The sequence below is a fragment of the Scyliorhinus canicula genome, chromosome 16, assembly GCF_902713615.1.
Source record: "Scyliorhinus canicula chromosome 16, sScyCan1.1, whole genome shotgun sequence".
NCBI classification, from domain to species: domain Eukaryota; kingdom Metazoa; phylum Chordata; class Chondrichthyes; order Carcharhiniformes; family Scyliorhinidae; genus Scyliorhinus; species Scyliorhinus canicula.
In genome coordinates, this window is record NC_052161.1 from 60,980,612 (window position 1) to 61,052,700 (window position 72,089).

The 72,089-nt window shown below is 47.5% G+C and overlaps 1 protein-coding gene across 2 annotated transcripts; it reads right to left on the reverse strand.

Moving 5' to 3' along the window:
• Nucleotides 1–10,606: 10,606 nt before the first annotated feature.
• Nucleotides 10,607–17,047, reverse strand: LOC119950576 (interferon-induced protein with tetratricopeptide repeats 5-like). 2 transcript variants are annotated; one of them, XM_038773117.1, is made up of 2 exons: nt 16,923–17,047; nt 10,607–12,374 (listed from the first exon to the last, which is right to left on the reverse strand). In XM_038773117.1, the coding sequence occupies exons 1-2, from the start codon at nt 17,006–17,008 to the stop codon at nt 10,892–10,894; spliced, it is 1,569 nt and encodes a 522-aa protein (XP_038629045.1). In that variant the 5' UTR covers nt 17,009–17,047; the 3' UTR covers nt 10,607–10,891. The 2 variants fall into 2 exon arrangements, with proteins under 2 accessions (XP_038629045.1, XP_038629046.1); XM_038773118.1 differs by lacking the exon at nt 16,923–17,047 and adding an exon at nt 14,105–14,239.
• Nucleotides 17,048–72,089: the final 55,042 nt, after the last annotated feature.

Consider the following 72,089-nt stretch of genomic DNA (forward strand, 5'->3'; position numbering starts at 1 on the left):
ATGTGCAGGTTAGGTGGATTGGCCAAGCCAAATTGCCCTTAGTGTCCAAAATTGCCCTTAGAGTTGGTTGAGTGGGGTTACTGGGTAATGGGGATAGGGTGGTGTAGGCTTGGGTAGAGTGCTCTTTCCAAGAGCTGGTGCAGACTTGATGGGCCGAATGGCCTCCTTCTGCACTGCAAATTCTATGATAATAATACTAATGACCAGAATGGTGAAGTCTCACCTTCCACGTTCTGGGAGGCACAGAAGGCTGTGATTAGGGGATAGCTTCTAACCTACAAGGCACTTAGAGACATGGAAGAGAGGGAGGCCAGGCAACAGAACAGAAAGTACTCCCAGGCCCTGACCGTAGAGCTTCAGGTGGAAAGGAAAAAGCTAAAAATGGACTTTAACCTGCTATCCACCACGAAAGCAGTGCGCCAACTCCACCAGACATGGGGGACCTTCTATGAATACGGATGGGATGATACAAAATCCGAAGGGAATGTGGAGATGAAACAGTTCCTCAATGGACTGGACATGCCAGTCATGGGCGAGGACAGGTGGGAGGAACTGGAAGTACCAATAGGATTGGGAGAGACCATAGAGAGTATCAGCTTCATGCAGGCGGAGAAGGCACCGGGACCCAACGGGTACCAGCAGACTTCAATAAAAAATTTGCATCAGTCCTGGCCCCACACCCACGGGGCATGTTCGCAGACTTGTTAGCGAGGGGCACCCTGCCTCCGATATTAACACAAGGCACAATATCGCTAATACCGAAAAAAGACCCGACAGAACATAGATCGTACAGACCCATTTCACTGCTCAACGTAGACGCGAAGATACTCTCAAAAGCCCTGGCCAAGATACTGGAGAACTGCAACCAAAGGTGGACCAGATGGGCTTTGTCAAGGGTAGACAGCTAACTGCGAACACAGGCAGCTGCTAAATGTAATAATGATCCCATTCGGGTAGAGAACACCAGAGGTGATCGTCTCCCTGGATACAGAAAAGGCCTTCGACAGAGTCATGTGGAAGTACCTCTTTGAGGAACTGGAGCAGTTTGGGCTGGGGACAGGATTCACTACGTGGGTGAAACTCTTGTATAACACCCCCAAGGCGAGCGTTTGGACAACACCACCTTCCAGCTGCACAGAAGCACAAGGCAGGGATGCCCACTGTCTCCTGTTTGCCCTGGCAATCGAACTCTTGGCGATCACTCTGCGAGACGCGAAAAACTGGAAGGGCATCCAAAGAAGGGGCAGAGAGCAGAGTTTCACTCTATGCGAATGACCTGCTCCTTTACATCTCAGATGCACATAATGCCTGAAAGCAATAATGCAACTCCTGGAAGAGTTTGCAGCCTTCTCGGGCTACAAACTCAACCTGGGCAATAGTGAGACATTCCTGGTTAAACCGAGTGGGGGAGGGGCTGAGCTGGAGGGAATACCATTCAAACTGGCCCAAAGCAAATTCCACTACCTGGGGATCCAGATAGCCCACGACTGGACACAGATCCACAAGTGGAATCTGACACATCTGACGGAGGAAGTATAAAAGGACCTAGAGAGTTGGGATGCACTCCCACTTTCCCTGGCGGGACGGGTGCAGACGATAAAGATTAACAGACTGCCAAGGTCTCTCTTCCTGTTTAGATTAAATGAAAAATGAAAATCACTTATTGTCACGAATAGGCTTCAATGAAGTTACTGTGAAAAGCCCCTAGTCGCCACATTACGGCGCCTGTCCGGGGAGGCTGGTACGGGAATCGAACCGTGCTGCTGGCCTGCTTTAAAAGCCAGCGATTTAGCTGAGTGACCAATCTTCATTCTCAGGGCCTTTTTCCACAAGGTAGATAAAGTAATAATGGTGTTTGCGTGGGGGGGAAGAACAAGGTTTCCTAAGTTGTCACTGCAAAGGAGGAAAAATATGGGTGAATCTACCACACTACCACTGGGCAGTCACAGCTGAGAGGGAGAGGGGATGGATACGAGAACCCAACACGGAATGGGTGAGGCTGGAGGAGTCCTCCTGCGAGGGAACGACAATCCGAGCCCTCGGCACGATAGTGGCCCCCATCCTCCCACAATAAAGTACGCACCCTGCCCAGTGGTCGTAGCCACACTGAAGACATGGAACCAAATGAGGCAGCATTTCGTTCTAACCAAGATGCTCCCATGGCCCCATATGCGGCAACCATAAATTTCCACCAGCCATGCTCGACGTCACCTTTACAAAATGGAGACAGGACAGGGGGACACTAGCAGTCAGGGACCTTTACACAGGGGACAGACTCGCGACCTTGGGCGAACTGATGGATGACCTGGAACTACCGACAGGACAGGAACTCGGGCACCTTCAAGTTAAACACTTTCTCTGCAACAAGACGGCACGTTACCCCAGGCCCTGAGAGATACACAATTAGAGGAGCTAATAAACACGGACAATAAGGAGGGGGGGAACTATAGGAGCATAAACGGACAGTTACTAGATAGGGCAAGACTACCACTGGATGAAGCCAGACGAAAGTGAGAAGATGAACTGGGGACGGAAGTGGGTTGGGGACTCTGGAGTGAAGCACGAGTAGGGCCAAATCCACCTCCTCCTGCCCGAGGCTAAGCCTCATGCAGTTCAAAGTGGTGCACCGAGCCCACCTGAACGAGCAGGTTCTTCCCAGAGGTGGAAGATAAATGTGAATGGTGCCAGGGAGTCCGGTCAACCACACCCACATGTCCTGGGCCTGTTCCAGACTTGTCAGGTTCTGGACAGCCTTCTTCGAGGTGATGTCTAAGGTTGTAGGGGTGAGGGTGGAGCCGTGCCCGAGAGTGGCGGTCTTCGAGGTATCGGACCAGTCAGAACTACATATGGGGAAGAGGGTGGACGCCTTGGCTTTTGCTTCATTAATCGCACGCTGGAGAATCCTGCTCGGTTGGCGATCAGCAGCAGCACCCACAGCTACAGACTGGCTGGCAGTCCTGTCTGAATTTCTTCGTTTGGAGAAGATCAAATACACCATCCAAGGGTCGGATGAGGGCTTCCACAAAGCGTGGGAGCCATTCATCAGCCTGTTCCAAGACCTGTTCGAGGCCAATAGCGACTCGGGAGGGAGGCGGTGGGAGGTGGAAGGAGGGAGGAAAACAAATGAGGACACATACAGTGGAAAGAAGCAGAGGGGGAAAGAAGAGGAGGGAACCCATGGGAATCACTGAACAAAGCGAGGGGAGAAAAGGAAAGAAGGGGGGGCAAGGAGTGCCCCCCCCCCCCCTCCTTACTTCCCAGGGTATAAGCCAGCACCAAGAGTGAAAATTAAACTACCAACAGGGGGAAGAGAGGGGAGGAGGCAGATGGGGGGACCTGTAAAAATCTCTGTAAATAAGAACTTGCTATGTAAATACCAGGTTCACAATGGATTGAACTGTTACTCTGTAAAAACTGGAAAATACCAATAAAAATATTTCAAATATATATATATAATATATGTAGTTGATGCCCAAAAAAGACAAAGATCCGACTGAGTGTGTGTCCTACTGACCCATCTCCCTAGTCAATGTAGATGCAAAACTATGGAGAGCTGCATGCCAGAGATAGTCGCAGGAGACCAGATGGGCTTTTCAAGAGCAGGCAGCTAACAGCGAACATCAGGCATCTGCTGAACATGATAATGACGCCATCCAGGGAGAGAACATCAGAGGTGATCATTTCCATGGATGCGGAAAATGCCTTTGACAGAGTCAGGCGGAAGTACCTCATAGAGGTTCTGGAGTGGGTTGGGCTTGGACTAGGGTTCGCCGCCTGGATGAAACTCCTGTACAACGTTCCCATGGCAAGCATATGAACAAACACCACTAGCTCTAAATATTTCATGCTGCACAGAGGCACAAGGCCGAGATGCCCACTGTCCCTGCTGCTGTTCACCCTGGCAATCGAGCCACTGCCGATCGCCCTCAGAACAGCGAAAGGCCGGAGAGGTATCTAAAGGGGGGACAGTGAGCATCCATTCCATGTGAATGACCTGCTTGTCTATATCTAGGACACTCCAAGCCAGAATGGAAGGGATATTTGGAACCTTTACGGGATACAAACCCAACCTGAGCAAGAGTGAAGTCTTCCCGGTGAACCAGCTGGAGGGACGTCTGTTCAAACAAGCCCAAATTCCGCTACCTGGGGATCCAAAAAGGCCATGACTGAAAACGGATACTCAAATGGAACCCGATGAGTCTGGTGGAGGAAGTTAAAAAGGACCTGCAGAGGGCAGCACAGTGGTTAGGACTGCTGCCTACGGCGCTGAGGACCCAGGTTCGAATCCCAGCCCTGGGTCACTGTCCATGTGTAGTTTGCACATTCTCCCTGTGGCTGCGTGGGTTTCTCCCCCAGAACCCAAAGATGTGCAGATGGATTGGCCATGCTAAATAGCCCCTTAATTTGAAAAATGTAATTGGGTACTCTAAATTTTAAAAATAAGACCTGCAGAGGAAGGACCCACTCCCAGTTTTGCTGGCAGGCACGATGCAGACGATCAAAATGAATGTACTTCCGAGGTCCCTCCCGATCTACATCCCTCGGCCTTCATCAACACAGTAGACACATTAATCATGCAGTTTGTGTGGGGAGGGGTTGGAAAGAACCCGTGGACCCAAAAAAGTGTTCTACAAAGGAAAAGAAGTATGGGAGGCCTTCCCCTCCCAACCTACAGTTTTACGATAGGGCGGCCACAGCAGAAAGAGTGAGGGGATGGGGGTAGGAACTGGGAGTGGAATGAGTGAGGATGGAGGAGAGTTCCTGCATAGGGACTTCCCTTCAAGCCCTAGTCACGACTGCGCTCCCAACCCCCCCCCTGACCAAACACTCAAGAACCAGTGGTAGCAGCCACGCTCCAAACGTGCTATCAAATGAGTGAGAGAACACTTTAGCCTAACTGAAATGTCCAACATGGCCCCCGTCTGTAACAACCACAGGTTCACAGCCGCAACAATGGTAACAATGGCTGCCACTTTCAAATGGTTGAGACAGGACGAGTGGACACTGACGGTTACACAGTCAGCAGATTAGTGATGTTGGAAGAACCTACGGAGAGGTACCAAGTACCTAAAGGGAATGAAATGAGGTATATACAGGACAAGAACTTCCTCCATAGGGAAACGACGATCTACCCCTAGACACCAGGACACTTGTTAGCTGAGGGACTGTTGTAGGCGGGCAACTTAGGGAAGGGGAACTGCGGGGACCGGTATGGAAGAGATACACTTACCCCTGGAAGAGACAAGAGAAAAAGGGGAGGAAGAACTGGCCACAGAAATGGGGGGGGTCTCTGGATCGAAGTCCTGCACAGGGTGAACTCCACCTCCACAAGCTCAGGGCTAAGCCTAATGCAGCTAAAGGTGGTGTTCAGAGCACACCCAACCAGAACGCAAATGAGCAGGTTCTTCCAGGAGGTGGAGGACAAATTCATAAGGTGCCAGGGAGGCTCGGCCAACCACACCCACATGTTCTGCTCAAGCCCCAGACTTGTCCGGTTCTGGACGACCTTCTTTGAGGCAATATCCAAGATTATGTGGAGCCAAACCCCAAAGTGGAGGTCTCCAGGGTTTCAGGGCAGCCAGAAATCTTTATGGGGACGGGGTCTATACCATCAGGTTCCCCGTGGCCTCGGCTGAATATGATATCCCCCGATGAGGAAGTGGGGCTACACCCTGGGACAAGGGTATTCCAACCTGGGCGACCCTTTGGGGAGCAGTGAGTATGTTGAGTAAATTTATTAAATCCTTTTGTTCCTTATCTGTCATTGCTTCCTCGTGGTCACTCGTCCCTTGTTACACCTCCCTAAACCTTTCCCCATCTCTATCTCTCTTTCTTCATTTAAGCTCCACTTTACTACTTGCCACTGACCAAGTTTAACCTCTGTGCCCTAATATCACTTTACATGTCTTGGTAACTAATTTTGCTTCATAACACTCCTGCAAAGTGGCTTGGGCACTATGAATATGTTTTATACATGTAAACTGTGTTTTGTTGGTTAGGTTCCAAAGGGCAAGAATTGTTGACATATATCTGTGTCTATAATCATAAAATATAATTAATATTCATCTAATTTAATATCTACTTATTTTACCTGCCTCTATTGTGTCTTCCCTTAGCCCGCAGTCTCCCTTTGTAGGTTGTGTACAAGTTACTCTGTGGTGCCAAGACGAAATGTGTTCACCCAATGGTGACAGAACGTAAACATTACCGACTTATTAATTATTTGATAGTATAGTTTGTAGTCAGTTAAGGTAAAGGGTAAAAATGGCAGGAGATCCCAGACCCGTGTTATGCTCCTCGTGCTCAATGTGGGAGTTCAGGGACGCGGCCGATGTCCCTGACTCCTTCATGTGCGCGAAGTGTGTCCAGCTGCAGCGCCTGTTAGACCGTATGATGGCTCTGGAGCTGCGGGTGGACTCACTTTGGAGCATCCGCAATGCTGAGGAGGTCATGGATAGCACGTTCAGTGAGTTGGTCACACCGCAAATTAGGATTGGTGAGGGAGACAGGGAATGGGTGACCAAAAGGCAGAGAAAGAGCAGGAAGGCAGTGCAGGTGTCCCCTGCGGTCATCTCCCTCCAAAACAGGTATACCGTTTTGGATACTGTTGGGGGAGATGACTTACCAGGGGAAGGTAGTAGTAGCCAGGCTCATGGCACCGTGGCTGGCTCTGCTGCACAGAAGGGCGGGAAAAAGACTGGCAGGGTTATAGTCATAGGGGATTCAATTGTAAGGGGAATAGACAGGCGTTTCCGTGGTCGAAAACGAGACTCCCGAATGGTATGTTGCCTCCCGGGTGCTCGGGTCAGGGATGTCTCCGATCGGCTGCAGGACATACTAAAGGGGGAGGGTGAACAGCCAGTTGTCGTGGTGCATATAGGCACCAACGATATAGGTAAAAAAAAAAGGATGAGGTCCTACAATCAGAATTTAGGGAGATAGGAGATAAGTTTAAAAAGTAGGACCTCAAAGGTACTAACATCAGGATTGCTACCAGTGCCACGGGACAGTCAGAGTAGAAATTCAAGAATAGTCAGAATGAATACGTGGCTTGAGAGATGGTGCAGGAGGGAGGGGTTCAGATATTTGGGACATTGGGACCGGTTCTGGGGGCGGTGGGACCATTACAAACCGGATGGTCTACACCTGGGCAGGACTGGAACCAATGTCCTAGGGGGTGCTTTTGCTAACACTGTTGGGGAGGTTTTAAACAAATGTGGCAGGGGGATGGGAACCAGATTAGGAAGTTAGAGGTCAGTAAAGAGGCAGCAACTAAAGCCAGTAAGGTACGAGATAATAAACTCTGTGTGACTAAGGGAAAGAGTAGACAGGGAAGAGATGATGAACGCAAAGGGGCAGGTGGTCTGACGTGCATTTATTTTAATGCGAGAAGTGTAGCAGGTAAGGCAGATGAGCTTAGGGCTTGGATCAGTACCTGGGAATATGATGTTATTGGTATTACTGAGACTTGGTTGAGGGAAGGGCAAGACTGGCAACTGAATATCCCAGGGTATAGATGCTTCAGGAGGGATAGAGAGGGAGGTAGAAGAGGTGGAGGAGTTGCATTACTCGTCAGAGATGATATCACAGCTGTGATTAAGGAGGGCACGATGGAGGAAACGAGCACTGAGGCAATATGGGTCGAGCTAAGAAATAGGAAGGGTGCAGTAACATTGTTGGGACTTTACTACAGGCCTCCAAAAAGTGAGCATGAAGTAGAGGTACAAATATGTAGACATACTGTATTATAGAAAAATGTAGGAGCAATAGGGTGGTTGTGATGGGAGATTTTAACTTCCCCAACATTGAATGGGATTTGTGTAGTGTTGGAGGCGTAGATGGAGCAGAGTTTGTAAGGAGCATCCAGGAGATTTTTTTAGAGCAGTATGTAAATAGTCCAACTCGGGAAGGGGCCATACTGGACCTGGTATTGGGGAATGATCCCGGCCAGGTGGTTGATATTTCAGTCGGTGATTACTTTGGGAATAGCGATCACAATTCCGTAAGTTTTAGAATACTCATGGACAAGGACAAGAGTGGTCCGAAAGGAAGAGTGCTAAATTGGGGAAAGGCAGAGTATAACAAAATTTGGCAGGAGCTAGGGAATGTGGATTGGGAGCAGGTGTTTAAGGGTGAATCCACATTTGAAATGTGGGAGTCTTTTAAGGAGAGGTTGATTAGAGTGCAGGACAGACATGTTCCTGTGAAAATGAGAGATAGAAATGGCAAGATTAGGGAACCATGGATGACGGGTGAAATTGTGAGACTAGCTAAGATGAAAAAGGAAGCATATTTAAGATTGAGGCGACTCAAAACTGATGAAGCTTTGGAGAAATATCGGGAAAGTAGGACGAATCTCAAACGCGCAATAAAGAGGGCTAAAAGTGGTCATGAAATATAGAACATAGAACATAGAACAGTACAGCACAGAACAGGCCCTTCGGCCCTCGATGTTGTGCCGAGCAATGATCACCCTACTTAAACCCACGTAACCCGTATACCCGTAACCCAACAATCCCCCCATTAACCTTACACTACGGGCAATTTAGCATGGCCAATCCACCTAAATATCTTTGGCTAACAGGGTTAAGGAAAATCCCAAAGCCCTTTATTCGTATGTAAGGAGCAAGAGGGTAACTAGAGAAAGGATTGGCCCACTCAAAGACGAAAGAGGGAATTTATGTGTGGACTCAGAGGAAATGGGTGAGATTCTTAATGAGTACTTTGCATCGGTATTCACAAAGGAGATGGACAAGATGGATGTTAAGACTAGGGATGGATGTTTAAATACTCTAAGTCAAGTTGTCATACGGAAAGGGGAAATTTTGGGTATTCTAATAGACATTAAGGTGGACAAGTCCCCAGGACCGGATGGGATCTATCCCAGGTTACTGAGGGAAGCAAGGGTCAAAATAGCTGGGGCCTTAACAGATATCTTTGCAGCATCCTTGAGCACGGGTGATGTCTGGAGAATTGTTAATGTTGTCCCTTTATTTAAGAAGGGTAGCAAGGAAAATCCAGGGAATTATAGGTCTGTGAGCTTGACGTCAGTGGTAGGCAAACTGTTGGAGAAGATACTGAGGGATAGGATCTATTCACATCTGGAAGAAAATAGACTTATCAGTGAAAGGCAGCATGGTTTTGTGCAGGGAAGATCATGTCTTACAAACCTAATAGAATTCTTTGAGCAAGTGACAACGTTAATTGATGAGGGAAGGGCTGTAGATGTCATATACATGGACTTTAGTAAGGCGTTTGATAAGGTTTCCCATGGCAGGTTGATGGAAAAAGTGAAGTCGTATGGGGTTCAGGGTGTACTAGCTATATGGATAAAGAACTGGCTGTGCAACAGGAGATAGAGTAGTGGTGGAAGGGAGTGTCTCAAAATGGAGAAGGGTGACTAGTGGTGTTCCACAGGTATCCGTGCTCGGACCACTGTTGTTTGTGATCTACATAAATGACGTGGAGGAAGGTATAGGTGGTCTGATTAGCAAGTTTGCAGATGATACTAAGATTGGTGGAGTTGCAGATAGCGAGGAGGACTGTCAGAGAATACAACAAAATATAGATAGACTGGAGAGTTGGGCAGAGAAATGGCAGATGGAGTTCAATCCAGGCAAATGCGAGGTGATGCATTTTGGAAGATCAAATTCAAGAGCGGACTACATGGTCAGTGGAAGGGTCCTGGGGAAAATTGATGTACAGAGAGATCTGGGAGTTCAGGTCCATTGTACCCTGAAGGTGGCAATGCAGGTTGATAGAGTGGTCTAGAAGGCATACAGCATGCTTGCCTTCATCGGACGGGGTATTTAGTACAAGAATAGGCAGGTCATGTTACAGTTGTATAGGACTTTGGTAAGGCCACATTTGGAATACTGCGTGCAGTTCTGGTCGCCACATTACCAGAAGGATGTGGATGCTTTGGAGAGGGTGCAGAGGAAGTTCACCAGGATGTTACCTGGTATGGAGGGTGCTAGCTATGAAGAAAGGTTGAGTAGATTAGGATTGTTTTCGTTGGAAAGACGGAGGTTGAGGGGGGACCTGATTGAGGTATACAAAATTATGAGAGGTATGGACAGGGTGGATAGCAACAAGCTTTTTCCAACAGTGGGGGTGTCAGTTACAAAGGGTCACGATTTCAAGGCGAGAGGGGGAAAGTTTAAGGGAGATGTGCGTGGAAAGTTTTTTGCGCAGAGGGTGGTGGGTGCCTGGAACGCTTTACCAGCGGAGGTGGTAGAGGCGGGCACGATAGCATCATTTAAGAGGCATCTAGACAGGTATATGAATGGGCGGGAACAGAGGGAAGTAGACCTTGGAAAATAGGAGACAGGTTTAGATAAAGGATCTGGATCGGCGCAGGCTGGGAGGGCCGAAGGGCCTGTTCCTGTGCTGTAATTTTATTTGTTCTTTGTTCTTTGACTGTCAGGAATGATCCAGCAGATTTTATCCCCACCATGTTCTGTACTAACCAAACTGTCAGCATTCACACTGATCAACCACGCAAATCAAATCTTAGCCATGCTTTCATTTTATTGACATACAACTTCTGATTATATAAATTAAATCTCTGTTTAGAAAATCAATATCTGCTGCCATTGTGCTTTATTCTCTTTAGCCCATTTTAACCTATTCTTATATCCTTTAGTCTTCCCTCCCTCTCCACCTTTCCACACCAGCAACAACTCTTGGGAGAACAGAATAAATATTATTTGTTTAGTTCATCAGTGGGGTCAATATTCCTGAATGAAACACAGAGATTTAGAATAATTACAATGAGATAATTTCAAAATTATCTCCATAACATGCTCCATAAAAAAAAACTCAGCAGAATGTAAGTTAAGTAGGCACCAGAGACTGTCTAGGATTAGAGAGTGTTAATTCATCTTTCAGTTCAGTGTTCGTTGGGAAAGTCATTGTTGACCGAGATGGAAAGGCGTAATTCACAAAGAGCACTTAGATATTCTTCATTGTCAGGGTCCAACTCCAAGGCTTTTTCAAAGCTTTCAACAGCCTCGCGCTTCTTCCCATCCAGTTGGTGCATTAAGCCAAGAACACCATGGGCCTTGCTGTTTTTTGGATTCCTGCGAATTTGTCTTTCTGATATTGACTTCAAGTTCTCACAGCACCTTTTTCCTTCTGTTGAGTTAGAATCGACTTTCATTCCTTCCAGAAAATGGGTGATGGCGTTTGATTCCGAATTTTTCTGATGCAGTTCAAATAATCCAGCATCCAAACATATTGCCTGCTTATTTTCAGGACGTATATCTTCCAATCTCAGGAGATTATTGTAAATCTCCTCGACATTTTGATATTCTTCATTTAATGAACAGATTCTGGCAAAATGCAGCTGTGCCCTAATAAATGTTAATGGGCGAGGTTCAAAAGCCTTTTTAAAATGATACTTACACAGTTCAATCAGTTCAGCTCTCTGTTGAAAAGCAGGTTCATCAGGTCTTTTGCTACATGAATTTTTATTCAAGAATAATAATTTATTTCTGTAACACACGCCTATTTGATGGTGCAGGAAGGTAGAGTGTGGGGTCATTTCCAATCCTTTCTTCAACAGCTCCACAGCTTTTTCCACATCTCCTTTTAATCTGTAAAATTTTGCTGCATAGCGCAGCACATGTGGGAGATCAGGGGACTTCTGCAACGCTTTTTCAACTAATTCTATCGCTTCCTCACTTTGTTTGGAGTGTTGTAATTTTAGAGCTAACAGCACCATGGCTTCACCATGATTTGGATCAAACTCCAGCACACGTCTAAACTGCTTCATTGACTCAGTGGGTCCACGACTCTCTGTGGTTCCAGAAATATGTTCCAGACGAGAAAGAACAATCGCATATCCAACATTCCATTCAATATTATCTGGAACTTTCTCCACAGCCTTTTTGAAACATTCCTTTGCTTCTTCATAATATTGAGAACAAGACTTTAACAGTGACCAACCCTTCTCCCCGTATACTTCAGGTATCATTGCTGTGTACCGAGAGGCTTCGGGAAATTGTTTACAGATCCTCTCCAGTTTGTCGAGGTAGGACTGAGCCTCTGTCAGTTGTCCCATGTGATAATATATCCAGGCATAGTTTCCATAGGTGATGACGATTCTTTTATCAAATTCATCTTCATGATTTTCCCTCAGGAACTTTTCAGCTTCCTTTAAGTTTTGAATCGCCTCCTCACAGTTTCCTTGCAGACAGTTTACAAAAGCGAGTTGGTTGTAAAACCTGGGTTGAAATTTCACATTTGTCTGAACTGAATCTTCTAATCTTTGCTTCATGTCATCCAAGTCAATGTTTCCTTTCTGTGGCCCCCATGTGAAGTGACATTGAAGCTGTTCAAGCTTCACTTTCAACAAATCCTTCTCTTGGTCACTGGAAGAGAAAAAAGCCCATCAAAATTCAGCTCAGACTAACTGAATTATTTTCCAGCCCCTCCATCTAGTTTTATCATATAGCGCTGGTCCTGACTCAGTACTCAATGGCCCTGAAACCTCTGGTAACACATTGATTATGTCAGCAAAATAAAGGGATTTACTTCATAACCTTTGTCTGTGCTTACACTTTTCTCATTTCTGTTAGTTGATATACTATCTGGAGGACATTTAAGTTCCTCACAAAATGAACAGTGAATCTCAACCACCTCCATGCTCAATGGGATGAAGAGGAGCTCTGGTTGAAGTACTCAATCGCCTATTGGTTTTGCCCAGTACATCACCTTCTCATTCTGCTCTGTAGGCCCCTCCTCACCGAGACTGCCTGTAGTCCCAGCATTGGCTCCACTCAAACCTGACACTGCTGAGTCTACAGAGCTGCTGGCCTGTCAATGGACTGGCTGCTCTCTCAGGTGGGACCTCCTTCCGAGTGAAGTGTGAAGTCGCAAGATAATTAATGCTGCTACCAGTGTTAAATTGATTCAGTGTTAGCTCCTCTTGAACCTTTAGCTGGGGTGTGGGGTTAGGATATGACGACTGTACCCTGTAAAATCCAGGCCGATGAAATGAAAAAATGAAATGAAAATCGCTTATTGTCACAAGTAGGCTTCAAATGAAGTTACTGTGAAAAGCCCCTAGTCGCCACATTCTGGCGCCTGTTCGGGGAGGCTGGTACGGGAATTGAACCGTGCTGCTGGGCTGCCTGGTCTGTTTTAAAAGCCAGCTATTTGGCCCTGTGCAAAACCAGCCCCGGATGTTGAATTCTCATCCGGCTGAAAATCTCCCTTCATTACATTGCTCAGGTGTTAAATCAAGCCAGCATCGGGCTTTTGTAGTGGTTCAGTTGGGTGTTAAAGATTCTGCAGCACTATTAGAGGCAGAACAAAAAGTTGTACTTCCCACATTCTTACCACAAGCAACACCACCAGAAACAGATGGCTGGTTGCACGTCGAATTGCTATTTTTGGAAACACGTCCCTGACATCTGATTGTATTCCCTGGATTACACGCTCCTGACATATGACCATATCCCTTGGATTAGAGCGCCCCTGACATGTGAATGTATCACCTGGCTGGGATTTTACACTCTTTCGCCGAATGTGCTCGGGGACAGGAGCAGAAATCTCCCGAGGTCACGTCACACTGACATAAAATCATGAATAAACTGCCACAGTGCCAGGGGACGGTGTGCAATGCCTGGGCAATCACGGGAGGAAATGTAGGGCAGGGGTCAGTGCCCAGGCAGTCGCAGGATACAATGCCGTGTGGGGGTTGCGTGATGGGAGCGTGGGTAGGGGTGCGGTGGGATGTTCCAAGTAAATTTCTGGCAGCCTTTACAAATGGCGCCCCAATCTTCAAAAAAAGAAGTTGCAAGAACGGCATGCGGCACAATGGCTAGCACTGTTGCCTATGGCGCTGAGGACCCGAGTTCGATCCCGTCTCTGGGTCACTATCCATGTGGTGTTTGCACATTCTCCCCGTGTCTGCGTGGGTTTCACCCCCACAACCCAAAGATGTGCAAGGTTAGGTGGATTGGCCACGCTAAATTGCCCCTTAATTGAGAAAAAAAATAATTGGGTACTCCAAATTTATATAAAAAAAGAAGTTGATGGCAGGGTGGCTTAATCAGAGTCGGCCACCCAGTGTGATGTAGAGAGACCCACCCCTTACCTTTTTTGTAACCTCCAATGTACTGCATTCATTGTATTCCATATATTTTTGATACGTATCATTTTCTATCTTGACATGATTTTAAAATTTATTATCACATAATCGTTACAGTGCAGAAGGAGCCCATGCCGTCTATCGTCTCTTCAAATGAGCAAACAAGTATTAAACAAACAACTATACAGTAACTAAAACAAATAGCAAATAGACAATAACTAAACTGGTCAAGGCAGGGATAGGAAGTTGGCACAAATGAACTTAAAACCTGTTTTACAAAACTGTTGGGTACAGGATGCATTCTGCCCTTAATGCAATTAACAAAATGTGAAATTGCCAACAGAAATTACTGGCACATTATTTATTTATCCAGCTGTGGTCATTAGATAAGGAAATCACTTGGCTGTCAGTAGGATGTTTAGAACTGTTACCCTGGAAACAAGTGAAACATGTGAGGTAACAGGCAGACCACGGCAGCAATGAGAGATAATGGGCCAAAGTTGCTGACTTGAGCTTGGAACAAAACAGCAGCATTTCAGAGTTGTCGGTCAATGATTTGTCAGCCAAAGGGGTATGATATTTTGTGGAGCAGTCAAAGTCTGCCCGACTAGAGCCCTCAGACTGACCATATAAAGTGGGAGTTAAGAGGTGGCCGACTTGAATCTCCTTCCTGTGTCTGAGGAGGCTTTGGGGTAACAAACTGGTGAACACCACACTTCTTCTGAGACACACCAGATGGAGGACGGGACGTCCCAGGGATCGGGCACTCAACCTGGAGGCCAGGGCTCTGATAATCCCCAAGATGACATGCCTCTGGACCCAGTTGTTCCTCAGTTGCTGGAGCTCCAAGGGCAGAGTCAGGAGTAGCAGGAAGGAATGTGCACATCACTCTTCAGATTGCAAGGCTGACTGGAGGAGTCCCATCACATTTTGTTGAAGGAGATTGTGCCAGCATTCTGAGGTAACCAAATCAACACTGTAATGTTGCAGACGCAGTGGAGACCTTGGTGTAGAAAATGCACTACATGCCACGGGATGTTCATTCAATGGCTTGTGGCATGCACTCCATGGTTCAGGGAATCAACTCCGTGGTGCGGACACTTGTGAGCATCCACGTGTTCCAGCTCCAGAGGATGTCAGAGATTCTCGAGCTCACAATAGTTGCCCCTCTATCCCACGAAGGAAGCCAGGGTCCCTCTCGCACCCATCATCGTTGTGGAAGTCCTGACACTATGATTCTCTGGGAATTGCACAGAAAGTTTGAACTTGTGATGGACAATTCCCTGACTCCACTGCAAACCCCTGAAAAAGCCTCCAAATCGGAGTTTGTGTCAGAGACTTTGAGAGTTTTGATTTACTCATTTGAATAGTCACCCAGGAAATGTTAGCAGAACACGTCTGTGGGTGGATTTCCTGTGCTCCCCACTGCCTGGTTCTCCACCAGTAGCGGTAGGCGGCCAGCCGTTCGCCAGCGGCAGGATCTTCTGTCAATAGAATTTCCCATCGAATCAACCCACGCCCCCCATCAAACCTCCCTCCCCCCGCTGCCGCCGCCTGGAAACCTGGGGCGGAGGTTCGTCGTCAATGATACCAGAAGATCCCAAAATCTGGAAAATTCCGCCCGTATTTAGCTCCTGGGAAACAAATCAGATGACATGTCCCTCAACCCCCCCCCCCCCCCCCGCGCCCCCGCACCGGCACAACCTCATTTGAACCCACAACCTAACTACCCCCTCGACCTCCTCAACCCCTCAGCTCCCCACTCTAGCCAGCCCCTGACCGCTCACCTCTGACCTCAGGCACCCCTTTAACAAGATCTGACTAGCCACCTGATCTGATGCCTCCCTGATCCATTTACCCCTGGCTCACCTATCCACTTACCCACCCACAAACGTATTCAGCTGCCATCCTGACTACATACCTCAGCCACTTAACGGCTTACATATGTACATACTCACCCATTCACTCCATATTCATTCATTTATACACTGGGAAATGCTTGGGAAAGTTTAAACGCTATCAGAATACAGCAACTAGTGATATAAAGTGAGGGTGCGGTTTTTGTGTAGATTCTTTTTGCTGCTCCCTGTGAGGGGTCTTGCGCAGAGGGAATTCTGCAGGACCCTCTATCAGCAGTCAGAGCTTTTATAACCTTTACAGGTAGGTGAGTAGTTTTCTGCCTGATCAGAAATTTTGGACCCATGTCCCCCTGTACTAGACTCAGCAATCAGAGAAAGCCCAGACTCAGAGGTAAGTGTTTTACCCAGAGTCCAGAGTTTTTCCAGGGCTAGGCTGGCAGACCCCGATGAGTGGCATGAGAGAGGTCGGGAGCCTAGGCCAGGGGAAAGGTAAAGTGGGAAGTATGACCATGGGCGAGGGGAGAACTCTGATGGGCTCAGGCAACCCGGAACAGAGGCTCCCTCCACCACCCTCCATTTCCAGGTAAAGCTGTGGGGATATCCGAATACTGTGGACTTCCCCCTGCTGCAGGCTGCAAGTAAAACACTGGGGGGGGCTGGATGAGGTCAGTTAAGGACCTTACTACGCCCAATGCCAGACAGCACAGGCAAACCTCCCACCAACCCCTGTAAAGTTTTAAACAGGTCAGGGGCAGGTGGGTGGGTGGCAGGATGGCCACCCGCAGGATTTTATGAACTTGCCACCTTTACCCATTTAAAGGGAGCTAAAAATCCAGCCCTAAGGTCTTAAATCCTGTTCTCCTCCTTAATCCATTCTGTCTTCAATGCCTACTTACCCTCATCATATCAGACGGTATCATTGTAATAATTTCATCCTTAATCGACGAGGCTATTCCTCCTCCTACCTTTCATCATATCTTTCCTGAAGGCCCGGTATCCTGGTATATTCAGTTCCCAATCCAGACCACCTTACAGCCATGCTGGGTATCATGTCAGACCCTCCAAGGTGGATTTTCAATTGCAATTCATTCAATGTGTTCCTCATATTTGGTGCGTTTATAGAATGAACGAGACACACACTGTAACCTGAGCTTCTGCTCTATGTTTTACAAACATATTTCCTATTGCTTTCTGCACCTGAGACCTACTCCCTCATTACTCATTCAAAATTCTGGTGACATCCTATTTCTCATTTCCACTATTACCCTAGTCTCAAGCTGGTTACGGTGGAGTCCTGAGAGTACAATACCTTCTTTTCCCAGCACGGATGCCAGTTTACCATGGAATTGCATCCCTCTTCCCACATCACCCCATCAGCCACATGTTCACCTCCCAATATCTACACCAATTTACACATGGCCTGGTTAATAAGCTGGAGAATTAGTGTGTCAGCAATCTTTGATCGCATATTTCCTTGCTCCTAACTATTCACTTGCTTTAAACATCTGAATGTTGTTTCACAGATTACTGAACAAACAGTCCAACTCAAACAAAGGCCAATTGTTATCATTCAAACCTGGCTCCAGTTCAATATAAAATTGCTGGCTCTTTTCCCAGATTGAACAATCTTTCCTTTTCTTTTCTTTCTCCCCAGGTTTTCTACTTTAATCCACGAGTTCACTTCACATAAAACACAGGTTGGTATCGGGTGGAAATTCTACAGCATACCGAGGCGCTTTTCATAACTGACCCAATTTTACAACCATATACAATGCTGGTGTCAACAACGACAATGGAGACCGATGCCTTTGTCCTCTTAGACGGACCTCTTGTTGAAGACCAAGTTGTGCAATGTTTGCTAAACTGTGCTGGCACAGCTGACTGTGTGCTGCATCTCATGCTGGATGGTAACCGTTTGAGAAAGGTAGCTGCCCAGATCTTGGAAGTGTTCAAAAATTTCTAAGGTCTCCCATCAACGCTGATAGCTGGAGTAGGAAGTACTTGTTCCAGGGAGGGATACTGGTGGCTAATCGTGATCTTGCTGATGTTGCATGGAAGGCCCATCTTTTTCTATGCAGAGTTGAAGACATGGGCCAGGATTGCCCCTTACCTGGCGGGGCGGGGGGTCCCGGCGTGTCGGAGTGGCATGAACCACTCCGGCGTCAGGCCGCCCCAAAGGTGCAGAAGTCTCTGCACCTTTAGGGGCCAAGCCCTCACATTGAGGGGCGAGGCCCGCGCCGGAGTAGTTTCAACTCCGCCGGCTGGCGTGAACGGCCTTTGGTGCCACGGCAGCCGGGGATGAAAGGACCATGGGGGTGCCCCCACGGTGGCCTGGCCCACAATCGGGGCCCACCGATTGGCGGGCGGGCCTATGCCGTGGGGGCACTCTTTTTCTTCCGCCTTCGCCATGGTCTTCACCATGTGGAGGCGGAAGAGATCCCCTCCCCTGCGCATGCGATGGTATGATGTCAGCAGCCGCTGATGCTCCGGAGCATGCGCGGACCTACGCCGGCCGGCGAAGTCATTTCGGCCCCGGCTGGCATGGCGCCAAAGGCCATTCACGCCAGCCGGTGGAGTGGGAACCACTCCGGCGCGGGCCTAGCCCCTCAATGTGAGGGCTTGGCCCCTAAAGGTGCGGAAACGCCACTCCAACACGCCGGGACCCCCGTCCCACCGGGTAGCGGAGAATCCCAGCCATGGTCTGAATGCTGCTTGCAATATGGGCCACAACTATGCACTTGTTTCAATTTTGTATTGTGGATATGCTGGTAGGTCAGCTTACTCAGGCTGAAAAAATCTTCCTGTCAGGTAGAAGCTCAATAATGAACCCTTGGAATTTCATCATAAATGTGTTCCATGACCAGGCAGAAGTAGATAGTGATGGAGGTTGCTGCAATCACATAGCATTGCTGACATTCCAGATGTGAAAGGTCTCTGCCTCTAATCATTACAAAGGACAGATGTTGTCTTACCATCATGCAAGATTGGCAGGAGTTTTACAAATTTTGCTGGACATCCAAGTTTCTGGAAAACTTAACAAAGGGCTTCACGGTTAATTTGTCAAATGCCTTTGGCAGATCAAGAAAGGTCATGTAGATTTTGTTGTGTTCTTATAACGATATGTCAAGATTATTTGTTGTATAAGACACAAGGCACCGATCACTCATAAAGGACTGAGTAAACACATTCTGGGATCATTTATTAAAACTAGGCACATCAAACAGTCTTAAATTGTTCCATAGCTTGCAGCACTATAAGCTGTCTTTCGTAAAAGTGAAACTAAAACTGGAACATACTATACATACATTATTGCCTTTTTAGTAATGTATATAGTCACATCTTAAAGGCAACGCTCAACAGAGCTCTTTGCATTTTTCCAGAAACCGTTCATGAATTTGTCAAGTGACAAAGGTCATATTGATAGTTCCCCAGTTGGTCAGGGACCATATTGGATGTCTGGAAGAAGACCTCTGGTGATGGGTATGATGCAGTTCAGGGAGACTCATGGACTCATGTGAGAATCTTCCCCAGAGAATCAGAGGGGACTAGTATCTACAAATGCTTAATTATACGATAAAAAGAGGATTTTAGTATAGGAATAGGGATGTCTTGCTGCAGTTATACAAGGCCTTGGTGAGGCCACACCTTGAGTATTGTGTGCATTTTTGGTCTCCTAGTTTGAGGAAGGACATTCTTGGTATTGAGGGTGTTCAGCGAAGGTTCACCAGACTAATTCCCGGGATGGCAGGACTGACAGATGAAGAAAGACCGGATCGGCTGGGCTTGTACTCACTGGAGTTTAGAAGAATGAGAAGGGATCGCATAGAAACATAAAAAATCCTGATGGGACTGGACAGGTGAGGTGTGGGAAGAATGATCCCGATGTTGGCGATGTCCAGAACTAGGGGGTCACAGCCTAAGAATAAGGCATAAGCCATTCGGGACTGAGATGAGGAAGAACCTCCTCTCACAGAGAGTTGTTAACTTGTAGAATTCTCTACCACAGAAAGCTATTGGGGCCAGTTTGTTGGATATATTCAAGAGGAAGCTGGATGTGTCCCTTGTGGCTAAAGGAATCAAGGGGTATGGAGAGAAAGCGGGAGTGGGATACTGAATTTGGATGATCAGCCATGATCATAGTGAACCGTGGTGCAGGTTTAAAAGGCCAAATGGCCGACTCCTGCAGCTATTTTCTGTCTTTCTAAATTTTAGACAGAAAGTGATCTGGCGATTTTCTATCCTGGAATTATTATAACATGGAAGGGGGTCTGTGACCAAAAAGAACTTCATGTGATGGTATTTTTATGAAAGGAAATATATGGGCCAGGCATGCACCTGGTGAGCAGTACTCCCTGGGGAACTCGGGACTGAATGCAGCTTTCAGGGCGGAGAGGATCTTGCCAGGCTAGTGCCAGAATAATGCCTGGACGTGCCGGAGTAGTGCCAGGTCTAGTGCCAGATAGTACTTGATGCTAGCTTGATGCCAGCTTGATACCAGGGGATGCATCTTGGTGAAAACTGTTTTCTAGTTTTCTCGCTGTGTGCTGGGGCGGCCTTTATAAAATGGCGCCCAGTCTTCGAGTCACTAACATGATGGCATGGGGGCCGAATCAGAGGCCGCCCGCCAGCGATATATTGTGGAACGCATGAATGCAGTTTTTTTTCTAAGCCCTGGATTATATGGTGGAAAAAACCGCCATTGTTGTTGATGGCCTCAATGCTGTTTTTCCTGCCTAACATTAGCCTTTCCTGAAACATTTTGCTTTGCACTTGTGGTGATCCAGTGAGTAATTGTGTGTGTGCTTGGATTAGGGGATGTACAGCAGTACCTGTACTACAGGTTCGCCGGTAGCCCCTGCCGCTAGCTCCGCCCACAAGGAGCCGTATAAATATGGATGAGTTCTCCTGAACAGCCATTCTATCAGCTGCAGTCGGAGGATAAACATCTAACTGTAATATAGCCTCTCTTGTACCCATTTGTGTCTTTAGTACAATTCATAGCACATCAGCACTCTTCTGGGAAAATGAAAGAAAACAAAATTTTAGACCATTATATTTATACTATTGGAGAAAAAGTTGTTGATCGGTTCCCAAGTCAATTCTGCTTGGCTGAGGGGTTTCCATAGAGGTAGCAACATCTCCCCAAGCTTCCAATGGTGAAATAAAAAGATGCACTGCTCAAATATGTGGAGGATACATTGTTGCAATCTTTTGAAATTTGGCATTTTTGCTTTTGTCCTGATGAGTGCAAAACAAAAAGCTTCAGCAGCATGTCTCTTTATTCTGCAACATTCAAGTTCTTTACTACCAAGCAACTGTTTGTAAAGAGATTTGCTATTGTTATTATTTTAATTCACCAACAGCACTTAGGTATTCTTAATTGGCAGGATCAAACTCCAAAGCCTTTTCAAAATATTCAATAGCTTTACCCTTCTCCCCATCCAACTGGTGCAAGAACCCAAGAACACCAAGGGCCTTGCTGTCTCTTGGATTCCTGTGAAGTCGTCTTTCTGCTATCCACTCCTGCTATTCACGTTCTGCCTCACACATGTCTGTGTTCCAGTAATGTTCTCCTGTCATCACTCCAACTGTGGTCAGATGCTAGAATTGTAATGTATACAAACAGGCACTAATGTTCATATACAGTTCGGTTATTATATTATGTGCACAGATGATAGTTCATATATCATCACATCCTCCTCTGTTTCAAGATGATTGTTAAATCTCCGACATGCGCAAATAAACTATAAACAGATACATGAATTTTAAATGGATCAAATTGTATGGATGTAAATTTTAAATGTTCATCATTTTAAAAAGTCTATATCAGGCTTTTGCTGCCAGCCCAACTTCCCGATTAAGATTTGAAGGAAGTGGTTCCGTTTTACTTTGCTCATCTGATTTAGAACATAGAACATACAGTGCAGAAGGAGGCCATTTGGCCCATTGAGTCTGCACCAACCCACTTAAGCCCTCACTTCCACCCTACCCCCGTAACCCCTCCTAACCGTTTTGGACACTAAGGGAAATTTATCATGGACAATCCTCCATGTCTTTGGACTGTGGGAGGAAACCAGAGCATCCGGAGAAAACCCCCGCAGACACGGGGAGAACGTGCAGACTCCTCACCTGGGACCCTGGCGCTGAGAAGCCACAGTGCTATCCACTTGTGCTACTGTGCTGCCCTGATTTATCTTTGAGCTTTTCAAAGTTTCTTTTGTCCTCTTCGGATCATCCTTTTTTGTGTTTCACCTTCCCAGACTGATGTTTCTGCCTTGCTTCCAACCTTCTCCCAGTGAAATCACTGTCAGACGTCTCTGCTTTTCTTTTAAAAGCTTCTGCTGCTTTTCCATTGAAATCGCTCACCAGTTTTGTTTTGAAACTGTTTGCTGGTTTTCCTTTGAAAATTCTCTTGTGCTTGTCGACTTCCGACATGAAAGTTGCGCATTGTTTCAGTCTCTCGAAGGCACCTGTATCTTCTTGGTCCATCATCCGCTCAGTGGAATCCTCTTTTCTGTTCCCTGTCTGTGGAAGACTAGCCTGTTGATCGGATTTATCATTCGGAGCCTGTGCTAACTTTGCATCTGTGTTTATTATCTCATCGTAGCTTTTCCTGTCAAATTGGAATGTGTTAGATCAGTTAATTGCCTGGGGACCAGCTAGTCATCAGTAGGGCTATTTTCCTGTGATCTGAGGCCCCCTGGAGTCTCTGGGCCTCCACACAAAGAGTAAACTGGTGTTTAAAAGCATTCCAGTTGGTGTCTACATTACCAGTCGTGAGGAGTGGGCCAAGAGTCCTGAGTGCTTCCATCTCACTTCACCTGATCGTCTCGAGTTTCGCAGCCGATCTCTTACCTGTCGAGCTTCCAATTGTCCTTTTCAGTTTTTCTTGTCGTAACTAGTTTTTCCTAACTGCACTCATTTGACACTTACTCCGTGGTACCATGTAATACTCTCTGTATGCACGGATGCCGATACATTATCTTTGTGGTTGAAGTGATCAGAGAACATACAGCTTTGTAAATGAACAAAACTGCTTATTAACCAATTTAAAAAACTAAAGGGTTTCTATGTCTACTATGATTACAGTTGGATACTACGGCTAAATGCAAATAACTATGATTAACTAGTACTAATTATTCTTAACTGAGGAGCTACTTGATATGCAACTGGGCACGATGCCTGCTATCCATGTTCTGCCTCACATGTGTCTATGTTCCAGTAACATTCTCCTTTCGTCACGCCACCTGTGGTTGGATGCTAGAATTGTAATGTATACATACAGGCACTAATATTCACATACAGTTTGGTTATTATATTATATACACAGATGGTAGTTCACATATCTTCACAGACACCAAATCCCAAGAATTATGTATTGTCCTCGGAGGGGTTACAAACTCATTACAAGCATTTGAGCACTTAAAAGGTTAAATTATGAGGTCAAGTGACATCATATTTGGCTCATTGAGGGCAGGTTTAGCTCAGTTGGCTGGGCAGCTAGTTTGTTATGCAGGGTGAGTCGAACAACGTGGGTTCAATTCCCATACCAGTTAATGTTATCATGAAGGCCCCACCTTCTCAAGCTTGCCCCTTGACCCTCAGGTTAAATCACCACCAGTCAGTTCTCTCCCTCAAAGGAGAGGGCAGCCTATGGCCATTTGAAACTATGGCGATTTTACTTACTTCCACCATATTGGTTTGAATTTCCTTCACTTTGGAAAGAGTGATCTAAATAACATCTTTAAAAGGATTAAAAGATTCAGCACATTTCAAAATGAGCTACTGATTCCAAATTTTGTAAACAAATCACTCTTGCCAAAACCCAATCTCTTGGCTCCCATTCTCAATGTCCCTTTCTTTCCTCCTGTAATGCATCGTGTCCATCTCCCTGATTTAACCACCACTCTCCAGACTCTCAGGTGGCTGAATCCATTCTTGGCCTTCCCATTTTTTCATTGTTCCCCTCACCCTTCCAATAGCCTGAATTCCAATCTCTTGCTAAAGTCTGCATCTCTCCTCGCCTCACAAGACCCCAGAATTTACAGGCAGGTGTACAGGATGAGGAGGAGGCTGAAAATGCCTCGAGAACCCAGGCTGGGGAGGGGCAGGTTTGGTCAAATGCAATGGCAGAATCCTGGTATCGTTTAATTGACCCATTTCCCATCAGGGAGCCAACCAGATTGACAAACTGGCCAATGGGAAAGAGGGTAAACCAGTTGGATCTTTCAACCTGAGACTTTCAATGAGAGATTTGACGGGAGGAAGGCGAAGGATTGGGGAATGCTGGGTAGAGACTGCGATAGGCAGAAGAAAGAGGGGCTGCAGTAGGAAAGGTGAGAGAGGCCATGATGGGGTGGGGAATGCAGACGACTATTGGGATGTAGGAGAAAGACTGTGATGGGGAGGAGTTTGAAAGGCCACAATAAGAAGGGGAGAGAGACCACAAGTGGAAGGGAAAGGAGAGGACACCATGGCGGGCTGGGGGATGGGGGTGGGGAAGCTGAAATGGGGGGTGAGAGAGAGAAAGAAAATAAAGAAAACAGAGTAGCTGCAATGTGGAGAGGTGGGTGAGAGGCCACAGTGAGGTGGGGATAGAGAGATTGCAATGAGTAGGTAGAGAGAAACAGTGTGAGGTGAAGTGCGGAGCAGTCCAAAGATGTGCGGGTTAGGTGGATTGGCCATGCTAAATTGCTCGTAGTGTCCTAATAAAAGTAAGGTTAGGGGGGGTTGTTGGGTTACGGGTATAGGGTGGATACGTGGGTTTGAGTAGGGTGATCATGGCTCGGCACAACATTGAGGGCCGAAGGGCCTGTTCTGTGCTGTACTGTTCTATGTTCTATGTTCTAGATACTGCAATGGGAAATTGGTTGGCAATCAGGAGAGGGGCAGCCAAACGCTTCCTTGTTAGGCCGAGATGGAGCAATAGTGTTGCTCATGGCCCACACAGTGCTGAGAAATACACTTACCTTGTGGAGCTGCCAGCTCCCACCTCCCTTTCATTGCTATGTTCCTCCACATGCAGGAAACCTGCACAGTAACAATGAATTTTAAATCAGGCTCCCAGTTACACAGTGGAACCTGTGTTCTGCATGTTAATGAAATATCCTCTGAACTGTGAATGACTCTCACAGCCTGAGACACACCTCGATATATAAGGTGGTTTGTGTGTGAACCACATGTTCGGCACCATATTCTCCTTATTTATAACCCATTGATGGAAGGGTCAAGAACCAAAGGAAACTGATTTAATGATTGGCAAAAAAACCAGCAATAATTGAATCTTTATTTATCTGATAATAATCCAGTTGATTCTGAACAATTTTATTTCTCACATTAGGTGCATTTTTTTGCTTGATAATATTGCCAGTGTGTGTTTATTGCCGATTCAACAGGATCTGTTACATTCTTTAAGATCTATCGAATTGTCAGTATCTGTGGGGAGCTGAACTTTTTCCAGAGCACTTCTTGCTCCAGTGGTGGAAAGGTCCAACGTGCAGCCCGGGACCTGCAATCCCAGATCTTGCTGCTTCTTCAGAAACACTGGTCTGTCTCTGGAGAAACACAGTGAGCACAAATAATGAGTATTGTGCCCAAATTATAATTGGCAGGTGGCCGCAGATGGAAAAATAATACATCATATGTGTGGATAATGAGCTGGGACGCTGAAAGAACAGGAAATCTGTTTTTGTTTGCCGAGCTTCTGCAAGTTTGGTTTAAGGGGCACAGCCCTGCTTCTGTGGGCACTCTGAAACAAAGTTACAGATGTTAATATTTAAGCTTAAACAGAAAATCTGCAGAATTGCACAGCACCATACTGAGGTCACGGCCAAAAGCCCATTATGAATGAAATGAAATGAAAATCGCTTATTGTCACAAGTAGGCTTCAATGAAGTTACTGTGAAAAGCCCCTAGTCGTCACATTCCGGCGCCTGTCCGGGGAGGCTGGTACGGGAACAATCCCGGCAGTGGGGGGGTTGGAAGATGCAACCCTAAGAGTTTACAGCGACAACTTGCATTGTGTAGCATCTTTAATATAAAGAAATGGATGCTATCAAACAAAGTCCGACAGCGAACCCGCAATAAGATATTCGGGCACCTGGTCAAAGAGGAGAGGGTGAGGGAAGCAGCGAGGTTGAGGCAGGTGATTCCAGAGCTTGGAGCTCGGGCAGCTGAAGAGATGGCCACCAGTGGTGGGTGAAGGAATTGGGAGATGTACAAGAGGCTGGGGAATTGAGGAAATCAACATCAACATTGTCACAATAACATAAACAAAATACTGCGGATTCTGGAATCTGAAACAAAAACACAGAATGCCGGAAAAACTCAGGTCAGGCAGCAGCTGTAGGGAGAGAAAAGAGAGTTAATGCTTCGAGTCCACTTCACTCTTCATCGGAACTAAAAGAAAGGGGAATGTGTTGGATAGTAAACTGTAGTCGGGAGAGATTGTAGCAAAGATGTCGAAAACATTAAGAATAAGAGACAGATGATCAGGTGTGGCAGGGAGTGGCGGGGGCAGGTTGGGGGGTGGGGGGGGCGCGGGGATAGGGTTTTTCCATTGAGACCAAAAGTGTATGAGATATAAAAACAGAGGGGGTTAAGATGGAGGAGAAATGTCACAGTCTAAAGTAGTTGAACTGAATATTGAGTCCTGAGGGCTGTAACGTTGTCATGGTGGCTTGAGGGCTGCTGCTACCATAAATGTTCAGGGTGTTGATGGGGACCTCAATGGATCTGTCTGTACGCTGCGTATCCTGAGTGAGATATTGAGATGACAAGGTTTATCTCCCTACAGCTGCTGCCAGATCTGCTGAGCTTTTCTGGTAATATCTGGGGGGGGTTTCAGATTCCAGCATCCGCAGTATTTTACTTATGTTATTCTGGCAATATTCAGGAGGGTTTTCTCCAGGCATTATATGAAATTTATTGCTAGCAACAGCTACATACACAACTCTGCAGATCTTGATCCATACCAGGTCCGAACAATTAAATAGGTTGATTACTTGACTACGTATATGCCTGACTCATAAGGTATAAATATTGCGTTTTACTGATACAGAGTCACAGACAGTAAGGATCACAGATAATAGCGAACATCTAATGTGGAGGCTGCACTATCTATCCTCCAGCTTTACACATGGTGATGTCCCTGTATTGACACTGTGCAGCTTCTTTGAGCTATATGCCATTGCCTACAACACCATACATACAATATCACAACAAACACTGTTGAAGTTATCCAGCCCATTATGTCTCATGCAGTGTTTCCTTTGCATTATAGACTACTCGATTTATCTCAATTGGCTGGAAAGCTGGCTCGTGATGCAGAGCAAGGCCAACCACATGGGTTCAATGCCCACACTGGCTGAGGTTATTCATGAAAAACTCCATATGGGTGGCACTGCTGCCACACAGTGCCAGAGACCTGGGTTCAATTCCGTGTGGGGTCTGTACTTTCTCCCCGTGTCTGCGTGCGTTTTCTCCAGATACTCAGGTTTCCTCCCACAGTCCAAAGATGTGAGGTTATGCGGATTTGCCATGCTAAAAATTGCCCCTTAGTGTCCAGTGATGTGCAGGTTCAGTGGGGTTACGGGGGTAGGGTGAGGGAGTGGCCGAGGTAGGATTCTCTTTCAGGAGGTCAGTGCACACTTGGTGGGCTTCCTCGATGGGAATGTGTGGTGAATGTATTCACCGAATGCATGAGCTGCCTGTATAATGATGTGATCTATTGTTACCTTTGACCTGGAAGTGGTGATACAAGCTACTTCCAGGTACTGTACTGGAATGCCGGTGGGCTCCGCCTCTGGCTCCGCCCTCACCGGGGCCATATGTAGGCCAACCACCTGTGGGTGGCACTCATTTGTACAGCCAACCCTGGCAGGCGTGTTCATGGTTAATAAAGCCTAATGTTCACTCACTCTCACGGTCTCACAGTGAACTGACGGTATAACAATTTATTAACCATCGACAGCACCATGGAAGCCGCTCTAAAGCCAGATAAGCTCGAACTCGACGCGCGCGGGTCAAAGGCCAAGGAGATCTTTGCACATTGGCTTTGCTGCTTCGAGGCCTACCTCGACTCCTCCACAATGCCTCCCACGGAAACCTGCAAGCTGCGACTCCTCCACGCTAGGGTGAGCCATCGAATCTCCGTGATGATAGAGCAAGCTGCCACGTACGAGGCGGCGGTCGCACCCCTCGAGGCACATTTTGTGAAACCCGTAGCCGAGGTGTTCACCCGCCACCTTCTTACTACTTGCCGCCAACGAGCCGGAGAATCGCTGGACGAGTACTGGAAATCCTGACTCTACTCGCGAGGAACTTCAGTTATCGGGATGTGACAGCGGAGGAACACATGAACCTACAGATTCAGGACACCTACGTGGCTGGGGTCCGATCGAATTACATCAGGCAGCACGTGCTGGAAAACGGGACCTCTGTTCTACGGGACACGGTAAAGCTAGCTACCTCATTAGAGGTGGCCTACCAGAGCCTCAGTGCATTCCCCGCGGGCCCAGTGAACACCTCGTGGACACAATCATCGCGGCCCCCGTCGGACCCGACTACGTCACAGGCCTGTGCCGCGCACCTGCCGGCCCAACCCGGGGAACCGCAGTGCTACTTCTGCGGCCAGGGTCAACACCCCCGACAGCGTTGCCCAGCCCGCATAGCAACGTGCAGCAACTGTGGGAAAAAGGGACACTTCGCTCGAGTCTGTCTGGGCCGACCTAAGGCCCAGAAATCAAAAACCCACCAGGCCCGACCCATGGACCCACAGACCTCGCAATGTGGTTACGTGCCTGCCCGGAACGCTCCCTTCAGATGCGTCATCAGCTCGTGTGACTCGTGGGGGCCGCCATCTTGGCCGCCTGCTCTGGCACCAACCGACACGTGCGACCAATGGGGGTGGCCATCTTGGACACCAACTTCGCCCCAGCCCGACACGTGCGACTCATGGGGGCCGCCATCTAGTGATACCACCGACCACACAGGCTACCCACAGTTTGGGGCAGTCACCCTTGACCAGTCGCAGCCAGAGCATCTGAAAAAGTCAATGATGGTCGTCCGGGTCAACGGGCACGAGACCCCCTGACTTTTCGACTTCGGGAGCACGGAGAGCTTTGTCCACCCTGGCATGGTAAGGCGCCGCTCCCTCAATACCTACCCTGCATCACAAACAATCTCCCTTTCCTCCGGTTCCCATTCGGTCCAGATCCGGGTGTACTGTATCGCTAATCACACGATGCAGGGTGCAGTGTACACTCGTTTTAAGCTCTATGTCCCCGACCTCTGCGCCCCCCCCCCCCCCCCCCCCCCCCCCCCCACTGCTCGGATTAGATTTCCAATGTAATCACCGAAGCCCGACCCCCGCCCCCTCACGGTATGCAGCCTCGCGACCCTCAAGGTCCCCCCCCCCCCCCCCCTTCGCTCTTCGCGAACCTCACTCCCGACTGTAAGCCCATCGCCACCAGGAGCAGTCGGTACAGTTCCCTTGACATGACTTTTATCAAGTCGGAGGTCCAGCGACTGTTGAGTGAAGGGATTATCGAGGCCAGCAACAGCCCCTGGAGAGCGCAAGTGTTGGTCGTCCAGACCGGGGAAAAGAACCGGATGGTTGTGGACTATGAAGCAGCCGGCCAACTCTTCCACTTCCTCAGGGTCCCCTTCGGTGTCACTAACGGGGTCTCGGTCTTTCAGAGAACGATGGACCGAATGGTGGACCAGTACGGTTTGCGGGCTACATACCCGTACCTGGACAATGTCACCATCTGCAGCCATGATCAGCAGGACCATGACGCCAACCTTCAGAGGTTCCTCCAGGCCGCCCAATCCCTCAGCATCACGTATAACAAAGAGAAATGCGTTTTCCGCACAACCCGACTGGCCATCCTCGGCTACATCGTGGAGAACGGAATCCGAGGGCCTGACCCTGACCGTATGCACCTCCTCACGGAACTCCCTCCTCCCCACAGCCTCAAGGCCCTCAAATGATGCCTGGATCTGTTCTCCTACTATGCCCAGTGGGTCCCCAACTATGCGGACAAAGCTCGCCCACTTATTCAAACCACCACTTTTCCCCTGACGGATGAGGCCCGCTCGGCCTTCAGCCGCATGAAGGCCAACATCACCAAGGCCACAATGCAAGCGATAGACGAGTCCGTCCCCTTTCAGGTAGACAGCAATGCATCAGGCGTCGCACTGGCCGCCACACTCAACCAGGTGGGCAGGCCAGTAGCATTCTTCTCTAGAACCCTCCACGCTTACGAAATCCGACACTCCTCGGTCGAGAAGGAAGCACTAGCCATAGTGGAAGCCGTGCAGCACTGGAGGTACTACCTAGCCGGTAGGAGGTTCACCCTCGTCACCGACCAGCGGTCGGTCGCCTTCATGTTTGGCAAAGCACAACGGGGCAAAAGAAAAAATTGACAAAATCTTGAGGTGGGGGATCGAACTCTCCGCCTACAATTACGATATTAAGTATCGTCCTGGGAAGCTGAATGAGCCCCCAGATGCCCTGTCTCATGGCACATACGCCAGCGTGCAAGATGACCAACTTCGGGCTATCTACGATGACCTCTGTCACCTGGGGGTCACCCGGCTTACCCACTTCATTAAGGCCCGCAACCTGCCCTTCTCCACTGAGGATGTCAAGGCAATTACCAGGGACTGCCAGGTCTACGCGGAGTGCAAACCGCACTTCTACTGGCACTTTCAGCGCCTAAGTATCGACTTCAAAAGGCCCCTCCCCTCCACCAATTGTAATATATACTTTCTAACCGTCGTCGACGCGAACTCCCGCTTCCCTTTCGCTGTCCCCAGCCCTGACATGACCTTGGCCACCGTAATAAAGGCACTGCACAGCATCTTCGGTTTCCCTGCCTATGCCCACAGTGACTGGTGCTCATCGTTCATGAGCAATGAGCTGCGTCAGTGCCTGCTCAGCAAAGGCATCACCTCGAGTAGGACTATGAGCAATGACCCGCAGGGAAACGGGCAGTTGGAGAGGGAGAACGCGACGGTATGGAAGGCCGTCCTACTGGCCCTCAGGTCTAGAAGTCTCCCGACCCGCCGCTGGCAGCAGGTCCTCCCCAACGCCCTCCACTGCATTAGATCACTCCTCTGCACAGCCACGAACGAGACCCCTCACGACCGTTTGTTTGTCTTCCCCAGGAAGTTCATCTTTGGGGTCTCGCTTCTATCTTGGCTGACGACTCCGGGACCTGTCCTTCTCCAGAGGCATATGAGGAGCCATAAGACTGACCCCCTGGTCGAGAGGGTCCAGCTGCTGCACGCCAACCCCCAGTAGGCCTACATTATGCACCAGAATGGACGACAGGATACGGTCTCCCTACGAGACCTGGTGCCAGCTGGTTCCCCTGTCAACGCGTTCCCCTACCCGCAGCCTACCATCACCCCCAGCACCCAGCACCCCTTACGCCACCCTGGGTCGCCTGTATTGTTCCGCACCGGCACTGCCACCACCCCCCTGCCTATCCCCAACCCCCCAACCGTCTCCGACAGGCCAGACTGAGGCTCAATCTCCAGACACAACGCCCCTGGAGTCACCACCTGCAATAACCATTCCCGCTGCATCGCCAGAGCTGCGGAGGTCCAAAAGAAAGATCCGGCCTCCAGACAGGAGTATTTAATGACCCACGTCACCCCTGCTGGACTTGATTTTTTTAATAGGGGGTGAATGTGGTGAATGTATTCACCTAATGCATCAGCTGCCTGTATAATGATGTGACCTATTGTGACCTATGACCTGAAGTGATGCGAACTACTTCTAGGTACTGTACTGGAATCCTGGTGGGCTCCGCCTCTGACACCACCCTCACCGGGGCCAGATATAGGCCGGCCACCTGTGGGTGGTACTCATTTGTACAGCCGACTCTGGCAGGCGAGTTCATGGTTAATAAAGCCTAATGTTCACTCACTCTCACAGTCTCACAGTGAATTTACGGCATGACAGAATGGCTTCCTTCTGCACTGTAGGAATTCTGTGATTCTATGAAGGCCCCGCATCTGAACCTTGCTCCTTGCCTGAGGTGTGGTGATCCTCAGATTAAATCACCAGCAGCCAGCTCTCCCACTCAAAGGGAAAAATAGCCTGTGGTCATCAGGAACTATGGCAACTTTACTTTGCTTTTTCAACCACAAACCTGATCAGAAATAATAACTGAAAGTGCCCAATAACCATAGAGCTGTGCAAAGCCAGTAATACTGCACTATGAAGGCTGGGGGCAATATTCCCAACTTTTCGGAGTTGATCTTAGTCATCACTGCCCTTCTTTAATAATAATAATAATAATCTTTATTAGTGGCACAAGTAGGCTTACATTAACACTGCAATGAAGTTACCATGACAAGCCCCTGGTCACCACATTCCGGCACCTGTTCGGGTAAACAGAGGGAGAATTCAGAATGTCCAATTCACCTAACAAGCACGTCTTTCAAGACTTGTAGGCAGAAACTGGAGCACCTGGAAGAAATCCACGCAGACACAGAGAGAACGTGCAGACTCCACACAGACAGTGACCCAAGCTGCGAATCGAATCCTGGTCCCTGACGGTGTGAAGCAACAATGCTAACCACTGTACCACCATCCTGCCATCCGTGAACTTGCATGTCTCAACTCTGACTCAGCAGGTTAGCAGCTCAATCCCCAACCCGTAGACCTGGTCAAATAATTGAGTCTGGCACTGCTGTGCCGCACTGAGGGAGGTGCTCTATGGTTGGAGGCACCTTTGGATTAGTCAATCAAACAAGGCTCCCTCTAACCGCTTCAGAGAATGTAAAGGATCCTATGGTGATATTGGAATTAGAGCAGATGAGTTATTTCCGTTGTCTTGGCAAGTATTTATCCCTTCACCAACATCACTAAAATAGATTACCTGGTCATCATCACATTGTGCAGCTTGTTATGTGCAAACTGTCACCTGCGCTTCCCACAACACGACAGTGGCAAAGCCTTGGAAACACACTTTACTGCCTGTAAAACTCTTTGGATGTTCTGAGATTGGGCAGCATGTGATATCATTACAAGTCTATCTTTTTATCTAATTGTTAATATCCTCAATCACAATCAGACATAGACCAGGAGATTAGGAACAAGACACTTTGGGCTTTGACTCTCCAATCCTGCGGTTATGTCGCAGGATCCGCCTCGTCTGATGACCAGAAATATGGCAGCGCCCCCACACGGATCCTCTGTCCGGTAGGGGGCTAGCAGCCGTGCAGCGTATAGCCCCCGGCTTTACCTGCAGATACGGCCGGGAAATGGCCGGTTCCGTGGCCGCACATGTGCACAATGGCGGCCTGCGGCAGCCGTGCCGTGCAACATGGCACCAGCTGCACACGGACCCAGCTTGCCAAAAACTGCCCCCCCTATAACCAGCCTCGCCAGGCCTGGATCCCCAGCCCCTCCCACCTCGCCACCAGTCCCCCCCAGTCCCCGCCAAATCCCCATCCTGCCAACAGAATAGTTCCCCTCCCCACCCCCTCCAGCAGAATAGTTCCCCTCCCCACCCCCTCTCGACTATGGCGGCGCTGGGCTCAGTACGCTGCCACCAGGTGAGGTCTCCGAATGGAGCGAATCCGTTGGGGGCTCGACCCTTCGGGGGAGGAGCTTCGGGGGATGACCTCAGTTGGCGTCCTGAGGCCGTCCATACGGTGTGCGGTGTACTCCCAGAGTATGCCATTTTTCAGGGGGCGGAGCTTCGCAAATACCGGACCACCCCGCTTCCAGCGTACATGGGGATTCTCCAGCCTATCGCTGAACCCGGTTTCGGAGTCGGTGATAGGAGAATCCCGCCTCACGTATTTTAAAAGGGTTTCACAGATTAATAATATTTACTGTTGCTTATAGCACTTGCTAATGAAGAGAGGGTGATTAGAAGTCTATCTTTTTATCTAATTGTTAATATCCTCAAACACTATCAAACATAAATCAGGAGATTAGGAACAAAAGGTATTTGTTTTCAGATGAATAATATTTACTGTGTTTATAGCAATTGCTAATGAAGAGTGGGTGCAAGATAAGGAGACTAAAACAGCAGAACAGTCACTGGAGCAGAGAGCAGGACTCTCCGGCAGCAGAGTCTTGGAAACAGGCAACAGTAACTGCCACTTCTTGGGCTTTTGGCGAAGATCACACATTGGATCAAGTGGGAGATCAGGTGCAATGTCTGTCCTGGTCGGTGTGGATCTAGTCTGTCCCTTTCTGGGGGAACATGGACTGAATCTGAATTCATTTTAGGAGCAATCATGGTGATGGATCAGGGACTTGCCCCATGTAGTCTGCACAATGGCTTTGTAACTCTAAAAGAACAGGAACCCGAAAGGTTTTCAACACCAGCATCTGCTGACCAGCTGAGTGACTCTGGAGCCAAATTCAGATTCAAGATGGTCAATTGAATCCTGCAGTCTAATGTAGAATCATATAATCATAGAATTTACAGTTTAGAAGGCGGCCGTTCGGTCCATCGAGTCCACACCGGCCCTTGAAAGAACACCCTACTTAAGCCCACATCTCCACCCTATCCCCGTTACCAATATCCCCGCAACCTTTGGACACTAAGGGGCAATTTAGTGTTGCTAACCCACCAACCTGCACATCTTTGGACTGTGGGAGGAAACCGGAGCACCCGCGCAGACACGGGGAGAAAGTGCAAACTCCACAGATAGTCACCTGAGGTCAAAATTGAACCCATGTTCTTTTTGCTGTGTGGCAATAGTGCTAACCACTGTGACGCCCCGATGTATTCTCCGTTTCTCTGGGAATTACAGTGCTGACTGATTTTGTCAGTTCATCAAGATCAGCTGCCCACAGTTTAATAATGAATAATTAGTTAATAATTCCAGATAGCCGTGATCCATAATATCTGTCTGCGGTTATTTACAGAATGCTTGATTCCACATTGTGAGAGTTTAAAATTGAAGTTTATCTTTGTATTTTCTGTAAAATCTGCTGGGAAAATAAGACTTACTGTACTTAAAATATTGCCTGATACAATAGCCGGGATTAACCGGCCTCGTCACGCCCGACTTGGTGACACGATAAAACCATTGAATCTCGCAGTACGCCTCTGGCGAGATTCGCGATGATTGAGACGTCTCCCAAGATTCAACCGACCCTCACAAGACGGCATGATCTGGATCGCGCCTTCGCTGGGCGTGATCCAGATCAGCATATTTAAATGAGTCATTAGACTCATTTCAATATGTTTGCGCCAATTCTCCCGGCACCCGGGACTGCCTTGACCGGACGCTGTTTAGTACTGGTCCACACAAGTGTGGATTACTCATAACAACACCTGAGGGGTCTCCCAGGCCATTGGAGACCACTAGGTGGTCAGGCTCTGGGCAACATGGTAACCTGGCTCTCATGCTGGAAACTGGGCAACTTGGCATTGCCAGCCGGACACCTGGCAGTGGCACTGCCTGGGTGGCACTGCCAGTTTGGCAGGGGCATTGCCACAGTGCAAGGCTGGTCATGCCAAGGTTCCACAGTGCCAGGTTGCCTGTGCCAGTGGTCAGCCTGGGGTGCCATGCCCTTCAGAGGCGACATGGGCTTAAGTGAGGTGCTCCTTCCAAGAGCCAGCGTAGACTCGATGGGCTGAACGGCTTCCTTCTGCACTGTAAATTCTATAAAACAGGATGAGGGGTTCTCGAGGACCCCGTGGGGGGTGGGACATTGAGGGGGGGGAACCATGGTGGGGTTGCTGAGGAGAGTCGAAAGATCGGGGCTCCCTTTAAAAATGGCCCTCCGATCCGTGAGTAGTCTTCCTGCATTGGGTCAGTGCCAGAAGTGACTAAAGTGCAGTCTCAATGGGACGTTCCTAACTGAGGCCAAAAAAACAGGCAAAGTGTTGTTGAATAGGGGAGTGTTTCCCGCCACTGCAGCCACTGAGGAACATCCTGCTGAACCCGCCCGAAAGCAGACTCTGTTTATCTCATTGAATTGCAACCAATATTATAAATAGATCTGCCTTTTGTGTCTAATTTGTTCTGACAATCACTCGTCTCGGTGTGACAGTATATACATATCTGTATGACTCACTGAGACAAATAATCCCACTCTCCTGTTTCGACTCTCGTGTAATTTAAACTATTGTATTTCAGAAAACAAGCTCCTTGTCCGCTGGTCAACGCCTAATCGTTTAACACACAGAATGTAAATAAATTTACCTCATAACGCTGCTCGAAAGCCAAATTACTTCTTAAACTTTAGCTGCACCGGCGAGTTGTCGATGAAAATTGCTTGATGTGTTCTCATTTCCAGGTTAATTATACCACGAGTCTGAGAATAGAAACTGAAACAGTTACGTAAATCCTAACCATCACTCCAGGGATTGTGGTGCCAAAACAAAAGTTGTTTATAATTTCCCAGATTTCCATTGATCCATAGACCTGCCACAAACACAGAAACAATCAACAAGCCCAACCTGTTTGATTAATCTCACCTATTCCTGTTTGCAATATTCCCCATATTCTCACAAGGAATCCACTGGCAGGAGATGCTTCAATGACTTTTCCAGGATAAATTGATCCCGGTGTCGGTAACACCAACATCTGGAAATTCTAGTCAGGCTGCTCAGCCACAGTCGCTCCTCTCTGTGCCATACCTCCTCTTTCTCTCCCTCATCAACCACTACGCCGGTGTCACAATTTTAATAATCACAAGTAAACCGCGCGATCAGGAACTCAGCCCATCGGTGGAGGAGAATCGCAGAGGCCCTGGAGAATACCGGGTCTGGCCTGCTAATGATATCTAAATGGTGCTTACTGGTACATATTGGCGGCACTGAAGAGGTGTTGGAGAATTGCGATTTGGCATCAATTTGCCACTTGCCGCCATTTTGGCATCGGAACTAATTCTCCGCCCAATCGCGTTTTGCAATTTCGGCGCCGGCCAACGGAGAATCACGCCCTTAGTCTTTTGACCCGAAACCTTGGCTTGTATTGTAACATGACTATTCTGTCTCAAGATGGAATTGCTTGTCAGTGTTGAACTTCACAACCCATGTGATTAGCTTGAAGTTCATTAAATAAATCCTAAATTAACCTGAGGAAAACTGAAATTTTATTTCACAAATGTTATTACAACACTAGAACAATTTATTAAATTTAATTAATTATAATAAGAGCAATTAAAACATAATTATTTGTGCCGTCTGAAAGAGCAGTTAACTGATTGGGAATGGACTGACAGTTAAAAGGATCTGTTTAGCCAGGGATAATTGAATACTCTGAGGTACTCAGTTCTTCGCATCATACACATGTATCAATTGTATTCAATAAAATGGAGCAGAATATCTTTCTCTGTAATTCCTGACCGGGGAAATGTTTTTGTGCAAAATACAAGCAAGTGAAATGTGAGTATCTGCAGTGGTGCCTATATTGCAAGTGTTCAGTACCAGTGCTCCAGCAGCTGAAATGGGTTCCTCTGAGGAACCCAGCGGCAAAGATCCCAAGTTTCCAGTTCTTCACATGATGTCCCCGGAAAAGAGAAGAAAGAGGTTTGAGTCTGAGAGATTAATTCTGTTAGACTGCAGCAACACGTTACCAATCTTGCCATTTCCAATGCTGAGCTTGGCAGTGATGCCATCTCCCTCCAGTGCCAGTCCCGTGATCAGTGGGGATTCGACTCTGGGCCTCGCCCTCTCTGAATGGAATGATTAGCAGAAATTTGAAGGGGTGCTAGAAGCTATATTATAGTCGGATAGTCCAACTAGAGAGGTAGCTATACTGGACCTAGGACTAGGGAACGAGCCCGGCCAGGTAATCAAAGTTACAGCGGGGGAACATGTGGCAAACAATGACCGCTTTTGGATACTCATGGAAAAAGATGAGTTTTGTCCTAGGGTTTAGGTGCTAAATTGGGGTAAATTGGGCTAATTGCAACCAGATTAGACAGGATTTGGAGGCTGTTGTTTGGGAGAGGCTGTTTGAGGGTAAATCCACATTTGGCATGTGGGAGTCTTTTAAGGAGCAGTTGATGGGAGTGCAGGACAGGCATGTGCCGGTAAAAAGGAAGGACAGGAAAGGAAGGATTCAGGAACCTTGGATGACCAGGGAAATTGTGAGTCCAGTCAAAAAGAAAAAAGATGCACACGAGAGGTACAGGGAACTATAAGCAGATGAAGCACTTGAAGAATGCATGGAAAGTAGAAATGAGCTCAAGTAGGGAGTTAAGAGGACAAAAAGGGGTCAGAAAATGTCCTTGGTAGACAGGATTAAAGAGAATCCCAAGGCATTTCATACGTGTATTAGGAACAAGAGGGTAGCGAGAGAAAGAATTGGTCCACTCAAGGACAAATGAGGGAAATTATGTGAAGAACCAAAGGTAGTAGGTGAGATCCTTCATGAGTATTTTGCATGGGTATTCACAAAGGAGAGGACAGGTTGATTGTGGTGTCTCAGAGCGATGTGTCAACACTTTAGAACAGGTCATTATTACAAGGAAGGAAATGTTAGGGGTGTTAAAAAGCATTAAGGTAAGCATATCCACAGGGCAAGATGTCATCGAGCCCACATTACTGAGGGAGACAAGAAATAAAATTGCTGGGCCTCGAACAGAAATCTTTGTGCCCTTGTTGGCACATGGCCACCCTTGAGATCCCAGAGGATTGGGGGTAGCCAATGTTGTACCGTTATTTAAGAAGGGTAGCATTGATAACCCAGGTGAGCTTGATGTCATTGAGAGTGAAATTGTTGGAAAAGATTCTCAGAGATAGGGACCGGGGTTTGCCCTTTTGGGGACTAAGTTCCCACGCCCGCCGGAAAATGGCCGGAAAATGGCAAAAATCACTCTAGACTTTTTCCTCGACAGTCCAGGGCGATTCCCCATTTTCCAGGGGGCTATCAGGCCCCAGCAGCATCCCTCAGCTCTAGCTGCCAGCGCGGCCCTGCAGTCCAGACCGCACGGACGCACACGCACACAGTGGCCGCAAGTGGGTCCGTGTCTGAGCACGGCGGCCCACTTTGGCGTGGTCGTCGCCGACACGGCGGACCCACACAGCGGGCCTGTGGGGAGAAAGGTAGGTCCTCCCCAGATGGCCTGCCAATCGGTGGCCTAGCGACCGCTGAGGCCTCCCCGGAGTCAGATTAATCCTGCCCCCCCCCCCCATCCCCACACCCCAACCAGGACCGCCACTGTGGTTGCGGGTCCGATCTCCCGCCGGGTGGTACCAGATGTGAACCACACTGGCAGGAACTCGGTCGATCGACAGTGTGGAATCTGCGCTGGGGCCCCACAGTCCCCGACCGGAGACATGTTGGCCTCGTGCGCGCAAATGGCGGGTCTTCAGAGAATTGCGGAAGCGCCGTGGTGCTGGATTTCCGGCGTGAACGGCTATTCTCCTCCAGGCACGATTCTGGCACGGAGCGTCGAAGAATCCCGCCCAGGATCTATGCACATTTGGAAGTGAATGGTCTTTGTGGTGATATGCATCACTGTAAAGACACAAGGGGTTAATGTAGAAACACTAGAACTAAATAAACTCTAGAGGGAGCACCAGAGACATCATGACACAGACATTCAACCAATAGGTCAGTAAGATAGGACACGACCAATGGGCAGTCAAGACACCCAGAGGTGACACTACCACCATGGGGCTACCCATATAAAAGGACAGGGCACACATGCTCTTTCTCTTTCCATAGGCGACACTTAGACAGAAGGACAGGGGCAGATCAGAGCATCACACCCAAGCATTGATTAGAGCAGACTGGGATCCACAGGACAGTGGGAGCTCATACTGGGAATTTGATGCATCTTATGCCCAGTTGTGGATGTGAGGAAAACATTTTTCCAACTTCCGTTGATGTGGATGTGCTGAGTAGTCGCACATCAGATGGCTCTCCTCTAGAAATCCGCATAATAGGCACCTTTGGCCGAATTTAGCCTGAAAGTTCGGACTCATTCATCTCCTCAACCACAAAGACAAGGAAGAAGAAAAGTATGGCAGGAAGCAGGAGTTCGAGCGGGTTGGCGGACCCACGAGGCGAGGGGTCCCTGGCCTCCCCTGGAGTGGGAGACCCGCGACCTGGACGCCCGCCCCCCCCCCCCCCCCCGGCCACCGCACCCCCCCCACCCCCCCCCCCCCCCCCCCCCCCCACCCACATGGAGATGATTGGAAGATATTCCTAACTAAGGAACCGATTCCAATGAAAGAGGAGCTCAAGGCGCAGATCCAAGTGGTGGTTAGGGTGATGTTGAGGGGTTGCTGGTCGCCATGCAGCTGCCATGCATCAGGATGGGAAAGAAGCTGGAGGCCCAGGAGACAATTATTCAAGAGCTCAAAATAGCACCGGCCGAGATAAAAAGGTTGGTAGTGACCCAAAAGAGCCTGAAGGGGAAAGATAAGGAACAAGAGAACTGATCCAGGTGACAGAAGTCCAAATGGTGGGCTTGGCAGAGGGCTTTGAAAGTGACGCCCAACTGTCTATGTGGCCCAGATGCTGGGCAACTTGGTTGGAAGTAAAAGCTTCGCCAAGCTGCCGGACATCGATGGAGCTCACAGGTCGCTCCAACCGAAGCCCAAGGCTGGGTAGCAGCCAAGGGCGATAATAGCCAAGCTGCACAGGTACCAGGGCCAAGTGAGGATCCCGGGCTTGGTAGACCAAAGCAAGCAGTTGGGAAGGACATAGAATATGGGCATATCAGGCCATTAGGGCGGACCTGGCAAAGCACAGTTCAACCGCGAGAAGTCAGCCCTGTACAAGAACAGTATAATATTCATGGTGTTATTCCCAGCCAGGCTCTGGGTGACATATAGAACAAGGAGCATTATTTCATCAACCCAGCAGAGGCGGACGAGTTTGTTCATGCGAACGACCTAAACAAAAGGCAAACAAGGCAGTGGTGAGGAAGACACAGGGAGAAAAAATGCTGGACATGGGCAAGGACTCATGCCTTGCTATGAGTAGGCGAACTAGCTCATAACAAGGAAATGGTGAGGACAGCAGAGCACTGGAGAGTGTGAGGAGGAGAGAGAGATGTCAGCAATGGAATGGGCATAGGAGGGGGTCAGAGCAACTCCAAGAGGGGGGCCACCACATTAGTGGAGAAAGCTACCGCAAGGAAGTAGGGGAGATATAGGGGGGCTGCCAGAGAGTACCTGCTGCGGGGGGGGGGGGGGTTTGGTACACGTGGATGGGAGGAAGATAGGGGGACAAATAGAAAGGGGGGAGCACGGGGGGGGGGGGCTGAAAGGGAGATAGAGGGGGAATTGGGACCATGGAGAGAACATAATGATAAGAATAGGAAGGGTTGGGCGGCACGGTGGTGCAGTGGTTAGCACTGCTGCCTACGGCGCTGAGTACCTGGGTCCGATCCCGGCCCTGGGTCACTGAGTGGAGGTTGCGCATTTTCCCCGTGTCTGCGTGGGCTTCACCCCCACAACCAAAAGTTGTGCAGGGTAGGTGGATTGGCCACGCTAAATTGCTTCTTAATTGGAAAAAAAAATGATTGGCCACTCTAAATTTATTTTAAAAAAAGAAAGGGAAGGGTTTTAGATTGACTTCAGCAGGTCAGGTTCGGGATGAGGGAACACGATGAGGGTAAGCAGCCACTTTGGAGGGTCACTAAACAAAGGGAAACCCCGGAGTGCAGGGGCGCATCCACAATGTACGTATGGTTGATCCCACAAGAAGTGGGAGACAGAAACCCCCCCGCCAGGATTATCACCTGGAACGTTCGAGGACTTAACGGCCCAGTGAAAAGATCCAGAGTCTTCGCCCATTTGAGAAATTTGAAAGTTGACATAATCTTACACAGAAGATAGAACATAGAACATACAGATGTACCTTCCTCTGAGAGATGAACCTGAGGAAGAAGGACTGACTGTGGGTAAGGAAAGGCTGGGTGGGCCAGACCTACCATTCCTGATACGGGACAAGGGCTGAGGTCTGGAGGGTTAGCTATTTTGATAAGCAAGAGTTCGGTGTTTATGGCCACTAAGACGGTTATGGACCAAGGGGGGACGGTATGTCATGCTCAACGGTGCCCTAGACAGAGCACCAGTAGTCTTGGTAAACGTATACGCGCCCAACTGGGACGACACGGACTTCATAAGGAAGGCCATGGCAGATGATATCGCCATGGCAACACACCGACTCATTATGGGAGGGAACCTTAACTGTGTACAGGACCCACTGACGGACAGATCAAACCCCAGAACGGGGAAAACGACAGGCATGGCTAGGGAACTGGGAATGCTTCTGGAGCAGATGGGGGCAGTGGACCCATGGTGGTTCCTGCACCCAGGTGAAAAGGAATTTTTGTTCTTCTCACTAGTTCACAAGGTCTACGCCCGCATCAACTTCTTTGTAGTGAGGAAATTGGTGCTTCTAGAAATAGCCAGAGCAGAATACTCCGTGATCATAATCTCTGACCACAAGGAGATTGGATATGACCCTCTTGGCCGACAAGATCTTTTGCCAGAAAACATCACAGGCCATAGGCAGGTATGTTTTGAACAAGCGGAACGGGGAAGTTTCACCTTCCACACTCTGGGAGGCATAGAAGGCAGTGATTAGGGGAGGAATTACAGCCTCCAAGACCCACAGAAATAGGGAAGAGAGGGCGGCAAGGCAATAATTGATCGACTCCGCACTGGAGGTCGACAGAAGATAAACCAAGGCCCCATCCGTTGAGCTTCTGGGGGAGAGGAAAAAGCTACAAATGGACTTTAACCCGCTATCCACCAGGAAGGTAGTGAACAAAGAACAAAGAAAATTACAGCACAGGAACAGGCCCTTTGGCCCTCCCAGCCTGCGCAGATCCAGAGCCTTTATCTAAACCTGTTGCCTATTTTCCAAGATGCTCCAACTCCGCCAGACAGGGTGGACATGGAGGGAATGCTAGCCACCAGCTGGCTCAGCTGCTGAGAAAGCAGCAGCCACAAGGAAAATAGCCCAGGTGAACGATAGCAGAGGCGGACTGGTAGCCAAACTAACAAAGGTCAACAAAGATTTTGAGGCCTTCTACCGGGAATTGCATACCTCTGAGAACCAATTATGGGGGACTAGAGACGGGGGAGGGGGGAGTTCGAAGCACCAATAGAACTGGGAGAGGTCATGGAGACCATCAACTCCATGCAAGCAGAGGAGGCTCCAGACTTTTGTAAAGAATCTGCACTTGCTCTCACCCCACATCTGCGGGAGATGTTCGCAGACTCATTAGCGAGGGGCTCCCTGCCTCCAATGCTAACACAGGCCACCATATTGCTGACACCCAAAAAAGACAAAGACCCGATGGAATGCGAATCAGACAGACCCATTTCACTGCTCAATGTAGACGCGAAAATACTCGCAAAAGTCCTGGCCAGGAGAGTGGAGAACTGCGCACCAGAGGTGGTCGCAGAGGACCAGACACGCTTTGTCAAGGATGGACAGCTAACTGCGGACACCAGGCGCCTGCTGAATCTGGGGAGAGAACACCCGAGGTGATCGTCTTCCTGATGCAGATCAGGTCTTTGGCAGAGTCGAGTGGAAGTACCTCATCAATTACTGGAGCGGTTTGGGCTGGGGACAAGGTTCACCTCATGGGAGAAACTCTTGCACAACACCCCAAGGTGAGCGTTCAGACCAACACCACTAGCTCTGAGTACTTCCAGTTTCGCACAGCCACCAGGCAGGGATGCCCATGTCACCGCTCTTGTTCGCTCTGGCAATTGAGCCACTGGAGATCACCCTGTGAGATGCGAGAGGCTGGAAGGGTATCCAAAGAGGTGACAGAGAGCACAGAGTCTCACAATATGGATGACCTGCTCCTCTACATCTCAGATCTGCAAAATGGCATGAAAGAAATCATGAAGCTGGTGGGAGAGTTTGGAGCCTTTGAGGCTACAAACTCAACCTGGGCAAAAGCAAAGTTTTCCTGGTGAACCCAAGAAGGGGAGTGGCAGAGCTGGAGGGTCTACCATTTAAAAGAGCCAGAAAAAAATTCTGCTACCTGGGGATCCAGATAGCCCACGTCTGTACACAGATCCACAAGTAGAACCAGAACAGTCTGGCAGAGGAAGTTAGAAATGAGCTACAAAGATGGGATGCACTCTCACTTCCCCTGGCGGGGAGGGTGTAGACGACGAAGATGAATGTACTGCCCATGTTCCTCTTTCTGTTCAGATCCATACAAATCTACATCCCAAGGCCTTTTTTCAAGCAATAGGCAAAATGATTATGGTGTTTGTCTGGAGGGGGAAGACTCCAAGCATCCCCAAGACAAAGGAGAAGACGCACGGGAGGCCTGACTCTCCCGAACTTGCAATACGACCACTGGGCAGTCACGGCCGAGAAAGTGAGGGGATGGGTAAGGGAACCAAACACGGAATGGTTGAGGATGGAGGAGACCTCCTGTACAAGAACAACCTTCCAGGCCCTCACCATGACAGCACTCCCATCCCCACCAGCAAAACACTCAACCAGCTCAATGGTAGTAGCAACACTGAGAACCTGCAACCAGATAAGGCAGCACTTCCATCTGACTGAAGTGTTCCCCATGGCCCCCATCTGCGCAAACCACAGATTCCCACCAGCCATGCTAGATGCCACCTTTAAGAGGTGGAGACACTGACAGTTTGGGACTTTTACACAGGGGACAGACAAGGGACCCTAGAAGAGCTGATGGAGAGACTAGAACTACCGAACAGAGAGGAACATCTGCAAACCAAAAACATTCTCCGCAAGGAGACGACAATGTACCCATGGACCCCGCGAGACACAATGTTGGAGGAGTTACCGGACACAGCCTGGGAAAGGGGATCTGTGGGAACATATACGAACGACTGTTAAAAAGGACATGCTCCTCCCCACTGGACGAAACAAGGGGAAAATGGGAGGAAGAGCTAGGGACGGAAGTAGGGTGGGGACCCTAGAACAAAGCACTGAATGGGGCCAACTCCACCTCCTCCTGTGCAAGGCTAAGCCTCATGCAAGTGAAAGTGGTGGACAGGGCGCTTCTGACAAGAACCAGAATGAGCAGGTTTGAGCCAGAAGTGGAGGACAAATGTGAACGGTGCCAGGGGGGCCTGGCCAACCACACCCACATGTTCTGGGCTTGCCACAGACTTGTCGGGTTCTGGACAGCCTTCTTCAAGGCAAATTCCAAGGTTGTGGGGTAAGGGTGGAGCCGTGCCCAAGATTGGCATCTTCGGGGTATCGGACCAGCCATAACTTCATATGGGGAAGAGGGCTAACCCCCTTGCCTTTGCTTCCTTAATCCCCTGCCGGAGAATCCTGCTCAGCTGGCCATCAGTAGCACCACCCACAGCTGAAAGCTGGTTGGCAGATCTATCAGAATTTCTCCACCCCCGGAGAAGATCAAGAACACCATCTGAGGGTCAACGATGGCTTCCACAAAATGTTGAACATTTCCACGTCCTGTTCAAAGCCAACAACTGAAAGGGTGGTGGGAGGGCGGAATGTACAGGAGCCACCGTAACAACAGAAAACGGCCAGGAATGAAAGGTCAGGGGGGGGGGGGGGGGGGCGGAGGAGGGGGGCAACAGGGGCGGGAGAGACAATGGAAAAACCTAGGGGAGGGCCAGAGAGAGATGGACAGGGGGACCAGAATGGAAGGGAGGCCAAGCGACGGGGAGAGGGAAGTGGGAAGGAGATTACTGCCCACAGACAAACACCGAACAACCACCCACGGTGAAATAAAGGGCCTGGGATAAGACAAGACAGCTGAAGAAGGGAAGCGGGGGGGTGTGGGTGGTGGTGGTGGTGGGGGGGGGGGGGGGGTGGGGAACGGGGGGGAAGAGGTGCAAAGGGAGGGTGGAGGGTGGGGTGCAAAAAGGAACAACATGAAAGCTGTAACTGTCTCATCTATCTTTATGTTCAGTGTAAAAACGTAAACTTCAATAAAAATATTTAAAAGAAAGGAAAGCCTTTTTCTTACTATGTCACTCTGAACGTGTGCTGGTATGTTGGTACCTAGGCACAGTTCATCGAAACTATTTCATTGATGGCATGTCATTGTAATCCCAAATCAGTAAATATAAAATGTATTATTTTATGACTTCAAGCATTTGTTGTTGAAGCAGAGGAGAAAGTCAACAGAGAGCATGTAGCAAGTTCCAACATAATTTTAAAAAAATAATCCCGTGGGGGCCTGGGGGGTGTGCTAATTTGCACCGGTGATGAGGTTTGACACGTTTTCTATGGATGAACAATCTATGACTTTCGGTTTACAATCTCAAGCAGAATTCTGCAAAATCACCTGACTCGATAAAAAGTATAAAAATATCTTTGAAAATCTCAGCGCAGGTAGTCCTGTTTCTGCAGCTGATCAGTGGGAGCAAACGTGAAGAATCATCTGAGCCTCTTCATTCTGATCATCATGAGGTAAGAGTGATTTTCACTTCAGAATAACAGATACAGTAAAGGATAGTAACAGTATAGTGAAGAAGTGTCATCCTCTGTCTCAGTCCACAGATGCTCCCAGATTTGCTGAGTATTTCCAGTGTTTTCTGTTTTTATTTCAGTCACAGTAAAGGTGTCGCTCATTGGTAACATTCCATTCTCAGAGTCAATGGGCCATGGCCAGTTTTGCAGAGCTGTACTATTGGAGGTGTCAACTGAAATGAAATGAAAATCGCTTATTGTCACGAGTAGGCTTCAAATGAAGTTACTGTGAAAAGCCCCTAGTCGCCACGTTCCGGCGCCTATTCGGGGAGGCTGTTACGGGAATCGATCCGTGCTGCTGGTCTGCTTGGTCTGCTTTCAAAGCCAGCGATTTAGCCCTGTGCTAACAGCCCGAATTTTCAGGTTGGATGTTAAACCAGGCCCCAAATGCTGTGGTAACAGTTGGATGAGGCTTCAGGATCTTTGCTGTGACTCTCGTGGCCTCTTTCCAGGGAGGCTGTGTTTCTGGCTAGTGGAGGGCAATGGGGGTGGTGATGTTGAAGTGCATCCTGATGGTATGGCACAGATTCTACTGGTCATTTCCCGTCCTGTTGTTTCTGTCTGTTTGTTTGTGTGTTTCAGCTTCCTGTGTCATTATAGTTGTCAGTTTTGGGAGCTGCTTATTAGCTTTTCTGAATTTCTGGGTTTGCCTGTGTGTAATAATTTCTCCAGTGCTATTTTGTTGCTGAATGTCCAATAAAATGAATAAATATTTAAACATATTTCTTACAGTGACGCTGAAAGGGACTCCCTGAAAGTGAAATTACTTCAGCTGCAATGTCACTTCACATGGAATCTGCAAGTAGAAAACTTCAATTGGGATGATTTGCTGGAACGAATACATTATACAATAGAGTCCGATATTGTGAAATATAAAGTCATGCCTTACAATCTACTTACTTTTGTCAACTGGGTGAGAGGAAATCGTGAAGAGTCTTTCAATAATTTATGGGAAGCTGAAGAGATCCTGAGGAAGTGTCACCAATTAGACATTGATAAATGGAGCATTGTCACCTATGGAAACGCAGCCTGGGTTTATTATCACGTAGGAGAGCTGGAAGAAGCTCAGTCCTACCTCGACAAACTGGAGAAGATCTGTCAACAATTTCCTGATGCCTCTCGGTACACAGCAATGTTACCTGAAGTATACGGGGAGAAGGGTTGGTCACTGTTGAAATTTGGCTGGAAATATTATGAAGAGGCAAGTAAATGTACTGAGAAGGCAGTGACAGAGGATGCTGATAACGTTGAATGGAATACAGTTCATGCAACTGTGATGTTTCGAATTAAAGAAACCTTTGGTGACCCACGGCTTCCTGAACACTGCAAAGTAGTGAAGCAGTTACACCGTGCATTAGCACTGAACCCAAAGGACTCTTTTCTCAAGATCATGTTGGCTCTTAGACTACAGGAATTTGATCAAGAAGAAGAATTTACAGATTATTGGAGGAAGTGCTGCAGAATTCACCTGATGATCCGTATATAATTCAATACGCAGCCAAAGGTTTAAGAAGAGCACGATACCTTGATTATGCCTTGCAGATATTGAAAAAGGCACTGAGGTTAAGACCAAATTCTGCACTCCTTCACCACCAGATCGGCTTATGCTACAAAAATCGACTGAAGAAAATGTCTCATAAATATTACGCTCCGCAAGAAAGAAAAGAATTGATTGAACTTTGCAAGTACCATTTTCAAAAAGCGTTCGATCAGAAATCCTCACTATTTTGCGCATTACTCGATCTGGCAGAAATCTATGAAGAAACTCAAGAATATTCCAAAGTCGATGAGATCTACGAAAAACTGATTAGAATTGAGGATTGCAACCGTCTGAGCAGACAATTAATACTGTGGAATTACGGATTGTACCAGCGTGACGTAAAAAAATCCCTGCGTAATGCCATTCAGCATTTCAAGGAATGCTTAAAACTCAAAGTTCCGAGCAAGAAGCACGACAAATGTCATTCAATATTGCAACAAATTGCTGAAGATCGACTGGACGAATATTCAAGAGACAGTGTAGCCTTTGGCATATTGGGACTAATACACCAACTCGATGGCAAGAAATCAGAAGCCATTGGATTCTTTGAGAGAGCCCTGGAATGCGATCCTCATAATGAAGAATTTCAAAGTGCCCTTCGTGAACTGCAGCAGGCGCCATAGAACAATGTTAAAGTGCATCTCTGATTTACCTGGGAACCTGATTCCTTTTCTCTGTCAGTTTCTTTGTAATAAATAGGTCACAAGTACTTTGGAGATTAATTGATATGTTAGTGTGCAGGATTGAACAGGACACAGGGTTAAGGATGGGAGGCAGCAGGGCATGGAACATAGCAGAGATCCAGTCAGGATGCCTCACTGATGCAGTCCCTCCGCCCGGCAGGTTTCTCCATGGCAGGAGCAAAGGTCTATCATTTTCCCACTTAATGCAGACAAGCAGTTAATTTGAATATTAAAGGTGAATTTCCTAGCCTGCAATCCTGAGAAAATGTGTGTGTATCGCAGAATCAAAAAGCCAACCAGAAGCGCCCTATAAAAGTATATCGCCAACACTCTCTCTGAATTAGGTCGGCAGAGACCACAGCTGAAATGGAAACCGGAAACCTTCTTCACAAAACTGCAGAACACCGGAATATCGAGACCAACTATTCACCTGCTGAAACCAGCACTACTGGAGTCTCGAATTGCAATGGCCACAACATTCACTCATCTACTTCTCACGTGTCAAGGATTGTTTTGGATACTTTTATTTAATCCCTTACTTACTGTGGACTGAATTCTTACTTGTAATCTGTTGGAAGATTTTTATCATTTTGGCATGTGTTTTTATCATTTTCTTGCCTTTTGTAGTTAGTAAACTCACTCTATCTTTAACTTAAGAAAGTCTGTTTAAATTGGATCCTTTTAAAATATAAATGTTGAATCTGGGGAAAGGTGGACGTGAAAGGCAGCATCCCTTTTAGATTAATCTTGATGCGACCAGCAGAGGGGGCTGAATAAAGAAAGAGAGTAGGTTCATCCCTCCTGACCTGCGGCTTAACAACTGTTTCTTAAATTCATTTTTATGGGATGTGGGTTTTGCTAATTACCATCACTAATTGCCCTTGAGAAGGTAGTGGTGAATTGCCTTCTGGAACCGCTGCAGTCCATGAGTTGTCGGTACACCCACTGTGCTGTTGGGGAGGGAGTTCCAGGATTTTGACCCAGCGACAGCGAAGGTACTGTCTTATATCTCCAATTGGAGGGAGGGGAACATCCATGTGATGGTGTTCCCATGTATCTCCTGCCCTTGTCCTTCTCGTGGGTTTGGAAGTTGCTGTCTAAAGAACCTTGGTGAGTTCCAGCAGTGCGTCTTGTAGATGGTACACACTGCTGCTACTGTGCATCGACCAAGGAGGAAGTGAATGTTGGTGGATGAGGTGCCAATCAAGTGGGCTGCTTTGTGCTGGAGGGTGTCGAGCTTCTTGAGTGTTGTTGAAGCTGCACTCATCCATGTCAGTGGGGAGTATTGCATCACACTCCTGACTTGTGCCTTACAGATGGTGGATAAGCTTTGGGGAGTTGGGAGGTGAGTTACTCTCCACAGGATTCCTAGCCTCTGACCTGCTCTTGTAGCCACAGTATTTATATGGTTAGTCCTGTTCAGTTTCTAGTCAATGGTAACCCCAGGATGTTGATAGTGGGGGATTCAGTGATGATAATACTAACTAATGTCAAGGGGAGTTAGTTTGATTGTTCTTATGAGAGATGGTCATTGCCTGGCACTTGTGTGGCACATCCCGACTGTCCCAGTGTTGTACAATTCCCCAGATGTGAGCAAGGAGGATTTGCAAGATTGGTTGGGCAGAGTATTGTTATTGGTGCCTGGGTCAATGCCGAGTAGTCCAGCCTACTTCATCATTTTTCAGCTTTTCTATAATAGTTTGTTACAGCTAAGTGGCTTGCTGGTCTATTTCAGAGGGCACTTAAGAGTCAACTACATTGCTATGAGTCTGGAGTTACATGTAAGTCAGGCTCAGTAAGGACAGAAGATTTCCATCCCTAAAAGACATTAGTGAGTCATATAGACGTCTCCAGTAATCCAGTAGTTTTATGGTCACTAGCTGCTGTGGTGGGATTTGAACTCAGACATTCATCTGGATGTTTGGCTTGTTAGTCTATTATCATTACTACTATGTGACTGTTCCTCTACTTTCTGGTCTCTGGTAATGTCCAGGATGTGATGGTGGGGGTTGTTTTAGTGATGCTAAGACTATTGAACATCAAGGGCAGAATGTTGGATTCTATCTTGTTGGAGATGGCCATTGTCTGCCACTTGAGTGACATAAATAACGCTTATCACTTATCAGTCCAAGCCTGAATTTTACCCAGTCTTGCTGCATATGGGCATGGACTGTTTCATTATCTGAGGAGTTACAATTGGTCCTGATCATTGTCCATACCCATATTGTGCAATCACCAGTGAATATCTCTACCTCTGACCTTACATTGAAGAGAAGATCATTGATGGAAACAGTTGAAGATGGTTGGGCCTATACCCTGAGGAGTTCCTTAAGCAATGTCTTTTGATTGAGATGATTGACCTCCAATGATCATGTTCCATCTGCCTTTATGCTAATGATGATTCCAATGAGTAGAGAGATTTTGCACTCTATTCTCATGTCATTAATATGCCTGGAGACAGCAGTAGACAGTATTCAAAGGGGCCTCCATTTGTATGTGTCTCCTGGTAGTGAGTGTAGATTGGCAGGTTAGATAATAATAAATTGTGAATAGTTTATGGAGGAGAAACAGATTATGGACAATTGGGAATGTCCATGAAATATGCATATTCTAATTTATAATCAAGGTAGTTCATGGGGGCAGACAGCCAAATACATAGAGGACATAATCAAAGAACAACAAAGGTATAATTACACAGACCTGAAAAGTGTTCAAAGGATGGGTGGCGTTTCGGGGAATGGGCCTTTGTAGGGAGTCTTTTGAATGGTCGGTGCAGATGCGATGGGCTGAATTGCCTCCTTCTGCACTGTAGGGATTCTATGAAAACCAGAGGAGGCAGTTACCATCTAACAGTCTCAGCAAGCAGCCAGGCCAGTTTTCAGCCACCAAGCCTGAAGGCCAAGTTTACAGCATGCTCGTTTCTAAGTCTTAAAGTTAAGGCAGTGCAGAAACCTTCGTAATAGCAGTTTTAAAATATCTTCAGGAAAATGACCAGGAAAAGACAGTCCCAGATTTGAGACTGTCAAATTGTTGTGTGGTAACTGTAGCTGGTTATTCAATTTGGATGTTGTTTGGGAAACAGAGGAAGTTTTCCAGAGTTCAGGTCTAGTGGATATATTTTGTAACAAGGAGTAGGTTCTATGCATTAGTAATTCATAAGTCTTAATTATGTGAGAGTAGAGTAATCCTGTTTGTGTATTTGTCTTTACTTTAATAAAAAGTCTTCAATAATTGTTACCTGATGACTGGGTTATTTATCCTCACTGTGGTTCCACTTGCCTCCCCACACCAAAATAAAACTATACAACCCCACAAACCAGTGGTCAAAGCCGAGATACATAAATAATACAATAATAACAGACACTCATTGTTTTGAATTTTTCCAAGACTCATTGATGCCACACTTGATAAACTGTTGCTTTGATGCCAGGGACTGTTAGTCCTTATCACAGCTCTGTCCATATTTGGAGTAAAGCTGTAATGAGGTCATGAGCCAAGTGGCTTTGGCAAAATCCAAACTGAGCATCAGTGAGCAAGCTTTTTGCTCAGTAAATGCCTCTTAGCGGCACTGTTGATGAACCCTTCCATCAGTTTGCCGATGATTCAAGTCGCCTGCTGGAAACAGGAGTAAGACAGTTGGCTCCTTCAGCCTGTTCCACCATTCAATAAGATCACGGCTGATATAATTTCAACCCCAATTTCACATTCATGCCTATCCCCAATAAACTTTCAACCCTTTGCTTATCAAGAACCTAGCTCCTTCTGCCCCAAAGATATTAAAATACTTTGTCTCAACCACCTTTTCAGGAAGAGTTTTCAAAAGTCTCACAATTCTCTGAGAAATGCCTTTTCCTCATGCCTCCCTTAAAACACTACAATCAGCATGATCTTACTGAATAGTGGAGCAGGCTCTCGGGGCTAAGTGACTCTTAATTTACATGTTTGTCCATGTTTCCTAAAATAAGAGACCAATACTGTACATAGTACTCCAGATGTGGTCTCACCAATACCCCGTATAACTGAAGCATACCCTCCCCAACTCTTACATTCAATTCTCTTTTCAACAAATGATAACATTCTGTTAGCTTTACCATTTACTTGCTGCACCTTTTGTGATTCATGCACTGACACCCAGATCCCTCTGCATCTCAGAGTTCTGTGATCTCTCACCATTTTGATAAAATGCTTTTCATTATTTTTTCCGCTGAAATGGACAACCTCACATTTTCCCACATTATACTCCATCTGTCAGATCTTTGCCCACTCACCTAACCTATCTATATCCTTTGAAGCCTCTTTATGCCCTCTTGACAACTCTTACTACCTGTTTTTAAATATCTAGCTGGCTTTCTCTGATACTTCAATTTCTCTTCATTAATTTTTTTGCTATTCTTTGATTTAAAAAAATATTCTGTCCCATCTTCTGGCCTGCATCCATCTTTGCTCAATTATGTTTTTTATTTAATTTTGATACAACCATTTTAGTTAACCATGGATGGTGGAAACTCCCCTTGGATTTTTTTCTTTTAGTTTGAATGTATATTTTCTGTGCATTCTGAAATGGCTCCTTAAATGTCTGCCACTGCATCTCTATTGACCTATCTCTTACCCTAAAATTCCAGTTCACATTTTCTAGTTCTGCTTTCATGTTATCATAATTGCCCTTGTTCAAGTTTCCAAAACAAGTCTTAGACCTCTCTCTCCCTCGAACTGAAAGTAAAATTCAATCATAGTATCATCATTGCTATATGGGATAACTTCATCATGAGGTCATTAATTAATGCTATCTCATTGCACCAGATATAGTATTTCCTGCTCCCTGGTTTGCTCCAGAATGTGCTGATCTAAAAAACTATCCCCAAAACATTTGTGAATTCTTCATCTCTACTATCTTTGAGCATCTGATTATTCCAGCCGATATGTAAATTAAAGTCCTTCGTGATAATCGCCGTCACTTTCTGACAAGCTCCCATTAATTCTTCTTTGATACTCCATTCTAACGTGCGGTTACTCTTAGTGGGCCTGTACACCACTTCCACATGCCACTCATTGTCTTTATCATTCATCTCTACCCAAACCACTTCCCCATTCTGATTTTCTGAACTTAAGTCATCCCTCTCTATTTGATTTGATTTGATTTGATTTATTGTCACATGTACTGAAGTACAGTGAAAAGTATTTTTCTGCGGCCAAGGGAATGTACACAGTATGTATATAGTAGACAAAAAAAGACTAATTGACAGAGTACATTGACAAATGGTACAGCGACAAACAGTGATTGGTTACAGTGCGGAACAAGGGACGAAACAAAGCAAATACATGAGCAAGAGCAGCATAGGACACCGCAAATAGTATTCTTACAGGGAATAGATTAGTCCGAGGGAGAGTCATTGAGGAGTCTATTAGCTGTGGGGAAGAAGCTGTTCCTATGTCTGGATGTGCAAGTCTTCAGACGTCTGTATCTTCTGCCTGATGGAAGGGTCTGGAAGAAGGCGAAGCCTGGGTGGGAGGGGTCTCTGACAATGCTGTCTGCCTTCCTGAGGCAGCGGGAGGTGTAGACAGAATCAATGTGCGTGTAGTAAGCTTGTGTGATGCATTGGGTTGAGTTCATCATACTCCGCAGTTTCTTGTGAACTTGGACCGAGCAGTTGCCATACCAAGTTGTGATGCAGCCGGATGGGATACTCTCTATGCCATACCTGTAGAGGATTGTGAGAGTCGATGCAGACATGTTAAATTTCTTTAGCTTCCATAGGAAGTAGAGACTTTGTTGGGGTTTCTTGACTGTTGCATCAACATGAGTGGACCATGACAGACTGTTGATGATGGTGATCCCCAGGAACTTAAAGCTATCGACCATCTCCACTTCGGAGCCACTGATGCAGACGGGGGTGGGGGATGTTGTGCCAGGCTTCCTGAAATCGATGATCAGTTCCTTGGTTTTTCCGACATTTAGAGATAACTTGTTTTCAGTACACCATGCAACCAAATGATTTATCTCCCTTCTGTAGTCTATTCCGCTAATGACATCTTTAATTAACAGAGCAACTAGTTCGCCTTTTCCTAACTTTCCATCCTTCTTAAAAGTCATTATTCAGCTCGCAATCTATGCCATCCTGCCAGCCTTGTAATGCCTCCTCGATCATACTTCAAATTTATTTGCACTGAAGGTTTATCTGTTTTGTCTCAAATGCTATGTCCATTCAGATACATAGCCTTCAGTCTTGTCCTTATTTTGTAACCTCTAGCCTTATCTGTTAATTTACTCTTGGATTTCTACTCTCTGTCCCCACCTGTCACAGTCTGTTTATCATTTTCCATATTAATACCTTCCTCTCTTCCCTCATCTCTACTCTTTGACATACCACATTTGATCTGTTGTCCCCACTATTTAGTTTTAATCCCTCTCTACTTCCTTAATTATGCGGCTCAGAAGAATATCGACCCTAGCACTATTCATGTGTAGACTGTCCCAATGGTACAGATCCCACTCTGCCCAATATTGCTATCAATGCTCCATGAACTGGAACCCACTTCTCCACACCAATGTTTGAGCCATGCACTAATCCCTCTGATTTTATGTCAATATGCACATAGTTCAGATAATAATCCAGAGATTATAATCTTCTAGGTTCTGCTTTTTAGTTTAGTGCCTAGTTCCATGCACTGGCTATTGAGAATCTCTTTCCAAGTTCTACCCATGTCGTTGAGTACCTACATGGAGCATGACAACTAGATCCTTCCCTGCCATTGCAAGGTCTTCTCCAGCCCTGTGCAGGTGTCCTGAACTCTAGCACCGAGCAGGTAACACAACTGTTTGGACACTGGCTCTTTGCTGCAGTGAACGGTGTCAATCCCCCTCACTACACTGCCCCCTACTGCCACTACATTCATTTTTGCTCTGCTCACTTGAATGAATTCCTGTCACTTCAAAAATACTTCACTGGGTGAAGACCATTTTGTGACAAACTGTTGTCATGAAAGGTGCTGCAAAAAATGTATTTCTTTCTATTCAATTGCTGAACCTTATTTATAACCAGGGTATTTCCACTGTCTGATCACTCTCACTGAAACCCTTTCTTTCTTTAGCTGTAATTGACTCTTTCATTAGAACAAAGAACAATACAGCACAGGAACAGCCCTTCGGCCCTCCAAGCCTGCGCCGATCATGTGCCCTATCTAGACCAACCGTCTGTAACCTTAATCCCCCATCTGTTCATGTGCCTATCCAGATAAGTCTTAAAGGTCGCTAACGTATCTGCCTCAACCACCTCACTTGGCAGTTCACTTCAGGCCAACACCACCCACTGTGTAAAAAACCTCCCCCACACATCTCCACTGAACCTAACCCCTCCCTCACCTTGAACTTCTGCCCCATTTTCAATTCTGCCCTGGAACTTCCATCAGGTCGCCCCTCAGCCTCCGTCTCTAGGCAGTCCATTCCACACCCTAACCACTCTCTTGGCTTCGACAATGCTCGGCACAACATTGAGGGTCGTTAGGGTTTGTTCTGTGCTGTACTGTTCTATGTTCTGGAGAGAACATCCCAGTTCATTCAATCTCTCCTCATAGCTAATACCTCCATACCAGGCAACACCCTGGTAAACCTTTTCTGTACTCTATCCAAAGCCGCCACGGCCTTCTGGTAGTGTGGTGACCAGAATTGGACACAGTGGGCTGGATTCGCTGATCCTGAGAACATGGCCTCAGGATCAGCAATTCTGGCCCCTACAGGGTCACTACAAAGCACTGGAACGACCCACGCCACTCCAGCTGCTGATCCTGACATCAATTGGGTGCCGCTGTATCTGCGCATACGCAGTGGCACCGGCGCCAACGCGTGCATGCGCAGTGGCTCCCTTCTCCGCGTTGGCCCCGACGCAACATAGTGTAGGGTTACAGGGTCCGGCGCGGAAGAAAGGAGGGCCCCCAGTCCGAGTGGCTGGTCTGCCGATTGGTGGGCCCCGATCGCAGGCCACAGCGGAAGCCCCCCTTGGTGTCAGACCCCCCTCCCCCCAGGCCACCACCGGACCCTCCCATGCCGAGGTCCTGCCGGGTAAGACCAGGTTAGAACAGCGCCAGCGCGACTCGGGTTCTTGGTACGGCAGCTCATCCCATCACCGGGGGAGGGGGCGGGGCCGTACAGCGGCCCCCGGCCGAAAGCCGCGCCGCACCAATGGCGTTGATTCTCCACTCTACGGGGAATCGTGTCTCAGTGTCGGAGCGCGTGGCTCGATTTGCGCCGATTCTCCGGCCCGGCCCCGGACTAGGAGAATCCCGCCCATAGTTCCAAATGCGGCTTAACCATCGTTTATATAACTGTACATAATTCTTGAGCTTTTATACTCGATACCCCCTCCTATGAAGACATCGTGCCGTATGCTTTCTTTCCCACCAATTTCCACCTGTGCTTCCACCTTTAAGGATCTGTGGAACTGCACATCCCGGTCTCTCTGCGTATCTATGCTCCTGATGGCTCTGCCATTTATTTTATAGCTCCCACCTGAATTGGATCGACCAAAATGCTCACCTCGTATTTGTCCAGGTTAAATTCCATCGGCCATTTACTCCCGCCTTACAGGGGAGAATCTATATCCTGTTGTATTCTCTGACAATCTTCATCACTATCCGCAACTCCTGCAATCTTAGCATCATCCGCAAGCTTGTTAATCAGACCCGCTCCGTTTTCTTCCAAGTAATTTATATATATACAAACAGCAGAGGTCTCAGTACTGATCCTTGCAGAACACCCACTAATTACAGACCTCAATTCGGAATAACACCCTTCCACTGCTTACCCTTTGTCTTCTGTGGCCAAGCCAGTTATTAAATCCATACAGGTAGTTCACCCCTGACCCCATGTGATCCAATATTTTTGTTCCAGCCTGCTATGAGGGACCTTATTCAAATGCTTTACTAAAGTCCATGCAGACACATCCACAGTCCTTTCCCTCATCAATCATTTTCGTCACCTCCTCAAAAAGTTAAATTACTGAGACAGACCTCCCTCGTACAAAACCATGCTGTCTGTTGCTAATAAGACTGTTGTGTTATGCTTCGTCATGTAAGCATAAGCTGCTTCTTTGATGTATACTCTGACAAAGGAAGGTTCAGACTTGGAGATAGGTCTTAGAGCAGATTTTTAAGCATCCCTTGACAACCATCTAAAAGATGCTTTAAGCTGGCTCCATACTGGTGGCAGCGTGTCGGAGGGGCAGTGGTGGGTGGGTGGCGAGCACCTGTTTCAGGATTTCTCCTGGAAGTTCCTCACTGCTAAAAGCGATCACATTTTGGGGCAATGGAAATGAGCTCAGTCAAAGCCACCTCTTTCCATGGTCGGGAAAATCTGAGGGGCTGAGATTGCAAGAAAGAGTAACATTTCCAATATGCAGCAGAGTAGGTGGTTGCAGTGTTTAAGTGTTGGTGTATCGTATACTTGGCATTATTACTCGCGGCATAGAGGTTTAAGAGAAGGAAGGTCACTAGAGTTTTGTGTGTAGTTCTGGAATCCACATTAAAGGAGGGATGTGAAAGCATTGAAAAGGTGCAGAGAGATTATTGGGATGTTGCCTGCTAGGAGAGTTTTAGCTATGAAGAGAGATTGGATTTGACTGGGATTGTTTTCCTTAGAGGTGAGGAAACAAATGGGGGACATGATTGAGAGTATAAATTATGAGGGCCATAGATAGAGTATACTATATACTCTACATAGATAGAGTATACTATATAGAACTAGAACAGAGAACAGTACAGCACAGAACAGGCCCTTCAGCCATCAATGTTGTGCCGAGCCATGATCACCCTACTCAAACCCACGATCCACCCCTATAAACCTTTACCCCAAACCCCCCCCCTAACCTTACTTTTATTAGGACACTACGGGCCATTTAGCAATTATACTCTATATATATATATATACTCAGGGTATAGGGCAGCACTGGTAGCATTGTGGATAGCACAATCGCTTCACAGCTCCAGGGTCCCAGGTTCAATTCCGGCTTGGGTCACTGTCTGTGCGGAGTCTGCACATCCTCCCCGTCGGTGCGTGGGTTTCCTCCTGGTGCTCCGGTTTCCTCCCCACAGTCCAAAGATGTGCAGGTTAGGGGATTGGCCATGATAAATTGCCCTTAGTGTCCAAAATTGCCCTTAGTGTTGGGTGGGGTTATTAGGATTATGGGGATAGGGTCGGGTGCTCTTTCCAAGAGCCGGTGCAGACTCGATGGGCTGAATGGCCTCCTTCTCTCCTTCTGCACTGTAATTCTATGAAATGAAATATACAGAGAGATAAACCTTTCCCCTTGGTGCAAGGGTCAATGACCAGGGGGAATAGATTTAAGGTAAGGGACATGAGATTTAGAGGGGATATGAGGGGAAACCTTTTCAGAGGGTGGTGGGGGTTTGGAACTCACTGCCTGAAAGAGTGGTGGAGGCACTTAACATTTAGGAAGTATTTAGATGTGCACTTGCAATGCCAAGGCTATGGGCCAAGTGTTGGAAAATGGAATTAGAACAGTTAGTTCGTTATTTTAACCAGTGCAGACACAGTGGGCCAAAGGACCTCTTCCGTGCTGCAGACATCCTTCTCTATATGTCCCAGTGACCACTTGATGCACAATCAATGGACACAAACGTAGATAAAGTCCGAACGATAGGCTTTAATACACAAGAAAGTGTACCCGGCAGCAGACGTACAGAAGAATGGCAGACTGCCGGGGAACATGGGTTCTTATACCCCGCCTCGTAGGCGGAGCTACCTACCTCTCAGCCAATCGGCTGAGAGGCACATGACATACCTAGGCCAATGGGTAGCGGGTCCTCTGCACCAATGGCAGCTCACACTTTAAGGTACCGTAATACCCCTAGTCATACTACACACCACTCAGATTTGAAGATTACTAAATGTTACCAGGATTTAAAAGGTTGAATTATAGGATGGTCAACCAGGGTGGGGGACTCGCGATTTTTCGAGTTCGGTGGAGCCGGGAGTGCAGGAGGCGAAGAGGCCGTGTCAATGGCTTTGCGTCCCTAGTAGCCCAGCGGAGGATCTTGCTGCAGTGGAAGGGATGCGAGGCCCCCAAGTGTGGAGACCTGGGTCAATGAAGGCGGATTTATAAATTTGAAAGGGTCAAATTTGCCCTGAGAGGATCAGTACAAGGGTTCTATAAACGTGGCAGCCTTTTCTGGACTTCCTGGCTCAAAGATAGGTATCTTGGTCAATAGCCAGCAGCAACCCAGGGGCGTGGGGGGGGGGGGGAGTGGGGGGGGGGGGGGGGGGGGGGGAGAGAGAGAGTGGGGGGGGGGGGGGGGAGTGGGGCAAGGGGGGTGGTGGGTGTGGCAAGAGGGGGTTGGGCAAAGCGGGGGGTTCCTTATTATAGTTTCTATTTTTTCTCGCTACGGTTATGTACTTAACAGTGTGTTAATATAAGTTTTGTTTAATATGTTGGGTTGTTCATTGAGGAGGGACGAAGGTTCATGATTGTTGTCATGATTGTTATTGTTGATATTTTAGTATGGTTGATGTGTTGTATAATTTCAAAATTTTCAATAAAAATTATTTAAAAAAAAAGGATTTAACCTATTCATTTGGCATATACTTGAGTGTTGAAAGTTAAGTGAAGGCCAAAGTGAAATGTTTAAAAATGACAATGGGTTTGGATAGGGTCCCGAGAGAGAACTATTCCCTCTGATAGGAAACCTGCACCTGAACAGAGCTGGGGATCAATGCCTGGCGGGGAGTTAACAGGTACTGTAGGGGAGGCTTTACTCTAATTTTGCAGTGGCAGGGGTCCTGGGGATAACTGCAGAGGTGAGGGAAAAGGTGTATAGGAAATAAGGAGGAAAAAAATAACATAACAAAGAATAATGGAGCAGAAATAAGATGGAGTCTTAAAACTGAAGCTGATGATGCAGCATGGCGGCAGCAGTGGTTAGCATTGCTGCCTCACGTGCCGTGGCCCTAGGGTTTGATTCCGGCTCTCTCCGTGTAGGAGTTTGCACATTCTCCCCGTGTTGGCATGGGTTTCGCCCCCACAACCCAAAATTGTGCCTTGTAGGGTGACATGTCCATGCTAAATTGCCCTTAATGGGAAAAAAATTAATTGGGTACTCTAAATTTATTTTTTAACTGAAGCTGAGTAGGCATGATATTGGACTAACGTGCGATTACTGACCGTGTTGCGCTTAAGCTGTTACATCACGGGAGATGCCAAAAACGAGGACCATGCCAGGTGCTGATCTGTTTCTCAACTAACCGGACCGTCCCCTTTTGTGAAATGAGGATCCCACCGTAGCATGGCGTGAAACCAATAATCACCATTTAAACCCAATCTCCATACAATCAACAGGAGTGACCCCTATCTAACGGCTTCCTGTGATCTAACAGCCTCCCCAGCTAGTGGTCACGCGGGTGCTGATTAGTGAACGTTTTTAAAAACGTGAAGCTGGCGGGAGGGCTGTGCTTGGGGACCGAGGAGGTGAGTAACCATCTTCACTCACAGGCAGAGAGCCTGGGGTCGCTGACCTGGTCCTGAGAGGTGGGTGGGGGAGCCACGGGGGGGGGGGGGGGAGGGGGGGGGGGAAGCCTCGGTCGGGATGGGTCGCCATTGGAGGGGGGGGGGGTTGCAGAGCAGGGGGCTGTGGTTGCCCACGGCCTGGTCTCAGCAGGGGGGGGGGGGGGGGGGGGGGGAATGTCACGGTATTTGGTGACATGCCCAGCGACTGAAACACTGACATCCCTTCTGAATGTCCATCTCCATCTCCCTAACATCTCCGTCGACTCCGGAATAGCAGATCTATGCTCAGCATCTGGCTGGGACTCAGCCGGAAACTGGGATCCAGCAGCCCTCCGACTGCTGTCACGCCTGGGCATTCCTGCCTCCACCTGAAGTGCTTCAGCAACTATGTGGTTCTCAGCAGATTGTACCCCAGAGCTCTGTCGACAAATATTGTCACCGAGATGCGAGTCTCTGCTCTGGTGGAGGGTATTGCTAACAGCTGTGATGCTTCCGAATGTGGCATCCTTGAGCTCCCTCCGAGGGTTTTCCTGGTAGGGAGAGGAGGGGCCACCCCGGATGGGCCAGGGTCATTGGCTGGAAGAGCTGTGGGAGAATGAACACATGGTCAGTGGGATGGGTGGGTCAGTCTGAATGGCATTAACAACTCATGTTTGATAGGTCCTCGGGGTGGGGCTTGGTGGATCCTAATCTCTGCAAGTGCCTCGACATTCGCATCAGTGACTACTCTGTCCCCGGCCACCCCTGTAACCTCCAGGGCCTACTCCTCGAAGGAGGTGAGGATTCTTTAGTCCAGCACCCTTCGCCAGTATGGGCCCTGTCCGACGATTGTGGGCAGCTTCTCCTGAGGAGACAGAGAGGACATCGTTTGCAGCACGTATGGTTCACAGTGGTGGGAGATGAAGGGGGGCGGGGGGCGGGGGGGGGGGGGGGGGGGGGGGGGGTAAGGTGGTGTGAAAGAATATTTGGAACTGTAGGGAAGGTAATGGTGTGAAAGAATATTTGGAACTGTAGGAAGGGTGTGAAGGAAGGGTTGGTTGAAGGGAGGATTTGGGGGGTTGAAGGGGTGGTTGGAAGGTGAAGAGAGGAGGTGGTTGTCTTGTTATTGCTCTTGGCATTGCATCGGCGTCCTTGGTGTGCACTCTGACAAAGGAGGTTCAGACGTGGAGATAAACTTCAACAACATTTATGAAACTATTTACAATTCTCCCTACTCGGGTTCGCCACTTACTGTTAATTCCTTCTATAGCTACTCAGACTGACAAATTGCGTCTGCTACAATCCACGTGGCGGGTTGTGATATTGAATCAACCTGTGTCTCTACTCACTGACTGTCTCCACTGGAAAGAGAAGATCATGTGTGCTGTGTCCCTTTATATATGTGTGGTGGTAATGCCCCCCTGTGGTAGTATCACCTCTGTGTGTATCGTGAATGGCCCATTGGTGTGTCCTATCTTACTGACCTATTGGTTGTTGTGTCGTGTGTCCTGTCTCTGGTGCTCTCCTCTAGTGTCTAGCTAGTTTATGTGTTCTTACATTAACCCGTTGTGTATCTACAGTGATGCATATCACCACATCCCCCCTTTTTTGTGTTACATATTTTTTGTACACTTAAAGAAAATTGAACCAAAAAAACAAGTAGATAAGCGATGCTCTGTACAAGTTATGAGAACAGTCATTAAACAATAAGTCCAAATCATATGTGTGAGTCCAAAACCCATCAATTATCATGGTTGAATGTCTTTCTTGTTGGGTTGGTGCGTTGGTGATTTTGATGGTGGCATGTCCTTGTGAACGCCATCAGTGTCCCTGTGCATAAGGAAGCAAGAAGTGGTCAAATCAATTTGTTATCTGATTTGGAGTTTTTTTTTTTCCGTGCTTGTGATAGCGATAGATAGATAGAGAAATACAGCACAGAACAGGCCCTTCGGCCCACGATGTTGTGCCAAACTTTTGTCCTAGGTTAAACAAAGAATTTTGGACAATTTTGCATGGCCAATCCACCCAACCTGCACATCTTTGGACTGGGGAGGAAACCGGAGTACCCGGAGGAAACCCACGCAGGCACGGGGAGGATGTGCAGACTCCACACAGACAGTGACCCAAGTCAAAATCGAACTTGGGACCCTGATGTTGGATGGCATCAGTCCTGAAAGCCAGGTTGCCTGTTGGTAGTGCAGCACACGTGAATTGGGAAGATGCATCGTCCTGCCATGGTATGTTATTGTACTGAGCTGAGCCCTCATGGGCAAAGTTGTACCATGTCATACCAGTCGTAGTTCTATCGGTATAGTCTTTGTCGTGCTTGCTGTCGACGATGTGTCTTTGGTACGCGTCGTGTCATTGTCTTTGATATGGTTTGCATAGGTTGTGATTTGCGTCGGTCGGTTTTGTTGCCCTTTTGCTGCGTTCAAGAACCACATTCTGTGGATAATACAAGTCCTTCACACAGTTACTCGTGTCAGCGTGCTTTGTGGCATCTGCTGTTTCCTTGAGCGTGCCGTCACTGAGTTTGAGGCACTCCCCGTCTGGAGTCATGTCGGCTTACTTGAATCAGCTTCGGCTTGTGATTGCTCCCCATCTGGAGTCTGGTCTGTTTCACCTGAATCAGTTTGGTTTGTCGATGCTCCCTGTCTGGAGTCATAGCAGGTTCACTGGAGTCAGCTGGAATTTCTTGATGCTCCACGTCTGGAGTAAAAACATTCAGGAATGCATTTGCTTGTGGAGAGGCTCGAGCGAATGAGGTTTGAAGTAACGTGGTGTCACCGGAGTCACCAGTGGTCTCACTGTGATCGTCGACTGCCTCTGTACACACTAGCTGAGGTCTGTCACGTTGCACATCTTGTATGGGAAGTGGGATGCTGTCGTCACTTGTCTCACATTCCAAATCCGATCCACAACTAGACGTGTGTACATTCAAGACCCTGACAATGAGTTCTTCGGATTTGAGGATCTTCAACCCATCTCTATCTTTGGTAGATAGAGTCTCAGTACCTTCTTGTCATTCACTTGGGCTGGGTATACTGGTCAGAGTCTTATTCTGGTGGCTCAAACAATGTGGGTGGACTGTCATAGTCACATTTGGTGTTCACTTGAGCTGGGTAGACTGTCAGAGTCTTCTTCTTGTGGCTCAAACAATGTGGGTGGACTGTCATAGTCACTTTGTTGTTCACTGGAGCGTGGTATGACTGTCATAGTCTGCTTGCTGTACACTTGAGCATGGCAGACTGTCATAGTCTTCTGTTGTTCACTTGAGCATGGCAGACTTGCATTGTCTGTTGCTGGTTGCTCAGAGGAGGTGCTAGACCCTCATGGTCTTGTTCATGCAAGGACTGATGCGCTTTGGAGTCTTGCGTTGCTTCTATCGTGGAAGCTGTCCACGAGCTCGCTGTGGAGACTTGTGTCACTGGAGTCACTTCTTAGTGTGGAGAATGCAGTTGTCTCGCTTGTGAGTCTTTCATCGCTTCCTGAGTAGTAGCTGGGACCCTTTGTGGTGCGTGGACTACTCTCTGTGTGGAGTCGGGAACCCTTTGTGGTGTGAGGCCCACTCTCTGTGTGGCAGCAGGCTGCTCTCTGTGGGCTTGTACCTCTCTCTGTCTCTCAGTGAAAGGCCACAGCATAATCCTGCACTCACGAGTCCGGATGCCGTATATGCTGGGCTGAAGATCCTCAAATCCGAAGAACTTATTGTTGGGGTCTTGAATGTACAAAGTCTAGTTGTGGTTCGGATTGGTACTGGGGTAGTCTCCCAAGGTGAAAGCTTTGTCTGATTCGTTGTCTTCTAGGACCATATCATCACTTTTTGTGTTGGAGCTGGCATTGGGGCTTGCGATGTCCAAAGAAGAATTCAGGGCTGAGTCATAGTATTCAAGGGACTGTATCATCTCTTTGGGTGGTGCTAACTGCTTGTTGTAGGGTTCTGCGGAGGTTACTTTCAGCTTCTGGTTGATTCAGGCATTGTGCTGTCATTCCAGGTGAAAGAATATTGTTTTACGCTTTTAAGAATTTTTTTTCGTGTTTTGGAACATTTCCCTTTAAGTGGGCGTGTGTTCGGGGCCTCTGATGTCACGAAGCGTGTGACATCGGTTGTAGGAAGTGATTGCGCATGTGCATACGCTGTTCCTCTACTGGGGCCTTTTTCGCAATTGTTCATGCACGGCATCTCGCACATGCGCAAACGGACCTTCTCGTTCTGTGCGCCCTCGAGCAACTGCGCATGTGCAGTACCTTTACAAATATGGCCGCCATCAATATCGTTCTTTTCTCCAGGACCTCAGCCTCATGCTAAGTACTGGCTCCTCTCTTACTGTTTTCTGTTGGTTTGATTGTTTTCCTTGCAGTATTTACTGAATTTGTCCAGGACTGTCTGGAAGTCGCTTCTGTTTTGCCCTTTGGAGAACTTGAATGTTTTAAAGATTTTTTCTGCTCTGGCATCGGCGATGGTGAGTAGAAGCTCTGTCTTTTCAGCATCGGCTACTTCTTGTAGGTCGGCTGCTAAGGAAGATCTCAAACCTTTGCCGGAATGCCCGCCAGTTTTCGCGGAGATTGCCGTGGCACTTGAGCCGCTGTGGAACCGGACTCTCGATCATCTTGCCTGGGTGTTGTTGCTGGTTGTCACTGTTTGCTGAGTTGTAGCTACATGGATGAGACAGTACTCACTGGTACCATGTCTTGTTATGCTCTTGGCATAGCATAAGTGGCTTCCTTGATGTGCACTCTGACAAAGGAAGGTTCAGACATGGAGATAACTTCAACACGTTTGAACTATTTACAATTCTCTACTCGGGTTCGCCACTACTGTTAATCCTTCTATAGCTACTCAGACTGACAAACCAGTCTGCTACAATCCACGTGATGGGTGTGATATTGAATCAACCCTGTGTCTGTACTCACTGAGTATCTCCACTGGAAAGAGGAAGATAATGTGTGCTTTGTCCTTTATATATGGGTTGGTGTAATGCCCCCTGTGGTAGTGTCACCTCTGTGTGTATCGTGAATGCCCATTGGTCATGTTCGATCTTACTGACCTATTGGTTGAGTGTTTGGTGTCATGTCTCTGGTGCTCCCTCTAGTGTCTAGCTAGTTTATGGTACTCACATTAACCCCTTGTGTAGCTACAGTGATGCATATCACCACAGTGGTGAAGGAGAGAAGGGGGCTGGAGGGCGAATGGGGGGCTGGTCGCATGGGGATGGAAGGTTTTGGGCGGCTCATGTAGGTCATTGATCTCCTTACGGTTCTCTGAGGCCAGTCCTACTGGTAATAATAATAATAATGACAATAAAAATCTTTATTAGTATCACAAGGCGGCTTGCATTAACACTGCAATGAAGTTACTGTGAAAAGCACCTTGTCACTTCACTCCAGCACCTGTTCGGGTACCACAGAGGGAGAATTCAGAATGTCAAATTCACCTAACAAGAACGACTTTCAGGACTTGTGGGAGAAACCGGAACACCCGGAGGAAACCCACGCAGACACGGGAGAATGTATAGACTCCGTACAGACAGTGACCCAATCCTAGAATTGAACCCAGATCCCTTGCACTGTGAAGCAACAGTGCTAACCACTGTGCTGCCCCAAGATGATGGCTGCTGCCACTTCATCCCAGGTGCACTGCCTGCCCTGTGGCTCATCCTCCAGGACTCTGGTGGGAACAGGACAGCCCTTCTGGTCTAGACCGCATCTAGGAGTCTCCCCAGTGGAGCGCCGTGAAGTTATCCAGGGGCTTGCAGGTAAAGCGAAGTGCTGAGGTGACCGTCCTGATGGAGGACGAGTGTGGTCCAAGAATGCAGTCGATTCTGGAGAGTAGTCCATGGTAAGTCTGATGGTGGGATGGAACTTATTGATGTCATTGTGTCCACAACCCCAGATCACAATCACTCAGCGAATCACAAGTAGTAGTTTCTCCTCAAATCTGTTTTAAATTTGCTACGTCTTATTTAAGCTTATGACTTCTTGTTTTAGAATGCCCCACAAAAGGAAGGATCCGCTCCATGTATACCTTATCCATACCTTTTTGCACCTTGTACACCTCAATTTGATTCTCCCCCCCCCCCCCCCCAACCCCCTGCCGCAATTCTTCTAAACTCAAGGGAGTGTAGGCCTAAACTGTTTAATCTCTCCTCATACGACAAACCCCTCATCTCTGGAATCAATCGAGTGAACCTCCTCTGTACTGCCTCCAATGCCACTACATCTTTTCTCAAAATAAGGGAACCAAAACTGTGCACAATACTCCAGGTGTGGTCTCAACAATGCCTTGTACAGTGGCAACATCCTTACCTTTATATTCAATTTCTTTTGCATTAAATGCCAACATTCCTTTTGCTTTCCTTATTTCCTGCTGCACCGGTGAATTCTGTGTTCATTTAGATGCAAAGCCTATAGTTTTCATTATTGTTGTATCTAGCCTTATCTGTTGATTTACTCTGAGTGTTATCCTCTCAGTCCCTTCCCTGTCATGGTCTGTTTATCATTTCCCATGTTGGTACCTTTCTCTCATGCCTTAATTGTCTCTACTGTTTGGGTTCACTGCATTTTTTCAAATGTATTTCTTGTTTCCCATCTTTAGTTTAAAACCCTCCTTCCTTTCCTAACTAGGCAGCTGACTGGAACACCAGCCCTGTGCTGGTGTAGACTGTCCCAATGGTATAGATCCCACTTTCCCCAGTATTGCTGCCTATTCTCTGTGAATCAGAACCCATTTCTCCGCACCAGTCTGTGAGCCACATATTTATTTATCTAATCTTATTAGTCCTATGTCAATTTGCACCTGGCTCAGAAAATAATGCAGAAATTTATGACCTGCTTAGTTCTGTTTCTTAATTTGGGTGCCTAGCTCCACCTACAGGCAATGGAGAACCTCCTTCCTCATCCACGCCTATGTCATAGGTACCTACATGGCCACGCCCACTGGATCCATCCCTTCTCCAGCCCACAGCAGTGTTCTTAACCCTGGCACTAGGCAGGCAATACTGCCATCTGGACCCTCAGTTTTTTGCTGCTGATAACAGAGTGTTGGTTGTAAACGTTCTGCTGCAATATGAATTAAATGATTGCTTTTTTGCTACACGGTGTTTTCCTGCTGAGACAGTGAACTTTGGGACCAAGAGTGACTCTAACAGATGTATCCTCCAAAAACAATGGGTCAATGATGACCAGTGCTCCATTCTGCAGGAAGCGGTTTTTCTAAGCTGTCAAAACATCTGCGACCACATCCAGGACTGGCAACTCATGACCTTAGGGCTGGCAACCCATGACTTTATGACCTTATGTAATCACGCCACAACATATGGATGGACAAATGTAAACTGCTGTGTAAAAAATTGATAGCCATATATGGAATGAACTGTTGGTACTAAGAGATTAAGAATTGATTACCCATGTATGGACTGAACTGCAGTGCAAAGAGAATTGATTGGCTGTATGTAAATGAGAATGCAACTAATTCTGCTTTTGCAAGGGTATATTAACCCACTTTAAGCCACACCTCAATGAAAAGTTGTGCCAGCAGGACTAAGGAGTCCAGAGCTCTGTCACAATAATTGCTTCTTTTGCTCACGTTAAGGTCTACTCGTGAATATTTTCACCCAACAAATGGCAACATCCCAACGGTTGCCGACAGGAACTATCATATGCATAGTGGGTCAAACCATGGGGGATAGCGGGATTGTGAGGAGCCCCTACATAGAACATAGAACATAGAACAGTACAGCACAGAACAGGCCCTTCGGCCCTCGATGTTGTGCCGAGCAATGATCACCCTACTCAAGCCCACGTATCCACCCTATACAGTAACCCAACAACCCCCTTAACCTTATTTTTTTTAGGACACTACGGGCAATTTAGCCTGGCCAATCCACCTAACCTGTACATCTTTGGACTGTGGGAGGAAACCGGAGCACCCGGAGGAAACCCACGCACACATGGGGAGGACATGCAGACTCCGCACAGACAGTGACCCAGCCGGGAATCGAACCTGGGACCCTAGAGGGGGGGGGTGGAATTATGTACATGTGGATTTGATGGCGTTTCTCAATGGTGAATATTGCCTGTGAGGCCCTAGCAGTAGGTATGATGAAGAAGAAGGGGAGGATCCAGAGGATTGGATTTGTTTATTGTCGTGTGTACCGAGGTACAGTGAAAAGTATTTTTCTGCGAGTAGCTCAACAGATCGTTAAGTACATGGGAAGAAAAGGGAATAAAAGAAAATACATAATAGGGCAATACAAGACATAAAATGTAACTACATAAGCACTGGCATCGGATGAAGCATACAAGGTGTAGTGTTAATGAGGTCAGTCAATAACAGGGTCATTTAGGAGTCTGGTGACAGTGGGGAAGAAACTGTTTTTGAGTCTGTTTGTGCGTGTTCTCAAACTTCTATATCTCCTGCCGATGGAAGAAGTTGGAAGAGTGAGTAAGACGGGTGGGAGGGATCTTTGATTATGCTGCCCGCTTTCCCCAGGCAGCGGGAGGTGGAGATGGAGTCCATGGATGGGAGGCAAGTTCGTGTGATGGACTGGGCTGTGTTCACGACTCTCTGAAGTTTCTTGTGGTCCTGGGCTGAGCAGTTGCCATACCAGGCTGTGATGCAGCCCTATAGGATGCTTTCTGTGGTGCATCTGTAAAAGTTGGTAAGGGTTAATGTTGACATGCTGAATTTCCTTCGTTTCCTGAGGAAGTATAGGTGCTGTTGTGCTTTCTTGGTGATAGTGTCAACGTGAGTGATGCTGACAGGGGTGGGTACAGTACTTTGCTTCCTGAAGTCAATGACCAGCTCTTTAGTTTGCCGGCATTGAGGGAGAGATTGTTGTCATTACACCACTCCACTAGGTTCTCTATCTCCCTCCTGTATTCTGACTCGCCATTATTCGAGATCCAGCCCACTATGATTGTATCGTCAGCAAATTTGTGTTGGAACCAAGTTTTGCCACGCAGTCATGTGTGTACAGGGAGTAAAGTAGGGGGCTAAGTACGCAGCCTTGTGGGGACCCGGTATTGAGGACTATTGTGGAGGAGGTGTTGGTGTTCATTCTTACTGATTGTGGTCTGTTCGTCAGAAAGTCGAGGATCCAGTTGCAGAGTGGAGAGCCAAGTCCTAAGTTTTGGAGCTTTGATATGAGCTTGGCTGGGATTATGGTGTTGAAGGCAGAGCTGTAGTCAATAAAAACGAGTCTGATTTAGGAGTCCTTGTTTTCGAGATGTTCTAGGGATGAGTGTAGGGCCAGGGAAATGGCGTCTGATGTGGACCGGTTGCAGTGGTATGCGAATTGAAGGCGTTCTGGGAGTATGGAGGTGATGCGCTTCATGATCAACCTCTCGAAGCACTTCATTACAGGGTCAGAGGAATTAGAACCTGAGAGCCTCTGGCCATGATCTCAGCACCGGTGCCCCCAGAAAGAGGAGTGGGGATGTACAAAGAAACCCAAAGGAAGTCTGAATCTGTATGTGTATTCATACAACTGAAGCTTTATGAATTAATAAGTAGCTATAATACACCTGTGATCAAATCTACTCACGGAGAAAAATTTTGTTTTATTCTAAGTATTACAGAAAGTGTGGTGGAAGTTAATCCTAACAATAGTTGCATTGAGAGGAGGCGAATTATATCAAAACACAACAGTTAAAGATTTCTGTAATTCAGAGGGATCATTAATAATCTCATAATAAAAGCAAAATGCTGCAGATGCTGGAATCTAAAACCAAAAGAGAAAATGCTGGGAAATGCCAGCAGGTCTGGCAGCAGCTGTATGGAGAGAAAAGAACATAGAACAGTACAGCACAGAACAGGCCCTTCATGTTGTGCCGAGCAATGATCACCCTACTCGAACACCCTATGCGGTATTGTGTGAAGCAAATACTGGCATGATGGGAAAAAGTAGTCAAGTTTTCTTGGTACAAGTGAATTTAAACTGATTTTCATATAACCTAAGGCCCAGAATACACATAGACAGCATGTCCTGAGAACTGGGTGACTCTGAGAGTCTAGATAAGGCTTGAACTTAGAAGCAGTCTCAATACATAACAAGCTGAACAACTATCTCTTCCTGTTCCTAAACAAATTCTTCCCTTTCTTAAAACAAAGACAAGATAATGATATGAAACTCCAGTCCTGTGATGATCGGAATACCTTGCCCCTTTAAGAGGCTTGTGATGATCGGAATACATTGCCCCTTTAAGAGGCTTGGAACCCTGTGGGACTCCGCCTCTGGCTACGCCCCCTGGGAAACAGTACTTAAGATGAGACTCCATTTTGCGAGCACACTTCTCATGGAGGCTGCCATTGTTCACTGCTTATTAAAGCCTTTGATTACTGACCTAACTTTCGTGTCATAATTGAGAGTGCCTCAAGTCCCCTAAAGGTCAGCAAGGTGACGCCATATTTTACTTTCGATCAAATATATAAATATATTTTACTTATATTTTACTTTCGATCAAATTCCTGACCAAGTTGTATTCATGTTATCTTGATCCTATAATGTATAAGAATCGCCTTCTTTTTCTGTAATATCATCGCAGACTTGGGACGGACTCAGCAGTTTGTAATTGACTGCCTTCCGAATTCAAGTCTCAGCCATTTACTGCTAGCAGTCAGTTCTAATTCGGAAATAAAGTTCAGTTTTGCTTAGCTAATGAATCATGTTTGTATTTCTCTATCACAGTCAAGACGCGGGGAAAATATAAAATACAACACTATACCCGTAACCCAATAACCCCCCCTTAACCTTACTTTTAGGACACTACGGGCAATTTAGCATGGCCAATCCACCTAACCCGCACATCTTTGGACTGTGGGAGAAAACCCACGCACACACGGGGAGGACGTGCAGACTCCGCACAGACAGTGACCCAGCCGGGAATCGAACCTGGGATCCTGGAGCTGTGAAGCATTTATGCTAACCACCATGCTACCGTGCTGCCTAACGTTTCAAGTCCAGATGGCCCTTTGTCAATAATCTCAGGTCTGATACTTGACTC

What these genes read in the sequence shown, in the direction of transcription:
- LOC119950576 (XM_038773117.1), bottom strand. Translation starts at nt 17,008, where the DNA reads ATGATACCCAGCATGGCTGTAAGGTGGTCTGGATTGGGAACTGAATAT. An exon ending in CAGGAAAGATATGATGAAAG is followed by an intron (nt 12,375 to 16,922) that starts GTAGGAGGAGGA and finishes TTTCTCTTCCAG; the next exon opens with TGACCAAGAGAAGGATTTGT.